This window comes from Delphinus delphis, chromosome 14, assembly GCF_949987515.2.
Source record: "Delphinus delphis chromosome 14, mDelDel1.2, whole genome shotgun sequence".
Taxonomy (NCBI): domain Eukaryota; kingdom Metazoa; phylum Chordata; class Mammalia; order Artiodactyla; family Delphinidae; genus Delphinus; species Delphinus delphis.
The window spans coordinates 8662281-8734369 of NC_082696.1; the positions used below are offsets into that span (position 1 = coordinate 8662281).

General features: G+C 43.2%; 1 long non-coding RNA gene across 1 annotated transcript; it reads right to left on the bottom strand.

Annotated features, from left to right (window-relative positions):
- Positions 1-20472: 20472 nt before the first annotated feature.
- Positions 20473-40509, bottom strand: LOC138414263 (uncharacterized). Its single transcript, XR_011246715.1, has 4 exons — positions 40355-40509; positions 39426-39475; positions 39011-39184; positions 20473-21220 (listed from the first exon to the last, which is right to left on the bottom strand). It is a non-coding gene; the product is annotated as an uncharacterized lncRNA (long non-coding RNA).
- Between the last annotated feature and the right edge of the window lie 31580 nt (positions 40510-72089).

The window sequence follows — 72089 nt, forward strand, 5'->3', positions numbered from 1 at the left end:
GTCCGGGAAGATCCCACATGCCGCGGAGCGGCTGGGCCCGTGAGCCGTGGCCGCTGAGAAAAAAAAAAAGATATATCAGCATCTGGGTCTTCAGATTAACCCTGATGCTACTTTTCTGGTCATATTTAGACCATATAGAACCTCAGAACGTTTGTATCACTTTAAAATAAAAAGTGACTGCATTCACATACTGCACACAGGATTTAATTAGTTATAGAGCTAGTTCCACATAAATGAAGACAATGGTATAACAGTTTACATGACACTGAAATAGTGTAGTCTTCCCAGAAGTCAAGAGAGAACAGTTTGGTTTACATGTGTATAACGTGTGCTTCGTTTTTTCTTTTTTTTTTTTTTTAGTAGTATCCAATAAGTTGCTATGCGTGGGTTTTTTAGGGAAAAAAAGTATTTGTAAACAAATGAATATGCCCCCAATTTTAATGAAAAGTTATCATTTAAAAATTGTTTAAGGTTCAGGTTCCCATTCTTCAGTTAATACAGGCAACAAATATCCGTGAAATGACTCATCTACTTCTGATCATTAAAAAAAAAAATCTTATTTCTTCTACTCAGGAAAATTTTTTTAAATGTGATGGCAAATAAAAGCTGTCTATAGCACCTTAAGAACAGACTATACAGGGACTTCCCTGGCAGTCCTGCGGTTAATACTCTACGCCTCCACTGCAGGGGGCACAGGTTCCTTCCCTGGTTGGGGAACTAAGATCCCACATGCCACACAGTGTGGCCAAAAAAAGAACAGACTATACAAAGGACTCATAAATACACAGTACACAAATTTGTTATTTCTAATACTTTTTATTTCTTGTGTAGTACCTGCTAAAATTATTCCTAACAAAGTCACAATAAGTGAAATATGTTTAGATGGCATACCTATATAAATTACAAAATAACTTTAGTAGATCTAGAGATTACAGTGTTATAATTGCTTCAGTATTATTCATGTATAAAATATTAGTCATTCCTTTAATAATGTTCATGTAAGTTCTTAAAGAAATCATCATGCATTGCTTTCTCTTGGGGGCATGTCAGCTAACAATTTCCATTGGACTCCCTCAGCAGGGTCATGTCTCCTGTCCTAAAAAAATGGGTCCCATGGAAAATCATGTTGTTTGGTCAGGGTTCTGGATTTTTTCAATGAGAGAACTGTCTTATATTCAATGTGCTTTTATATTTTTTTATATATTGTGTATATGTAATTTTACAGATCTTTATCCAAGATCACTCTTCATCCTTTGCATCAAGAAGATTTTGACTACAACATTTTGAATCATCTGTTTTCATTTTTTGGATGGAGGAAGAAGGGATAAACGAAAATGTGAACATTTCTATTTTGTGGTTGGTTTATCTATTCAGTATAGATTCTTCATGAAACCCTTTTTTTTTACACTATTGTTTTCACTCGTGAGTCAGAAAAAACATAAACCACTATCTACTCCTTCCTCCAACCAAAAAAACAAAAAAACCCAACATAAAAAGATAGTATTCAATAAGAAGAGGCATAAATATCACCTGTCAAGTAGATGACAGTTTTGTTAGTGGGATGATCAGGGAGGAGCCAGCCGCACGTTTGAAGGAAAAGTCTAGCGTGCACAGCTGAACCACGGGGAGAAAACAGAGTTAGTCTCCATAGTGTGTCATTTATTTATTCAACAAATATTTATTCAGTACCTACTGTGTGTCAGGCTCTTGTTGTGACTAGGAACACGATGGTGAACAATCAGATAAAGTTGCTACCCTGACTTTCACATCTCCTGAAAACAAATAAATAAAATTCTGCCCCCCTCATTTAGCAAACCCCATCAGCCCCATTATGATCATTATGAGATACACCTAAAAGTACTTTTCAAACAACACTTTTTTTAACGTTGTTTTTTTTTTAATTGGGGTATAGTTGTTTTACAGTGTTGTGCTAGTTTCTACTGAACAGCGAAGTGGAGTTCCCTGTGCCATACAGCAGGTTCTCATCAGTTATTTTTTACGTATTAGTGTATATATATGTCAATCCCAGTCTCCCAATTCATCCCACTCCCTCCCCCGCCAAACAACACTTTTTTCAGTGAGTATAAGTTGTGATTCAGCTGGTCTGGGTGGGGGCCTGGCTATCATTTCTTTTAAAGCTTCCCAAAGTTAGTGGAATGTGCAGCCACACACACTGGTGAAAAGTTGAAAACCTGGGCTTCCCTGGTGGCGCAGTGGTTGAGAGTCCGCCTGCCAATGCAGGGGACATGGGTTCGTGCCCCGGTGCAGGAAGATCCCACATGCCGCGGAGCGGCTGGGCCCGTGAGCTGTGGCCGCTGAGCCTGCGCTCCGCAACGGGAGAGGCCACAACAGTGAGAGGCCCGCGTACCGCAAAAAAAAACAAAAACAAAAAGTTGAAAATCTCTAAGCATTGTTTCTTCTCTGGGTTCTTTCCTAAATGGTGGTTTCTTTATTCTCATTTGACCCAGAATATACTTCCCAATGTTAACAGAAAAAATAGAATTGGAGCCACTGAATTAGGGACTGCTGCCAAACCCTAGCCATGCCTGCCAGCCTCCCAGCCCCCAAAGAACAGCGGCTGGAGGGAGTGTGGGCCATAAACACGGTGCTGAGGGGGATATGGTCGTCACTGACCCCATCTGCCCTCCTTAGCCACCTGCTACGTAAAGTGTTCAGGTAGAAGTGTGGATAAGAGTTCAAGCCCCCGGAGGAAAAAATGCCCCAGATCTGTCTTATTTATAATTAAAATGACTATAACAAAATTGTGTCTTATTTACTTTGGTGAATGGTAAAAACAATATTATAAAATTATATAAAAACAATCTATTCCTTTTTATTCAGAAATTTAGGAGATATCTATTGATAGATTTTAAGAACATAGTCATGGATTTATTTTCAGGTACTATTGGCCAAAGCAAATATTATAATATTAAAATAGCATCACATAATAAAAATCAATGAAGTATGAATGCTTCAAGTTTAAATAAGTTATCTATTTTAATTGATCAGTTATTTAGTGTGATTATTATAAAATATATATAATTCCTACAATGCTTTCATGTCCTGTAACTTGCTTTGGTTGAAAGTGTAATTTAATTAAAGGTGGTTTATGAGTTTCTAAGTTGATAATTAACCATAAACTGTAATGAATCTCACCAGGTGGGAAAGTCTCACAGCGTGTACAGTGTGGTCTGACAATCCTGACACATGGCTTATTGACTGTAAACCTCATATCATGTTCTCTTAAAACTATTCCATAAGTTCCAAGACATACTCGGTGCAGCATATAGTACTTTTTTAAGAATATTTATTTATTTATTTTGGCTGAGCCGGGTCTTCGTTGCAGCATGCGGGATCTTTTAGTTGCGGCATGTGGACTTCTTAGTTGCGGCATGCATGCGGGATCTAGTTCCCCTACCAGGGATCGAACCCAGGCCCCCTGCACTGGGAGTGTGGAGTCTTACCCAGTGGACCACCAGGGAAGTCCCCAGCATATAGTACTTTTTTTTGTTTTATTTTTGTCTCTTTTGAATTTTATTTTGTTTATTTTTTATACAGCAGGTTCTTATTAGTTATCCATTTTATACACATCAGTGTCTACATGTCAATCCCAATCTCCCAATTCATCACACCACCATCCCCCCCCAGCCACTTTCCCCCCTTGGTGTCCATACGTTTGCTCTCTACATCTGTGTCTCAATTTCTGCCCTGCAAACCGGTTCATCTGTACCATTTTTCTAGTTCCACATATAATACAGTACTTTTAAAAAACAGAATTGCTATGCTTCAACAGCTTCCAAATTAAGCAAAACTGATTTTATATTTTAAATTGCTGCCTGGGTGAGCAAAGAGGAGAATATAAATCCTAAAAAAAACCATTTGTACATCTATAATATGTTTGGAATTTGTCAGAGACCACTAATAAATATCTTTTCTTCACTCATTCATTCCTTCAGCAAACATTTATCGGGCTCCTGGGTTTGCGAGATACAAGGATGAACAAGACAGACAGGGTCCCTGCCTTTCCAGAGCTTAGACTACTTCAGTTTGTTTTACTGCAGAACAGTGTGCCAAGGCGCACAGCAATACCAGAAGGAGGAGCCCAGATAGGGATTTAGGCAATGTCCAGCATTGAGAACTGAAGTAACAATGGAGAGAGTTTTAATTTGGTAGTAATCTTAAAGTATGTCCATCTGGAGGCAAACAAATGGAAAGACATTTTGTAAAATTCAAATTATACTGTTTAAATAGCTAAAACTAGCATTTACAAATAACTGCACTTAGAAAGCGGGGAGGAGGTTAGTTCTTTGAAGCACTGTGCTGCTTAGGAGATAAGCAGGTGTAGGAGCACGTTCTTTATGATGTTTAGAAATATTGTGGATGTTGACTGCATTACCCACAACCCGATCCTCCCCGGAGCCTTGTGCGAGGAGGCATCGTATTTCACCAGTGTCTTTTCATCAGCTTCATTGAGTTTACTGACTGAAGAACCAGTGTTGAGAGACACTGTAAACCACCTGCTAAAATATTCTGATACTTACTTAAGACTGCACCAAACACTCCCTGGGAACGGGGCGCTAAAGTCAGCACATTAACTCTTGCAGACCGAAGAGGCTGCATCAGGCAGATGCAGCAGTGCCTGGAAGCAGAGCAGTTAGGTTGATGCTGCAGGCTGCTCAACTCTGAAGCCCTTTGCAGAGCCTCTGAGATTCTGGGAAAGAGGCCTCAGAGGGTTTATTCAATTGAATTCAATTCCATCTACAGAGCAAGGTTAACAAAAGAACCAGTATAAGTTACCTGCTTCATCACAGAGAACATAGACAGAGGACCTGTGATGTTAGCCAAAGGGTCCAGGGCACTAAAGTATAGGGAACACAGGTAACTGAGCCTACTGCATCCACCATTAAATCTTTGGGACCAAAGATTCTGAAATTACGTAATAAAGCTCTGAGCCTCAACAGATTTAAAAATAATAGAATCAATGTTACTGATCTACCAACAAGACAGTCTAATCCATAACTTTGTTTTATAGCAATTTTATAAATGTATCATTAAAAAAAAGTTTGAGTTCTTGCTTTTTCTGGTACGGAATAAAATTGGTCAATAAATTTTTGGTAAGGAAGGTTGCGGGTCTAGTATTCTTAACTGAAATCAAAAGTAAATTGCAAAAATATAAATGAGGTTTTCAGTCCATTCTTTAGACTTGAGGTTTGAACACTGCCAACTGCCTGTCTTTCTCCTGTCATTAGTGGTGGAGTACATTCTTGGGGAATGATGTCAGCGGAGGGCTCTGAATGCTAATGGAAAATCACATTTTGTCCTTCTGAATTGTTAATGCAAAATGTTATTGACTATAATCAGCTACAAGAGATGAAGGAAAACTAAAAAAAAAAAAAATTACGTTCATTCCATGACCACACTCTCCATTGGGTGATCAGACAATGAAAAGTATTTTAAAAGGGGATTTTCCTGGAAAATCCAACAGTTTTACTATACATCCAAATTAAACTTTTATGAATCTTATACTGTAGAGGCACTGTACTCCTAAGAGAACACAAAAAAGTAGGGTTATTTTTTTTCTCTCCTGACTCACAGTTAACTTAATGCCGCTAAAGTTTAGAAGAAGAAAATATTCTTACCTGATAATAAAGTAATTGTGGGTTCTCTGCTTTATGAGAAAAGAACAGTCCACACTTGTAAAATGCAATTCCAGTATGCAGACAAAATCACTATTTACATGCATTTATTAGTTAGGTAGTAGCCATCAAATAAAATGAGCTTTGCTACCCCTGAAAAAGATTTCACTTAAATTTCCAGTTTCAGAAGCTCAGTCTTCTTACGTATACTAGTTTTTCATTGTTTTTTATGCACTATTACTTTTCTAAGTGCATTTGTTACATAAGGTGAACTTACCTTGGATTTCCCAGGCAGCCTGTGTAATTTAAGTGAGCTCAATAAGCATTTTTAAATGATGGTAATAAAAGTTCCACTTCTGGCAAAACTGAGTTTTTTCTGGGCCAGCACTCATACCAAGAACAATTTAGAAAACCTGGACAGAATATAACAAAAACAAGTTTGAAGATTTCAGAGATCTCCCAAGGCAGTGAGTACCTTCAGAGCTAAGATATGAAAGAGGTGAGAGGCCAAGAGAAGTAAGCCCGACATCCGGGACCACTTTTCTCCTTGAGGCAATTGTCAATTCAGAAAGCAAAAGCAATAGCTGACAGGTTAAAAAGCTGAACAGAGCTTTTGATTGCTTCAAGAGCTGGGGAATAAAACTTGGACTTCTGAGTCCACCCAGGTTGAAGGGCCCCTGTAAACACTCTAGGCTTTTAGTTGGGACCCCTAAGAAAGATAAACCAAAAATAGACCAGCTCTAAAAAGACTGGAGCCCAGCTATGAAACATCTCCATCTCTGACAAAAATCAGGTGATCTATCCCCAGCCCAGCTGTCTGCCAAAAGCAAAAGTAGATCTTCTCTGGAGGAAAATACCATCATGCAGCACCTCAATTTATCACTAAAAATTGTATGCATAACATCCGGCACTCATTCAAAAATAACCAGAGCATAGGAGAAATCTGGCAAATTCTGCTGTAACCGCGTGATCAAAATAAACGTCACTAAAAGTGGGACTATCTAAAATTTTGTGCTTCCTTAGTGATGCGCTAAGAAGGACACAACATCAGTTATTATCCAGTATTTCTGCCAAATAAGCGTAACTTGATTCTCATCAATCAAATGCAAGTTGAGAAAGCTGTAACACAACTGATTCATACTCGTCAAAAGTTGCCAATGTTATGAAAACAAAGGCAGAGGCAATGTTTCAAATTAAAAGAAAACTAAAAGAAATGTGACAACTAAATGCAAGATGTGACCCTGGATGGATCTGAGATAAGGAAAAAATATAAAAGATTGAAACAAAGGGCATCAATAGGAAAATTTGAATATATCGGGTTGGCCAAAGTGTTCATTCGGTTTTTTCTGTAAGATGGCTCTAGTAGCACTTAGTTGTCTTTAACTTCATTCGAAACAATTTTGTTAGATTGTATGTGACAGCTGTCATATCAGCACGCATTTAAAAAAAGACATCAAAATTGGTGAATTTTTGTGTAGCCATGTTAATATTGAAGACAGAAGAAAAAAGCAACATATTCGGCATATTATGCTTTAGTATTTCAAGAAAGGTAAAAATGCAACTAAAACGCAAAAAAAGATTTGTGCAGTGTATGGAGAAGGTGCTGTGACTGACTGAAGTGTCAAAAGTTGTTTGCGAAGTTTCGTGCTGGAGATTTCTCGCCGGACGATGCTCCACAGTCAGGTAGACCAGTTGAGGTTGATAGCAATCAAATCGAGACATTAACTGAGAACAATCAATGTTATACCACGCGGGAGATAGCCGACGTACTCAAAATATCCAAATCGAGCATTGAAAGTCATTTGCACCAGATTGATTATGTTAATTGATGTTTGGGTTCCACATAAATTAAGAGAAAAAAACTTTCTTGACCATATTTCTGCATGTGATTCTCTAGTGAAACGTAATGGAAACATTCCGTTTTTAAAACCAATTGTGACAGGCAATGAAAAGTGGATACTGTACAACAATGTGGAACAGAAGGGATGGTGGGGCAGGTGAAGTGAACCACCACCAACCACACCAAAGACCGATCTTCATCCAAAGAAGTTGATGTTGTGTGTATGTTGGGATTGGAAGGGAGTCCTCTATTATGAGCTCCTTCCGGAAAACCAAACGATTAATTCCAACAAGTACTGCTCCCAATTACACCAACTCAAAGCAGCATTTGACGAAAAGCATCCAGAATTAGTCAACAGAAAACACATAATCTTCCATCAGGACAATGCATTAGAGTTGAGAGTTTTTATCAAAATGGATGTTGAATTGAATTAAATTTATTGAATTCAATAACTGCATTGTAGTTATATAGGAGAATGTCTTTGTTTTTAAGACATATGCTGAAGTATTTAGGGATACAATTCCTATAAGGTGTCAAAGCAGAAAAGAATAACAACAGTTGGTCAAAGTTGAGTATTTCTGTGCACATGCCCCTCTTCCTGGGGTCTTGAGCAGGAAGCAGAGACGGGGCAGCCTTGACAACCATGTTGTAGTTGTGTGATCCTGTGCTCTGCCCCCCACCCCCCTTGCCGATTGGTCCATGATAAGACAAGTGACCCAAGGGAGACAAGCCACATTCTTTCACACTGAAAGCTGGAATTTCGAAGAGACAGAAAGAAACAGAGAGTGGTAATTGATAGTATAAGTCACATTAAAGACAGTGCCTTTTCAGGGGCTTCAGTAGTTGTGGCACGTGGGCTCAGTAGTTGTGGTTCACAGGCTCTAGATTATAGGCTCAGTAGTTGTGGCACATGGGCTTAGCTACTCCACGGCATGGGCATGTGGGATCTTCCTGGACCAGGGCTTGAACCCGTGTCCCCTAGACTGGCAGGTGGATTCTTTATGACTGTGCCACAAGGGAAGTCCATGGGTTTTTTTGTTTTGGTTTGGGTTTTTTTTTTTTTTTTTTTTTTTTTTGCTGTACGCGGCCCTCTCACGGTTGTGGCCTCTCCCGTTGCGGAGCACAGGCTCCGGACACACAGGCTCAGCGGCCATGGCTCACGGGCCCAGCCGCTCCATGACATGCGGGATCCTCCCTGACCGGGGCACGAACCCACGTCCCCTGCATCAGCAGGCAGACTCTCAACCTTCCCTGCGCCACCAGGGAAGCCCGGGTTTGGGTTTTTTTGATCATACTTCTGTTGTTTGTGTGTTAACACAATCTGACTTTAAAGGAATTGTTTCTTAGTAATAATAATCTGGCTTCTATGGTTCACATAAGTAACAACAAGAAGTGTAGCCCTTGTTACATTGTTCAGCTGGTCATAAAATCATAATGTGATGTGCCTCTTTCCACTTCTGACAAAAGGAAGAGTTTACACACTATTAAAATGCCTGGCTAAATTTACTGGATAAGAAGCACGAATTAGAACATTCTGTCAAAAGTGTATTAATTTTTGTATATTAGATTTTCATAAATTATGGCTAAATGATGATCACTTACAGTATCTGCACCTACTAAATAAGATTTGTGCCAGATCAAGTATTCTGCCTAATTCAGCCACATCAAGTTCTGAAACATTAAAAAATAAAGCATATACCATTTGTTTTAAGAGAATATTTTAAAATTTGTCTCATTGAGAAAACACTCTCTCTCTTATTTTCCAAGGCAACCATAGGTGGGCCACTCCTCAATAAAGGGAATTCCAGCACTCTCCAAACTTCCCCATAGTGAGAATTATCTGGTTGCTTGTTAATCACACAGCTCCCAAGGTGATCCTAATTTAGTGGGTCTAGGGTGGAGCCCAAACTTCACCTTAGGTAGTTGTTATCATCAGAAAAGCTGGATTTGATGATAGTTTTGTTCCTTCTCTGTTGCTTTTGAAGTTGCTGATGTTGACAGTTGTGGTTCTGCAGCAGTTGGATATTGTTTCCATAGCTATCAGTTAGGTCAAGCTGGTTGACAGTGTTGGTCAAATCTTCTGTAACATACAGATTGACGATTTGTTCTATCAATTACTGAGAGAGGGGTGTTAGAAATCTCATTTTAACTGAATCTTTTATTTCTCTCTTTAGTTTTGTAAGTTTCTGCTTCATGCATTTTGAAACTTTTTCATTAGGCATATACACATTTAGGATTCTTAGGTGCAACCAATTGCTTTGATTAATTGATCCTTTATCATTACAAAACTTCCATATTTTTCTTCAGTAATACTCCTTGTCTTGAAGTCTTCTTTGTGTTATATTAATATAATCACACCAGCTTTTTTATACTTACTGATTGCATAGTGTAACTTTTCCATCCTTTTGCTTTCAACTTGTCTCTATGTATTTGAAGTATGTCTCTTCTATACAGCATATAGTTATCTTCCTTTTTTCCAATCTGAAAATTTGTAGATGTTAATTGAAGTTTTTAATCCATTTATATTTAGTGTAGTTATTGTATAGTTCAGTGTAAGTAAGTCTACACATCTGTTGATATGATCAGATTTAAGTCTACCATCTTCCTATTTGTATTCTAGTTGTGCCATCTGTGTTTTGTTTTGGTTTGGTTTTTTCTTCCTCCATTCCTCCTTTCCAGCCTTCTTCTCAGTTAATCAAATATTTTTTAGTATTCCATTTTAACTCCTTTCTTGTCTTTTTAGCTGTACCTCTTTATTTATTTAGTGGTTATTCTGAGATTACAATATTTATGCTTATCTCACAGTCCACTTAGAGTTAATATTGTCATTTCACATAAAATCTAAGACCCTTATGAGAGTAGAATGTCTGTTTAAGTCTTCTGCCCATTTTTTGATTGGGTTGTTTTTGGTTTTTTTTATAAATTTATTTCACTTATTTTATTTTTGGCTGCTCTGTGTCTTCGTTACTGCATGTGGGCTTTCTCTAGTTGTGGTGAGCGGGGGCTACTCTTCATTGCAGTGCATGGGCTTCTTATTGTGGTGGCTTCTCTTGTTGTGGAGCATGGGCTCTAGGTGCGTGGGCTTCAGCTGTTGTGGCTTGTGGGCTCTAGAGCGCAGGCTCAGTAGTTGTGGCACACGGGCTTAGTTGCTCCGCAGCATGTGGGATCTTCCCGGATCAGGACTCGAACCCATGTGCCCTGCATTGACGGACGGATTCTTAACCACTGCACCACCAGGGAAGCCCGGTTGCTCTTTTTTTTTTTTTATCTTGAGCTGTAAGAACTGTTTGTATATTTTGGAAATTAATCCCTTGTCAATTGCATCATTTGCAAATATTTTCTCCTAAGCTGTAGGTTGTCTTTTCATTCTGTTTGTTTCCTTTGCTGTGCAAAAGCTTTTAAGTTTAATTAGGTCCCACTTGTTTATTTTTGTTTTTATTTCCATTACTCTAGGAGATGGATCCAAAAATATATTGCTGCAATTTATGTCAAAGAGTGTTCTGCCTATGTTTTTCTTTAGGTGTTGTATCTTGTATCTGGTCTTACATTTAGGCCTGTAATCCATTTTGATTTTATTTTTGTATATGGTATTAGAGAATGTTCTAATTTCATTCTTTTACATGTTGCTGTCCGGTTTTCCCAGCACTCGTGATTGAAGAGATTGTCTTTTCTCCATAGTATATTCTTGCCTCCTTTGTCAAAGATTAATTGACCAGAGGTGTGTGGGTTTATTTCTGGGCTTTCCATCCTGTTCCATTGATCTATATTTCTGTTTTGTGCCAGTACATACTGTTTTGATTACTGTAGCTTTGTAGTATAGTCTGAAGTCAGGGAGTCTGATTCCTCCAGCTCTGTTTGTCTTTCTCAAGTTTGCTATGGCTATTCAGGGTCTTTTGTGTTTCCATACAAATTAAAAAATTTTTTGTTCTAGTTCTGTGAAAAATGCCATTGGTAGTATGATAGGGATTGTATTGAACCTGTAGATTGCCTTGGGTAGTATAGTCATTTTGACAGTATTGATTCTTCCAATACAAGAACACAGTATATTGTTCCATCTGTTTGTGTCATCTTTGATTTCTTTCATCAACATCATAGAGTTTTCAGAGCACAGGTCTTTTGCCTCCTTAGCCTGATTTATTCCTAGATATTTTATTCTTTTTGATGGGATGGTAAATGAGATTGTTTCCTTAATTTCTCCTTCTGATCTTTCATTGTTAGTGTATAGAAATGCAACAGATTTCTGTGTGTTAATTTTGTATCCTGCAACTTTACCAAATTCATTGATGAGCTCTAGTAGTTTTCTGGTAGCTTCTTCAGGATTTTCTATGTATAGTATCATGTCATCTGCTAACAGTGACAGTTTTACTTCTTTTCCAGTTTGGATTTCTTTTATTTCTTTTTCTTCTCTGATTGCTGTGGCTAGGACTTCCAAAACTATGTTGAATAAAAATGGTGAAAGTGGACATCCTTGTCTTGTTCCTGATCTTAGGGGAAATTCTTTCAGCTTTTCACTGTTAGTATAATGATAGCTGTGGGTTTGTCATATATGGCCTTTATTATGCCCACTTATGGAGAATTTTTATTATGCCCACTTTTGTCATATATGGCCTTTTTCTGTGCCCACTTTCTGGAGAATTTTTATCATAAATTGGTGCTGAATTTTGTCAAAAGCTTTTTCTGCATCTATTGAGATGATCATATGGTTTTTATTCTTCAATTTGTTAATGTGGTGTATCACAGATTGATTTGCAGATATTGAAAAATCCTTGCATCCCTGGGATAAATCCCACTTGATCATGGTGTATGATACTTTGAATGTATTGTTGGATTCGGTTTGCTAGTATTTTGTTGAGAATTTTTGCATCTATGTTAATCAGTGATATTGGCCTTTAATTCTCTTTTTTTGTGGTATCTTTGTCTGGTTTTTGTATCAGGGTCATTATGGTCTGACAGAATGAGTTTGGGAGTGTTCCTTCCTCTGCAACTTTTTGGAATAATTTCAGAGAGATAGGTGTTAACTCTTCTCTAAATGCTTGGTAGAATTCACCTGTGAAGCCATCTTGTCCTGGACTTTTGTTTTTGGGAGTTTTTAAATCACAGATTCAATTTCAGGCTTGTAATTGGTCTGTTTATGTTTTCTATTTCTTCCTGGTTTAGTCCTGGGAGATTGTACCTTTCTAAGAATTTGTCCATTTCTTCTAGGTTGCCCATTTTATTGGCATATAGTTGCTTGTAGTATAGTCTCTTATGGTCCTTTGTATTTCTGTGGTGTCAGTTGTAACTTCTCCTTTTTTATTTCTAATTTTATTGATTTGGGCCCTCTCCTTTTATTTCTTGATGAGTCTGGCTAAAAGTTTATCAATTTTGTTTATCTTTTCAAAGGACTAGCTTTTAGTTTCTTTGATCTTTTCTGTTGTTCTCTTAGTCTCTATTTCATTTATTTCTGCTCTGATCTTTATGATTTCTTTCCTTCTACTAACTTTGGGTTTTCTTTTTTCTTTTTTCTCTAGTTGCTTTGGGTGTAAGGCTAGGATTTTTATTTGAGATTTTTGTTGTTCCTGAGGTAAGCTTGTATCACTATAAACTTCCCTCTTAGAACTGCTTTTGCTGTGTCCCATAGGTTTTGGATTGTCCCATTTTCATTTTCATTTGTCTCTAGGTATTCTTTAAATTTCCTCTTTGGCTTCTTTGGTGATCCATTGGTTGTTTAGTGTTACTCTGTTGTTGTTTTTTAATATTTATTTATTTTCTTTATTATTATTAGTTTTGGCAGCGTCAGGTCTTAGTTGCTGCATGCGGGATCTTCTGTTGCCACGCGTGGGCTCTTCGTTGTGGTTCATGGGCTTCTCTCTAGTTGTGGCGTGTGGGTTTTCTCTCTCTAGTTGTGGCGCGTGGGCTCTGTAGTTTGTGACATGTGGGCTCTCTCGAGGTACACAAGCTCAGTAGTTGTGGCACACGGGCTTAGTTGCCCCGCGGCATGTGGGATCTTAGTTCCCTGATCAGGAATCGAACCCACGTCCCCTGCATTGGAAGGTGGATTCTTTACCACTGGACCACCAGGGAAGTCCCAGTGTTACTCTGTTTTTGAAGGTCATTTTTATTAACCTATACCATAACAACATGTTCTAACACAACACCAACATGTGTTTACTGACTGCTTTAAAGATTCTTTAGACCTGAAACTGCTCCAGTAGAACCAAGACAGAACATTGAATTTGTATATTAGAAAGCCCATAGCTAACTTTAGAACAAAATTGGGTTCAAGAAGTTAGCCAGGGCCTTCCCTGGTGGTGCAGTGGCTAAGAATCTGCCTGCCAATGCAGGGGACACAGGTTCGAGCCCTGGTCTGGGAAGATCCCACATGCCGCAGAGCAGCGAAGCCCATACACCACAACTACTGAGCCTGTGCTCTAGAGCCTGCGAGCCACAACTAATGAGCCCACATGCCACAACTACTGAAGCCCGTGCACCTAGAGCCTGTGGTCTGCAACAAGAGAAGCCACCACAATGAGAAGCCCGCGCACCGCAACAAAGAGTAGCCCCTGCTCACCACAACTAGAGAAGACCTGCATGCAGCAATGAAGACCCAACGCAGCCAAAGATAAATAAATAAATAAGAAGTTAGCCAGGCCAATTCCCATGAATCCTAGTTACTAGTGGTAGGAGGCGGGTAGCACCCAGGGAGTGGATGAAAGTGTCAGGAGCATGAAAGCATCTTCAGAAACATCCCTAGAGTAGAGACCACCACATTTTTTATCTTCTATGCCTATTTTTTTTATGTTTTTTTATTGTGGTAAAAGTCATATAACATAAAATATACTATCTTAACTGTGCAGTTCAGTGGCACTAAGTACTTTCACATTGTTGTCAACTCTCACCATCATCCATCTCTCGAATTTTTCAACTTCCTAAGCCAAGACTCTGTCCCCACTAAACACTAACTCCCCATCCCCCTCCCCACCGCCCCCCACCCTCCAGCCCCTGGCATCCACCAGTGTGCTTTCTAACTCTGTGAATTCGACTATTCTAGGTACCTCGTATAAGTGGAATCAAACAGTGTTTGTCTGCACCTAATGTATATTGGAATGCATTTTTAAGGTTAACAGAAGGCAGCTTCTATTCCTATTAATGGGGTTTCCAAAATAATGTTTTATTTTATTATATTTGTTAATATTACCAAAAGTCTTATCCTCATTATATATATATATATATATACATATATATATGTATATATATATATTTAGAAACCAAATGTGATTTGAAATGTTGCATAACTTTTTTTTTAACATCTGTATTGGAGTATAATTGCTTTACAGTGGTGTTAGTTTCTGCTGTATAACAAAGTGAATTAGCTATACGTATACATCTATCCCCATATCCCCTCCTTCTTGCGTCTCCCTCCCACCCTCCCTATCCCACCCCTCTAGGTGGTCACAAAGCACCGAGCTGATCTCCCTGTGCTATGCAGCTGCTTCCCACTAGCTATCTATTTTATATGTGTTAGTGTATATATGTCCATGCCACTCTCTCACTTCGTCCCAGCTTACCCTTCCCCCTCCCCGTGTCCTCATGTCCATTCTCTACGTCTGCATCTTTATACCTGTCCGGTTCTTTAGAACCATTTTTTTTTAATTCCATATATATGTGTTAGCATACTGTATTTGTTTTTCTCTTTCTGACTTACTTCACTCTGTATGACAGTCTCTAGGTCCATCCACCTCACACAAATAACTCAATTTCATTTATTTTTATGGCTGAGTAATATTCCATTGTATATATGTGCCACATCTTCTTTATCCATTCATCTGTCGATGGACACTTAGGTTGCTTCCGTGCCCTGGCTACTGTAAATAGAGCTGCAATGAACATTGTAGTACATGACTCTTTATTTTTTATTTTATTTATTTTATTTTTGGCTGTGTTGGGTCTTCATTGCTGCACACAGTCTTTCTCTCGTTGCAGCAAGGGGGGCTACTCTTCGTTGCAGTGTGTGGGCTTCTCATTGCGATGGCTCCTCTTGTTGCAGAGCACGGGTTCTAGGCACAGAGGCTTCAGTAGTTGTGGTGCGCGGGCTCAGCAGTTGTGGTTCGTGGGCTCTAGAGTGCAGGCTCAGTAGTTGTGGCGCACGGGCTTAGTTGCTCCGCAGCATGTGGGATTTTCCCAGACCAGGGCTCGAACCTGTGCCCCCTGCATTGGCAGGCGGATTCTCAAGCACTGCGCCACCAGGGAAGCCCCTACATGACTCTTTGAATTATGATTTTCTCAGGGTATATGCCCAGTAGTGGGATTGCTGGGTCATATGGTAGTTCTATTTTTAGTTTTTTAAGGAATCTCCATACTCTTCTCCATAGTGGCTGTATCAATTTACATTCCCACCAACAGTGCAAGAGGGTTCCCTTTTCTCCACACCCTCTCCAGGATTTACTGTTTGTAGATATTTTGGTGATGGCCATTCTGACCATCAGATACCTCATTGTAGTTTTGATTTGCATAAAATATTGCATAACTTTTAAAATTATTGGTTTAATACTTTATGGTACAGTAATTTGAAGGTCTGGTTTTAAGCTCGTTTTATTTCATTACTTGGTTAACTGAAAAAAGTATCTCATGAAGATGAGTAGAGTCAAATGGAAGAAAGATATATATCATTAGCTGTGTTTGTTAAATTACAATACTCATTTATTCATCACATTCACCAATACACAAAAGTTTTGGGTTGAAATTCAGCTAGCAAATTTAAATCCTCTCTGATACCCATCACTTGTTCTTGCAAACTAATCAGAGAGTGTTCCATTTTTATAATTTTAATAAATGGTTTGAAAGACTGAAAATTTTAACTTGGAACATTTTAAGCAGGTTAGAAAATTCTGTTTCCAACTTTTGAAGTGGGGAAGTATGAAAAATTTAACAAGTGACACATCATTTTCAGTAACAAAATCACATAATAATAACAGAAATAGTTCCAAAACAAAACAGTGCATAAAAATGATCCTCCATGGACAAAGGAAATAGTTTAACCTTGAGTATATTTTATTTTGGTTTCCAAAAGTAGCCACCAGGAACTTGCCATGTCAGAAAGCATTTACAAATTTGGAAGTCTTTTTACATAAGAAAACTGTGTATATCATCTTTAACTTTCATAACTCTTTTTAAAAACTTTTCTGTGAGAACTAGTGAGCATCTGCATGGTACAGAAGATTTTCATAGTCATTTCCTATCATTAAAAATCACTATCGGGGGCTTCCCTGGTGGCGCAGTGGTTGAGAGTCCGCCTGCCGATGCAGGGGACGCGGGTTCGTGCCCCAGTCCGGGAAGATCCCACATGCCGCGGAGCGGCTGCGCCCGTGAGCCACGGCCGCTGAGCCTGCGCGTCCGGGGCCTGTGCTCCGCAACGGGAGAGACCACTGTGAGACGCCTGCGTACCGCAAAAAAAAAAAAAAAATCACTATCGGGAATTCCCTGGTGGTCCAGTGGTTAGGACTCGGCACTTTCAGTGCCGTGGCCCGGGTTCAGTCCCTGGTCGGGGCACTAAGATCCCACAAGCCGTGTCATGGCCCAAAAAACAAACCAAAAAAATCACTATAAATAACTCTAGTTCAGATTTTTTTGCTAATACATCTTTATTGAGGTATATTGACATGTAATAAACAGCACATATTTAAGGTGTACAGTTTGAGTTTGGACCCATGTACATTCCCACCAGCACAATCAAGGTAATGAACACGTCCATCATTCTGAAAAGTTTTCCCACGCCCCTGGGAATCCACACACACCCCCATCCTGAGGCAACGGCTGATCTGCTTTCTCTCACTGTAGATGTGTTTGCATTGTCTAAAATTTGACAGAAATTCAGTCATACAGTGTATACTTTTTTTGGTCTGGCTTTCTTTTACACAGCATGATTATTTTGGGATTCACCATGTCATTGCATGTACAATAGTTCATTCTTTTATTAGTGAGCACTGTTCCGTTATATGGCCACACCCTAATTCATTTATCTATTCACCAGCTGATGGACCGTGGCCTCATTTTCCAGTCCTTACTTGAGATGTGAGCTTCTTATTTCTGTTAAATGAGTCAGTCAAGATCTAGGATGTGGGATGGGAGACGAGCCAGTACTTAGGGCTGATGTCAAGTGTGGCATAATCCTACAGACTCTCCACTTCAACAAGAACGGGACCAAGCAGCCTGGAGGTTCCTGCGTGAAGAACGTTCTCTGGGAAGAGATGAGCCATCTTTGTGTTTGTCACTGATCCCCAAGCTCAGCTGTGGAATTCTCTGGTCCTCTGTGAAGCCAAGCTATTATTTCTTCTAAAACATCTTTATATCCTGAAGGGAAAAGAATGTGTGTGTGTGTGTGTGTGTGTGTCACAAAAATGTGAGACTTGCTTAATGAGATTCATATCAAGAAATGGCTGGCAAAGTTCCCATGAAAACGCCCTTGCTCGACTCTGCACGACCCATCATGCAGTCACCACTGGGCCCTACATAATGAACCCAGGGTCAGTTCAGAATTCAAATGTGTAATTTGACCCAGCTGTTTAACGGTCTACCACAATAAAAGGGTAATCCTAACAGCTCTAAAGCTATTTCTAGCGCAGATCCTTACCCCAGCAGTCAAGTTACAGCCAACCATGCCCACATGTTTCCTAAGGGAAAAGCAAAATTAGAAAAGGGCAGTCTCTCCATTTGTTTTAACCTCTCTGATCTAAGATGAATCTACTTATCAGAAGTCTTGTGGGAAAGCCACAGAAGGTCTTCTTTCCCTGGGCAATAATACAGCTTCAAGTAACGTGTGCACTCTCACAACCCCGACCTCCTGGCCGTGCTCCGCCCCGGGGGAGGGGGAGAGAGAGGAGGAGGGGCTTCTAATGCCCTTCAAGGCACACCAAATCATCTTCTGCCCGTTTCTTTCTTCGGACCAAGAATTTAATTGAAAAAGAACTTTAAGTCTAACTAAGTATATGTTTCAGAACTCCTACCATTTTACCTACATTAAAGTGACTGGGGATGGAGAAGAGTCAGTTAGAGATAACGGTACCGCCCACCCATTCTAAAAGTCGACTTGGGCAACAACAACAACAGGCCCTCTGCCTGGGTATGTAGGTGTGTCTCTGAAACATCTAAGGAAAGGTTGTCAATCTGAGACCATCTTCAAGTTTCCGTAAAACAACCAGGGATGAGCTTGATGACCTTGCAAATTCCCTTCCCGGTCTGACATTCTGCAATCTGATGGGAAGAGACTTGGAGAACCAGAAACAATTCTGCAAGTACGTTCTTTTTAAAGGTGTTTCTCAACATTTGTTCCATTTCTGTCTTTAAATCCACATGCAGAATATGTCGTCACTCTTTCTTCGCTGCTCCAGTAACCTACCATGTTACCATCTGAGGTCGTGCTGCCCACTCACTGAGGGCCACGGGCTGTCTTGTTCACCTGTGTGTGTGTCTCTAGAATCCAGTGCAGCGCCTGGCAGCAAGTAGGGACTCAGTAAACGTTCCTGGGGAGCGACTGAAGAAATTCAATGGATGGATGGACGCACAGTGTGTAGTGCTAGGATCATGGGGTGGAATAACTCAGGAAGACAGCTGTGGCCCTTTGGGAGGCAGGAAAAGAGGACGGCTCGAATCCAATGAAAAATTAGAGAGAGTCTGGCAGAGACAGAAGTGCAACTTCTCCATCGCAATTACTCATGGACCGCCCTGGCTGGAGCCTCTCTATAGCTCTAGGTTTCTTATCCGATGGCCTAGTATCTGCTAGTCTAAGGGATTTCCTCTGTGCTTCCACCTTTCAGATAAATTACCCTCCAGGACCTAAGCTCGCTGAGCAGGAATCTTTGTCATTTTGAGTAGCTTCTATGTATGTCCATATATTTATTATGAACACAGTGTATTTCAAGTGTCTAGGACAGTGCCTGGCGCTTAATAGATACCCAGTGTATATTTATTGAATGAGTGGATACATTCAGAATGAGAAAGTTCACTCTGAGTCTGAAGCGAGAGCCATTATTTTCTGACCAAGCCGATATTTTTTGTGGTGCAGAGTGGTTGCAGACTTTGAAAACACAAGGCTTAGGTGAACGAATGACGGCAAACAGGCTCTACAGAGCAAAGCAGTGGGGTGGATGGGCCAGCTGCCTGGCTGCAAGGCCCAGCTTTGCCCCTTAGGGGCCGCGCGTTCAGGAGCCTCCAGGTGCCTCTGTCCCCCGCAGCCGCGTGGGCTTAACGACAGCACCTTCCTCTCAGGGTTTTTATGAGGATTAAGTAAATCAGTATGCAAAACGCATGCAGAAAAGAGCCTGGTGCATCCTGCTAAGTACTATATATGCCGCGTTTATTAGGGTTTTTCTGGATCCCTTGAATTTGCTGAAATTGTATGCAATCATTAGCTGAGAGAAGAGTGTTGAATTCTCTTAGCAGTGTGTACCAGGCAGTCCTACGTGATCATCCAAATGGCTTTACTCCTCCATAGTCCCAAAGGGTCAGCAGGATAGCAGCTCTAATAACTTGAAAACAACGTTTGCAGTTACTACCCTTTCTGCAAAAGCCCAGCGCTGTGGAGATGAATCGAATGCATACATCAAGTTATAATCCAGGAACGGTCTTTATTAAAGCTAAAATACAGCCAAGAATCCCAGCCCGTCACCCTACCCCCGCCCACCCCCCCAACCCCCGCCGGAAAAAAAATGTCCCCACTGAAAAGGTAAACTGGACCAACTGCTTAGTCTCCACAAGGAAAGGTCTCCCGGCCGTCACTGCACTAGGCTGCAGCTCCTATAGGTTCAGGGATTCAGTCCCTGTTGCAGGAACCAAAGTTCCGGGCCTTTTGCTAAATTCCATTTTTGTTCTATAGCCACTTCTCAGATTATGACGCCATGGAGGCAGGGACTGTGTCCTGCGGAGCCCATCTGTCCTCCACTTGGCCCTGCACGATCACTACACAGGGGCCCCGCGCCACACCCGACATTCTCACACAGGAAACTGCTTAAAATCCGGGCTGCCTTAAAAGGAAACAGAGGGGCAGAGCACAGAAGCACGAGAGGGCTCCCAGCCAGCGAGCACTGGGAAGGCAGGCAGGCACTAATCCCACGAGGGGAAGGGGTGGCTTGGTCTGGTTTCAGCCCCAGTGGCCGTTACCAGACCTTGGAGTACAGGGTTTGGTGTTATGCCTCGCCAAGAATCCTCGGCGCATTCTGAAAGAAAGAAGGCGACAGAAAAGAGATTCATAGACCTAAACTCTGTATAGCTTATATAAGGCTATATAAAAAGATGCTCACTGAGGCAGAAAGCTGTGAGCTCTCTAGACAATGTCTTTATTTACATACATTTTGACAGGCATATATAATGATGATATAGATGATATTTATTGAAAAGGAGAAGTGTTCACTGCATGATCAGTTTTTTTAAAGTGATGAAAACGTGTATTGTGCAATATCACTTTTTAAAAAATGAAATAAAACTCTCCCTATATAGCTTTTTCATCTCAAGTATAAATAGTAACCATATGTATGTAGTACTTTATTCATTATTTTAGTGGTTTAAATTTAAAAAATTAATAGGGCTTCCCTGGTGGCGCAGTGGTTGAGAGTCCGCCTGCCGATGCAGGGGGACACGGGTTCATGCCCCGGTCCGGGAAGATCCCACATGCCGCGGAGTGGCTGGGCCCATGAGCCATGGCCGCTGAGCCTGCACGTCCGGAGCCTGTGCTCCGCAGCGGGAGAGGCCACAGCAGTGAGAGGCCCGCGTACTGCAAAAAATAAATAAATAATAATAATTAATAATAGAATACGTAGCACTTAATGAATTGTTAATGAATACGTATCACTTTTGAAGAAAGAAACAAACTTTTCTTAAACTCACAAAACTGCCAAAGAGAGGAAGCGAAGCCAAAGGAATCCGTTTCTGATAGAGGGATTTCAAAACCGAAGGCCTTTCTTTGGGGAGGGGCTGTCTGCCCTAACTCCCTATGTCATGTCACACCTCCGTCCTGTTCCCCACTCACACGGTCAGAGCCCCGGGTGGCATCTTGTTGAGGCATATGGCTGCCACGTCCCTGCCTAGAGTCCTAGGGTCACCCCTGTGGTCCGTACAAGGAACTTGGTACATGAGTCCATCACCTCTGTATTCAACAGGCAGCCCCATGCTTGGACTGCTAAGAGGTAACACCCTATAAAAAAGAAACATGAAGGAGAAAGAAGCGATTCACTGGGATGACACCCAATACTGACTTTGAGAAAGAGGCCAGTTTCTTCCCAAAGGTAAGTGAGCATGCCTGGAGAAGCGGCCTCTGCTGGGTAGGTATGCGATGCCAACCTTGATCTGTCACAAGCATTACTGAAGAAAGCGCTCTGAGGGCACGTGCCAGCTTTAATTAATAGCTAACCATCCCATATTGGAGATGGTTTTTCCTGCTGGAGTGGAATTTTCCATGAGACTTACTGACAGTATTTTATGTCAAATAAGTTAAAAATCGAGCTGAAAGGTCCAGGCTGGAATGGGGTGATCAAGAAAGGAAGGCGGAACAGAAGTGCCGAGGGCACAGTTTAATGTACTGTTACATCCCTGGCGCAGTCAGTTACTCAAATGCGTTAGCAAACATAAGGACTTGAAGGTAACCTCTGAAACACAGAATTCAAGAAAAGTAGGGCATTCTTGGCCCTCGTTTAATTGCTACCTCTGAGGAGAGCAAACCCAACCGCTAAGAGGCAACGCCTGCAAATTCCCTTCCAGTGAATCTTTCCAGGGCCCTAAATTCAAACAGCTGGAATTATCATTCAAGCACCATCCACTTAGCCTTTGAAAATGAGGGATCTGTCTCCTGATGGGAAATGTGCATTTCTTTTCACCAACGGGACACAGTGTTCTGGGCCTCGTTTATTCTCCACATAAACAGCCTTTGTGGAGGATCGTGTGTTTGGCATTTACTACTTAACACAGGTTACAGCAAATTCATTTCTGTCATGAAAAGTTCCAAGTGTACAGAGGAAGTGAAGAAGAATAAAAACCTTATAACAAAACAACCTCTGCTTCCCAAGTTTTCAATTGCAAATAACAAAAAAGGTGGCTTGAAAACATCACTAAATTCCGTTTTAAACATCCGAAATTCATAAGGGGAGACCCAGTCATGGGAAGAGGAAGTAATAAAATAAATAACCGAGCAATGAAAACTTGGTGGCCCAGATGGTGGAGGACGAGTAAGTCAGCATCGTGTCCGGACAGGGAAGCCAAGCGCCCGCGCCGCGTCCTCAATCCTGCCTCGAGTGGGGAAAGTGATATGCGGCTCAAATCCCTAGAACTTATAACCACAGGTACTTTAAGAGGAGGAGAAAACCTTTGCATAGTAAAGCCCAGACTCTTGGGCTTCCAAACTGGGTCCCAAACAAGAGATATCAACGCACTCATACTGGCGTGTAAAACTACCCGGCATGCAGCAACCTGGATGGACCAAGAGATGATCATACTAAGTGAAGTAAGCCAGACAGAGAAGGACAAATACCACACGACATCCCTTATATGTGGAGTCTAGAAAAGTGATACAATTGAACTTATTTACAAAACAGAAGTAGAGACATAGAAAACAAACTTATGGTTACCAGAGGAGAAAGGGGTGGACGGATAAATCGGGAATTTGGGGTTAACAGATACACACCACTATGTATACAATAGATAAGCAGCAACAAGGACTTACTGCAGAACACAGGGAACTACATTCAATATCTTGTAATAACATATAATGGAAAAGCATCTGAAAAAGGACGTGTATATGTGTATACACATCTAGATATAGATCTGAATCACTTTGCTCTATACCTGAAACATCGAAAATCAACCACACTTCAATTTTTAAAAAAGGAAGCCCCCCCCAAAAAAATCCACAAAACAAACAAACAAAAAGATACCCAACATGTATTTGTATCTCTGTTTTCTAAATCAATTAAATATGTCTTGGCCCTGAGGCACCAACCTGGCAGAAAATCCAGCCTGATGGGGCTTTGCGAATTTCCCGTTCTACGTGGCCCTGGGCTCAAGCAGGAGCAGGGGACTGAGGAAGGGCCTGCGGACCAGGGGCTCCCGCCCGTGTCCACGTGGCCCTCATGTCGGTAGGTTGTCCACTTCTTCCTGGCTGAGCGTCAGCGTGAAGACCCAAGCCAAGGCTTCCAGGTCGGGCTGGCTACTCCTGGAGGGCACACGGCTCAGGTGACCCATCCAAGACATTGTGGGTACACAAGGCACAGTTCTGCCCCCAGGGGGGAACCCCACAGGCCTAAACTCAAGCCATCCACCCTCTCTCCAGGGTGTCACACTCCTCTCTTCCTGTCCACGCAGCAGCCTCCTTCCCCTTCACTGGTGGTAGAGAAGGTGCAGGACGATTTCAGCCTCATAACTGCCTTCCCCCAACCAAAGGGGTAATCGGACTCTAGCCCAGATATTACAAACCAGACGCCTGAAGGCAAAATTCTGAGTTGTTTTGCCCCACACTCTGTTTGTTTTTGTTACTTGCCAACACACACCCACACAAAATCTAGAATTTGCACAGAAAAACCCAGCTTCCTATTGTTTATTGAAAACTCAAGTGCTCTGGAAATATCAGGCCCACGTGCCCACGTGCCGTTAACTGATTGGAGCTAATGGCTTTTCATGGGACTGTGTTCTCTGCTTTGCCACAGTCTCCACTATGCCCTATTGTTGCCATAAGGCCACTTCACAAACTTACATTACCTACTTGTGAGAATCAGGTTTGGCAATACTTGATCTAGGCCTTAGGACACAGATATGTGGCTGCATTTCTAGGGATAGGAAAAGGAATTCTTTCAGATTTCCCAAAGAACAAGACAAAACAATGTTTCAATAGCTTATCCTGTTATATACGTACAAATATGATTCCTTTGATGGCAAAGCACAGGAGGAGCTAACCACCAGCAACTTCCCAGTCGCACTTGGCACGCAGCCACCAATTCATCCACGTGTTAGAGAAAGAAACCCTTCCGATACTTGTTAAAATGGTGAGGCAGACTTAGGACTGTTGTGATCCGTACAGGGCCCACTGCAAAGGGGTTTTGTAGCAGGGGAGAGACTGGGCTCAACTCCGGATACAAAGAAAAGTGGTCATTTAGAGTCAAAGGGCAGGATGAGGGCAAATAGATGGAAAATTACTAAGAGGAATCATCAAGGGTGACAGGGGATTTCTGGCTAAAACAAGCTACCAGGACTCCTGCTGAAAGCGGGCCAGGCTGATCGGATATCCATCACCTGGGGTCGAGGGATGAGGAACTTGGTCAGATTTCAGGGGTGGTCACATATTGAGGGTGGGGTTCTGGTGGGGCTGATGTAAGGCTCCCCAGAGCCCGGGCCTCCTTGAAAAGGCGCTCAGAGGAGCCTGACTAGAGTGCGGCCCGGGAGAGCCCTTGTCCTGCCTCCTCTCCTCAGAGACAGCCCCCGCCCTCCCAAAGCCCAGAAGGCCTGTCACCGGCTGGCAGTGTCTGTAAAATGCCAGCCTTTCCTCCCGCAGTTCAAGGAGCCGTGACTAAAATTTCCTTGGGGCAAATCCCCAAAACAGCAGGGATTGCGGCTGGTGAAAGGCGGCACTAAGTGACCGGTGGCGTTAACCGTGTATCCCAACAGCGGAAACAAGAGAGCTAGCCTGGAAGTGATAGCGGCCAGGAGCTCAGCCCCACCACTGTCCACTGAGGGCACACACCCCTCCCAGGTGCTGTGTCACCACACAACAATTGAAGGGAGGAGGCTGTATCACACGTCACAGAAAAATACTAGAATGCATGCAAGTAGACTTGTTGTTGGGCAACCTCCCAACATCCATCTCACTCCCTGAATCAGAACGACACAGTTCTAGAGTGAGATTTCTAATGTATCTGAGTCTCAAGGACGACTTAAGATAGGAGCAGACCCTCTTTCCTGGGCCCAGGCCACCAGATGTACACCCAGAAAGGGAGCTCACCCCACTGCCTTGGCACATTCAACCGCAGGAATCAGCGCTCCATATTGCTTCTAAGACTCCCATCTGTCCAGTGAAGACACTCAGCACACCATGTAAGCAGTGCATTTCTGCCTTCGAAACGTCTCTCATATTTCCAAGTCCAGTCTCCAAGCCGCTTGACCTGAAGTGTGTTTGTCTTTAGAAAGCAGCCATTCTTGACAAAATGCACACACAGAGGACTTCCCTGGTGGCTCAGTGGTTAAGAATCTGCCTGCCAATGCAGGGGACACGGGTTCGAGCCCTGGTACAGGAAGATCCCACATGCCGCAGAGCAACTAAGCCCGTGCGCCACAACTACTGAGCCTGTGCTCTAGAGCCCGCGAGCCACAACTACTGAGCCCGCGTGCCACAACTACTGAAGCCCACACGCCTAGAGTCCATGCTCCGCAACAAGAGAAACCACCGCAATGAGAAGCTCACGCACCACAACGAAGAGTAGCCCCCACTCGCCACAACTAGAGAAAGCCCGCGCAGCAACAAAGACCCAACACAGCCAAAAATTAAAAAAAAAAAAAAATGCACACACAGAGAGACAGCTATCTACCTGCTAGAGCCTCCACGAGAGCCGTGCCCCTCCCTCTCCAACGCCTCCACTTCTAAATTGCAAGCTACAATTTTTGGCATGAGCATTAGAAACCATGATACATAAGAAGGTTAGGGAAAGGAGAAACATGATTTACTCTTCTCCCTCCCACCGGGCTACCTGAATTTCTAAAGGTAGCGGTACGCTCAGATTTTTCTTTAGGGTTAAGTACGCAAGAAACTCAATGATCAGAAATGAGGCTAATGATAAATGCCTTTCTTCAGTCCTCATAGCCCTCTTCTCAAAGAGGTCCACAGAGCGGGAAAGATATAGGAGACAAAAGAGATAAAGAAAAATCTAGGGCAAACCAAAAAAGTAGAAAACCTCACAGCAGTGTTCTTGAAATCTAAACTGAATCCTGATTCATCAAATATTTTGAGTTTGAATCCTAAGATCAATCTCTTCTTTTCCATTAAAAAGAAAATATCTACCTACTAACATTGTATAGAACAAGTAAGAAACAGAATCGAAAATATAAATTCAAGAATATTTTACACCTAACTGAAACCATGAAAAATTTAGAGAAGTGAAAGTAGCTAAAATAAGCCCTCATTCTTTTGTTAAACCTTTGCTGATGCCTGCTTAGAGCAGAGCCAGAGAAAGGCTTAAATACAAAGGAGAGGGAGGGTTGCCCTCTGATCAGCAGTCGTGAGAACATGGGGGAAGGCAGGGGACTGGCAGGGGGAGGGTGTCGGGAGTTAGGGGCTCAGGCCAGGGGTCCTACTGCCCCCTGCCTGGGTGCTTCCTCCTCCCAGCAGCTGCCCTTTTTCCACCTGCAAAGCCCCTTCCCAAGTCCAACTGCTCTTACGAAGGTCTGTTATGGTGTGTTTGGTTAGAAGCCCCCAGCCTTCCTGGGCTCAATTGCTGCTGAGTCTTTTTAGATGTTAATTTGATGATTCACTCAAAGGCTTTCAAAAGAGGCTTTTAAGTAATGAAAGACGCAAAGGGGTTTTAAAGCCCTGGCAAGCGATTCTGGAAAGGTACAAAAGCATGCTGCAGAACTGGTTTGGCTTGGAACTGAAACCACACAGAGGAGAAAATGTTTGCAGTATAGGGAGGCGTCACTTCCAGAAGGGAACTTAGCAAGGGGCCCATTTCCCAGTGTGGTTTATTTATCTTAAGAGGTTTCTTCCCTGTCCACGTATCAGTATCACAGGAGACTGGAAACAATCACCAAGTAAAAACTCCTACATTTAAATATTTAAGATTCATATCCAAGCAATAAGTTTCCTATGATTAAATTTAATATATTAAGTTTCATTATAGAACTATTTGTTCATCAGTCTTGTCCAAGATGCAGGATTCTGGATGACTTTTACACTTAACTTTACTGTGGAATTTCCTTTCCATTTGCAAGATTTAAGTGTTTAACAAGTATTTGCTGGTGAAGGGATTAGCAAAAGCACTGGTGAGTCACACAAGAATCTGTTTACACACTAAACCGCTAAGACGGAGGGAAAGTGCAGAGGAGGGGTGTCTTCTCAGGGGAAAAGGTAGAGACTAGGATGCACGACCCCTCCAAGAGTGTGGCTGCTACCACTGAAGTCCACCCACACACCCGCCAGCCCCTACCAGAGCAGGGAGGGGCTCAAGTGACTTCTTTTCTTTCTTTCTTTCTTCCTTTTTTTTTTTAAATGAAATATTTCAAACATATGGAAAGATGTAAAAAGGCATACAATCAATACCTTTTACTCCCCACCACCAACTTTCAAGAAATAAAACATTTCAAATAGTTCCCAGTGTAACCCTAATTCTCCTCTCTCCCTTCAAGAAGCAACTCCTGTATTGAATTGAGTGTCCTCATTTCCATGTTCCTTTACTAAGCGTGTATATACTACTAAACACTAGTTAGGTATTATTTTGTACATTTTAAAGCCCCATCTGAATGCGTTACTGCAGGGCTGCCCCAAGATGTGCAGGGTCCTGGGCAAATATTTTTTGCAGGGTCCTTGAGTTGCCCAAAATTGTGTGTCAGCACCCTGCTGGCAGCCCAGTCTTGCTCTATGAAGTTCAGCCAGCAGGGGCCATCTGCCCTCAGTCCCAAGGAGGCACAGGCCAGAGCGCCTCCGGGCTTCTGGTCAACCTTACATGCTGTGCAGCAGGTTGTGGGAGAGGGCAAGTCCATGGTCTCTGCCTCAGCTCAGAACGCCGTACCCAGACATCTGGGCCCAGGCACCGGAGAGGCGGGGTGGAGGAGTCCCTCCAAAGTGCAGGGACACCTAGACAGGAGGACCCAGCACAGGGGCCCAACTTGCCCCAGTCTAAGACTGGCACTGGTTTACTGAATGTCCACTTCCGCAACTCACGTTTGCCACTCAACACTGTGAGATCTCTCCACGTCGACCACCATAGCGCCAGCTCGTTCATTTTCATTGCTATTTAATGAATAGATAGATAATTTCTTTATCCATTCTCCCGATGATGACATTTCCTTTGTTTCCAGTTTTCCACTATAAAAAACTCAGTGTTGGGGCTTCCCTGGTGGCGCAGTGGTTGAGAATCCGCCTGCCGATGCAGGGGACACGGGTTCGTGCCCTGGACCAGGAAGATCCCACGTGCCGCGGAGCAGCTGGGCCCGTGAGCCATGCCCGCTGGGCCTGAGCGTCCAGAGCCTGTGCTCCTTAACGGAAGAGGCCACAGCAGTGAGAGGCCCGTGTACCACCAAAAAAAAAAAACAAAAAAACAACAAAAAAAAACTCAGTGTTGATTCAAACCTCAAACTCCAAACCCATACAAGTGGAGATGTGTTGTTACAAGGTCTTGGAAGCTATTTTTTCCCCCCACTCAGAGCAACGGCAAAGACAAATTTCCTTATTATTTCTCTTTGCTAAAAGTCAGATTTTTTTTTTCTTCTATTCAGCCCTTTCCCAGAGGACGTAGCCCTTTGAGGGTCTTGGAACCATGTGGAGTTCTCTTTTTTGTCTCCCTACTTGCATGGGCCCCCAAGACATTGTTTACCAAGCTCACGGGGCCAATCCAAGCACCTAGGTCACCAGACTGGCAAATACTCCCCCCACGGCAGTAGCTTCAGCAGTTGCTTACAACTCCCATTTCCAGCCCCCTTTCCATTTGTGACCCCTGGAAATTTCCTTGATCGTTTTCTGACCTCAGATAGGTTTTGAAAAGGATATTTGTTACATTTAACCTAACATTTCTAGGTATTTTGTATTTAGGTTGTTTTCACTTGGTTGTGGTTTGTCTGTTTGTTCTGGTGGTAGAATTAGCAGAGGTTCCAGTTTAGTTCATAGCGTTGTGTGTCTCGGGAGCAGGGCACAGGGCGTTAGTTTTTGCTGGTAAAGTTCTAGCAGACCAAGCAGGGCTCAGGTTCAACCACTGTGGCAGCAGCTGCCCCACATCTAGAGTGAAGCTGACTGGGGCAAAAGTAGCAGCTCACCAGAGGCGCCGCTTCCGGGGCGCTGTTCTCAGAGCCATTCTTGGAAGCCCCACGAGGGTCCTGCCCCTTCAGCTCTTCCAGCGACCCTGGCAGAAGCGGATTCCCTTTGTCAAAGCTCTTCCTCCTTAAAACAGGAAGAGTGCTATCTGTTATCTCCAGCTGAACCCGGCCTGACACAAACACCAGAAGCCTAAAGATAGAAGTGATTAAATATATAAAAAAGGAATCAGCCATATTTGTAATTGAAGAAATGCAAATTAAAGCAAGATACATTTTTTAAAATTTTCCTATTATTTTCTAAAGAGACATTTCACCTATCACATTGGCAAATATTCAAAATATAATGCCCAGTCATGGTAGAGACTTGAGGAAGCAGAGATATCATACCATCATTCACTGCTGCTGCTAATATAGAATTAGTACAATCTTTCTGGACAAGGAAGTTTTAAAAACGTGTATGACCTCGGACCTAGTGATTCTACTTCTGAGAGTTTATCCTAAAGGAAAAATTAGGATGTGCACAAAGATTTAATTGCAAGAATGTTCAATGAATTGTAGTCTAACTTTTTTAAAAGGAAATTATGTCATGTTGAACAATTGAGGGCTGGTCAAATAAATTATGGCACGAACGTAATATAGAACACTATCCAGATTTAAAAAATCGATAGTAGAAGAATGCTAATAACGGGAAACTCTTGCCAATATATTAAATGAAAATAGCAGTTGTAAACAATGGGCACAAGAGGGTTCCATTTTTGGTAAAATAAGAAGTTGATAAAATAATGTTTTCAAAATATTAACTAATAATATGGATGAATCTCACAGACATCATTTTTTTTAACACATTTTAAATATTTATTTATGTTTGGCTGTGTTGGGTCTTCGTTGCTGTGCACGGGCTTTCTCTAGTTGCGGCGAGCGGGGGCTGTTCTTTGTGCCGGTGCACGGGCTTCTCATTGCGGTGGCTTCTCTTGTTGCGGAGCATGGACTCTAGGCGTGCGGGCTTCAGTAGTTGTGGCAGACGGGCTCAGTAGTTGTGGCTCACGGGCTCTAGAGCGCAGGCTCAGTAGTTGTGATGCACCGGCTTAGTGGCTCCGTGGCATGTGGGATCTTCCTGTACCAGGGCTTGAACCCATGTCCCCTGCATTGGCAGGCAGACTCTTAACCACTGCGCCATCAGGGAAGTCCCTCCCGGACATCATTTTGAACAAAAGGAGCCAGATATAAAAAGTGCACATTAAAAGAAATGAAAATGGTGTTTACCTTCATGTGTGGGAGGCAGGGGTGCAGGGAGAATGGATATTGACTGGGAAGGAACATAAGGGAAACTTCCAGGGTGCTGGAAATATTTTCTGTCTTGAGCTGGGATGTCAGCATGTAGGTGTCCACAAAAGTAAAACTGTTTTGAGTTGTGCACTTAAGATGAGTGTTCTTCAGGCACTTTATTGTTTGTATGATAAACCTCAATTTAAGAAAAGTAAAAATCTTTCTGCTGATTGTCCCATGCCCTGCCCCTAAACACCTCTACCATCATATTAGAGCATCCAGTATGGTCGGTCACCTGTTCAACGTCTGGAGAGAGGTGTGAGGGAGCGGTAGTCCGAGCAGCAGCAGAGTTAACACCCAGGGGCGTTATCTCGGCTTAGTCTCTGATCCTACCCATGAGGATAACCCCATCTTAAACTGTCCTAGGGTACGAAAAGATGAGAGGAGAATATGCCCCAGGAGAGGAGGGGGATGAAGGTGAGCGGTGGGGAGCACAGACACTGAAAATATCTAGTTCATGAAATTCCTAAGCAGAGAAAGTGGTTAAATGCCTCCCATTGCAAAGGTATAAAGGAAGGAGGGAAAGAGAGAGGAAGGAAGGAAGGAAGGAAGGAAGGAAGGAAGGAAAGGAGGGAGGGAGGAAGGGAGGAAAGCAGAGAGGGAAGGAAGGAGCAAAAAAGACTTAAAAGATGTAGCTAAAATATAATAGAATTATGGATGATTTTTAAAATTTTCGCTTGTCTGTATTTTCTAAATTTTTGTTTTTTACAATTGTGTATTATTTTTGCAATAAGAAAAGGAAGCTGTTTGTTGGTGCTTCACGATACTTACACTGCATGCCGTGGTGGGAAGTCAACAGTTCCTAACAGGTCCTGTTCAATTTTGACCTTAGGTCAATCCACCCCGGTTTTACGTGACCTCAGGTGGTCCCACCCTTGTCTATGAGCATCTTGGGTGATTTATCACCTTTAGGATTGTGCAAGCAACATGACATTGTTGGGAGTCTTTTTTCTTGATAACAAATTACTAAAGACATAACCCAGAAAGAAAGTGTGCCCAGGCGCACGTATGCGCAGAGCAGGCTGGTTTCTCTCCAGCGCTACACACAGGTGGGCCCTAGGCACAGAGCCGCAAAGGAGGGGGTGGGTTACCTTAGGCCACCAGGGCCTCGGCTTTCCATGCTCCTCCCCGCTTTCAACACTTGTTCCCAGGAAACGTTCTGTAGTCTCTTTCATACTGAATTTAAAAGCACTTAGAGAGAGATCAGAGCTCTCAAGGGGCTCAGAATCTAAGATCAGAATCTAAGCAGAGACGCTCTAGTTGCAGATTTCTGCAAAAACAATCAACCGCTGCACAGGTGTTTTAATGATAGAATAGGAAGCCTGCGTCAGCCCTTGAATAAAAGCTGCCACCAAGTCTGCCACTCTAAGGCCCTGACCCCACCCCAGCTCCCACCCCAGGCACTGCTCCACGTTCCCTGTTCCTGCCTGGGATGGTCCGTGGTTGTTGGCACGTTGTAAAGCCATGTCAACATTGACTGGACCCCATTCTACACTCAGTTTGGTGACCAGACGCCACTGAACAGAAAGCTTGAGGCAGGCTGTATTGCCCCAAGAGGCTTCTCTGGGGGAGGTGGGCTCATCAAGTACCAGAAAGATGCAAGTACAGACGGTCCCCAACTTACAGTGGTTTGACTTACAATTTTTCCACTTTATGATGCTGCAAAAGTGAAACACATTCAGCACTCGCTGTCACTGCCCAGCATCACGAGAGACGATGGTCCCGCATTTCCCTGGTCCAGGAAAAGATCCAAATTCCAAATCTGAAGTACGATTTCTACTGAATGTGTGACGACAGTCAACAAACCAATACCTTATAACCACTCTGTACCCAGACAAGCATTGTTTTCACTTTCAGTACAGTATTCAATAAATCACGTGAGATATTTCAACACTTTATATAAGATAAGCTTTGTGTTAGATGATTTTGCCCAACTGTGGGCTAATGTAAGTGTTCAGAGCATGTTTAAGGTGGGTGAGGCTAAGCTATGGTGTTGACTACGTCGGCTATATTAAATACATTTTTGACTTAACGATATTTTCCATTTACAATGGGTTTCTCAGAGTGTAACCCCATTGTAAGTCAAGGAAGATCTATAGTTGGGACCAGTAGGGATAGTTTGCGTAAATGATTGAAGGCAGGACAATGATGAAACTCATGTGGCTGGAGCAGAGACTTCTAGATGGAGCTCCTTCTCCCCAAAGGCTGGAGCAGAAACTGAAACACACTTATTGATGGACAGATGGATGGTAGGATATCAAAGAGTGAGCTGATTAATTTGTATTTTATCTTAAAAGTGATAGTGAGTCAAACAAATGATTCTGAGCAGCCCAGTGAAAAGTTGAAATTGTACTTTAGAAAGATGTATCTGCAGGATGGATAAGGAAGGGAGAACTGGTGATGAGGAAGCTAGGCTGTAGCCTACTCCCCAGGAGAGAAAGCACTTAGGGAGCCAGCCACAAAAACAGACATTGTGAATTAAGAAGCATTGGACTTTAGTGCCTCATTGGGTGTGAAGGGTTCAAATGAGGAAAGAATCGAAGACACTGCTGACATATAAACCTGGAGAAATCTGATACATCCCCTAGCTCTTCCCATTCGCTCATTCACTGAACACAGTTGAGCACTTACCACGTACAAAGAGCTAGAGATTTTTAAAAGATGGGTAAGAGAGACAGCATGTACTCTTGAGAGGCTCATAGCCTAGTGTGAGAGAAGATAGAATCCACAAAATGATGTGAAGATGCAGGACTTGCACTTGGTCGGGGTGCTGCAAAGCATGGAGAAGGGTCTTTAATTCTCATGACAGGTACTGTCATCGACATGAACCCTGCTCCCCCATGCTGGCTCATTCTGTCATGGCTTTAAATAGAGGCAAAGGCTGGAAAATTCCTAAGGGGCTGGGTGGGGGGTGGATCTCTGGGACCAGTGAGAAGGAGAGCACTGCAGATGGGAAGGAGCCCCAAGAAGCATGTCTCCCTTTCCTGAGCACAAGGTGTGGTGGGTGGACCCCAACGGTACCAGGTCACCTCACATTTGGTTACATCCCTTCTTAGATTCTCACGTATTTTTCCTCTCACTATTCTGCAGATAACACTGAGAGTCCTTGATGCTGGAGCTGGAAAAGATAGTTTAGTATATACAACCTCATCTGTAGACGAAGAAAACTTCCCTTTCAGTGCTCCTTGTTCTTCATTCCTCTCCATTTGCTCTCACTAACAAGGCTTAACTATGCTGGGTCATTAGAAAGCTAAGTGGGGACTTCCCTGGTGGTGCAGTGGATAGGAATCTGCCTGCCAATGCAGGGGACACAGGTTTGATCCCTGGTCCGGGAAGACCCCACATGCCACAGAGCAACTAAGCCCGCGAGCCACAACTACTGAGCATGCGAGCCACAACTTCTGAGCCCACACGCCACAACTACTGAAGCCCGTGTGCCTAAAGCTCATGTTCTACAACAAGAGAAGCCACCACAAGGAGAAGCCCGCTCACTGCAACAAAACAGAGTAGCCCCCGCCCGCCACAACTAGAGAAAGCCCGTGTGCAGCAACAAAGACCCAGTGCAGCCAAAAATAAAATTAAATATTTTAAATAAAAAAAATGCTAAGTGATAAGTACACAATAATTTTTTTTTTTTTAATTTATGGCTGCATCGGGTCTTAGTCGTGGCATGCGGGACCTTTCGTTGTGGCACTCGGGCTTCTCTCTAGTTGTGGTGCTTGGCCTCAGTAATTGTGGCGCGCGGGCTTAGTTGCCCTGTGGCATGCAGGATCTTAGTTCCCCGACCAGGGATCAAACCCATGCCCCCTGAATTGGAAGGCAGATTGTTAACCACTGGACCACCAGGGAAGTCCCCATAATAATGTTTTAATGGAGTCACAGAATGGTGCTAATAGCTGGTAATGACTTAATGTGTTTTTCCTTCTAGGGTCATTTACATTTTATAATAGAAAGTTCTTAAACACCCTTAACAACAACAACAACAAACCCCAAACAAATATTAATAAAAGCCAACAAAACAAAATGAAAACAGATGAAGGTATGCATGCCCCCAGGTGGATTGTATCAGATTAGAGCAGAAGAGGGTAGACAGGCTTTCTGCAGAGGGGAGTAAGAGCTTCTCAAATTTCACCCTCCAAACCCAGGTTGCTGCCCCCTTGGCCTTCTATGAACGCAGCTGACCCTGTACATACAAATTCTTCTCACACGGACTAAGATGATGGATGTATGACCTAACTGGGAGAAAGGGGCAGGTGGGAGATAACAGTATGAAGGCAAGAGGACACCAAAGAAACACAAGACATGAGTGATGACAACCCCTCACTCCTCTTTCCTAATACTGGGATTTGAAATTATTTCACAAGCAATGTAAGGTGTGTAATGTCACTTGCATCTCAGAGATACAGATCAGTGAGTTGGGGTCAGAATCCCTGGGAATCATCAAAAGACAGGCCATCTATTTTCAGTGCTGCTGCTGATGAGCTGGGACCCACCTTCCCACAGGAGGTTGACTGTGTTCTCCAGTCTTCTGGCCTGACTTCCTCTCCAAACAACGTAGAAATGTGTGCACTGTACAGAGGCCCAGCCAAGGGGACAGAGAAGCTGAAATCCAGTTCATGCTCAGCTCACTAAGCCTTGAATCATGGGCAGGTCTGCACCGCACCAGAGAAAAGAGCACTTTTTTTTTTTCTTTTTTAGTGGTCTGACCAAAGAAGTGTCTGTACCTAATTTGAACACAGGAATATGTAGGTTAGGAACATCTATCTACTTCTTGTCTCCCTGGAACCTACACAAGACTAAATTGATGCCTCTGGAAATAAATAAGCTACTCTCGGTCTCTCCAACGGTCCATGTCAGACCATGCCAAACAAAACAGTGCTGAATTTAAAAGAACACTGTGAAGAGGAATCTCCCTTGTCTTTCCAAGTCCCTTGAATGAGTGTCCACTATTACCCCATCTATTCAACATTGTACTGGAGGTCCTAAACAGTGCAACAAGGCCAGAAAAAGAAATAAAAGGTTTAAAAACTGGACAGCAAGAAGTAAAACTATATTTATTTGTAGATGACAGGATTATATAGAAGAAAATGAACAAATTATTAGAATTAAAAAAATAAACTTAGGGCTTCCCTGGTGGCTCAGTGGTTGAGAATCTGCCTGCCAATGCAGGGGACATAGGTTCAAGCCCTGGTCCGGGAAGATCCCACATGACGTGGAGCAACTAGGCCCACATGCCACAACTACTGAAGCCCACATGCCTAGAGCCCATGCTCCACAACAAGAGAAGCCACCACAATAAGAAGCCCACGCACCACAGTGAAGAGTAGCCCCCGCTCATTGCAACTAGAGAAAGCCCAATGCAACAGAGACGAAGACCCAATGCAGCCAAAAATAAATAAATAAATAGATAGATAGATAAATAAATTCATCAAAGTCACTGGCTATAAGGTCAATATACAAAAATCAATCGTATTTCTATATACAACAAAAAAATTGAAAATGAAAAATATTTAAACTCTATTTATAATAGTATCGAAAATATAAATACCTAAGAATAATTCTAACAACAACAACAACAAAATGTGCCCAATCTCTATGCTGAAAACTGTAAAACATTTCTGGGAGAGAAATTAAAGAAGAACTAAATAAACAGATATTCCAACATAAATGAGGGAGAGTAATCTATATAGTAATAACATTTCTATATTCTACTTAAAGTGATAAAATACTAGTTCTAATTAGACTGTGAAATAGTAAGTATGTACATTATAATCCCTAGAGCAATCACGAAAAACATATACAAAGAGAGAGAATTTTAAAACTCAACAGAAAATTAAAATGAAATACTAAAAAATATTCAAATAATCTAAAACAAGGCAGAAAGGGGAAACAAAGGAAAGAAAAACAGAGAGAACAAACAGAAAAGAAGTAACAAAATGTTAAAACAACCTAAATCCAGACATATCAATAACTACACAATTAAATGCAAATGATCAAAACCACAGGTCAGCAAACTTTTTCTATCAAGTGCCAAATAGTAAATATTTGAGGACTTCTCAGCTATATAGTCTGTTATAACTACTCAGCTCTGCTTTTGTAGGGGAAAAGCAACCATAGAAAAGATTTAATCAAATGAGCATGGCTGTGTCTCAATAAAACTTTATTTACAAAAACAGGCAACTGGCAAGATTTGACCCACAGGCATAGTTTGCTGGCCCCTGGTCTAAACACATCAATAAAAAGATAAGAGATTTTCAAAGTGGATTAAAAAACAAGACCAAACTATATGCTGTCTATAAAACAAAACAAAACAACACAGACACACACCCTGTCTTAAATAATAAAAGGATGAAAGGAAATGTACTGTTTAAATACTAACCAAGAGAAAGCTGGCGTGGCTAGGTTGATATCACAAAGTGGACTTCAGAGCAAGAAAAATTACCAGGGATAAAGAGGGACATTTTGTCGAAAGACAATTCTCCAAAGGCTCTAACATTGTCAACATCTTGTGAGCAGAGGCAATGACTGTCTTGGATCTGGAGTATCTTTTCAAGGATGTTGTACAGTTAGCAGCGCTGGAAATAGAAATGGCCCTTCCCTCCTTAGCAAGGGGCTGGTTTGTTTTCATTCTAGTAGAATAAGGATAATGTCTCCCTTTGGATCAAAGGTCAGGAAAGTCTGCTGCCCATTATGAGATTTGGGTGCTCTAATCTCAGGGATCCTCTGCTGTGATGCAACCCACTGCATGTACAGGTGCCATCTGGTCCCCTTTGCATCATCCAGTGGGAAATGGGGCTCAAGGCAGTAGTGCACATGCTGGAACTGTGGCTACTGCTTTAGTGGCCAATAAAGTCCTGTGACATTGACCTGGGAGCCTGTGTCTTCTGTCAGTACCCATAAAACTGTGGCAGGATAGCTTGTTAGTTTGCAAGGAGGGTAAAACCTCAGACCCTTCACTGTTCTTACAAATGATAAAAAGGGTCACCATGATAACACGGCCATTCTAAACGTGTATGCACCGAACAACAGAGCTTCAAGATGCCTGCAGCAAAAAGTGATAACACTGAAAGGAGAAACGGACAAATCCACAATTACAGGTGGAGAGTTCAACACTCCTCCCTCAGTAATCACTAGAACAAATAGAGAATTAGCAAGGATACAGAACTGAAAAACACCATTAACCAAATAACCTGATTGATATTTCTAGACTATTTCACCAGATACATTTTTCCTGAAGAACATTCATCAAAAGAGACCATATCCAGGTCATAAAACAAACTTTGATAAATTTAAAAGAAGTAAAATCATATAAAATATGTCCTATGACCATAATGGAATTCAGAAATCAATAAGAAAAAGATAACTGGAAAGGGCAGGGCAACTAAGCCCACAGCCTGCAAGTAGAGAGAAGCCGGCACGTCACAACGAAGACCCAGCGCAGCCATAAATAAATAAATAAATAAATAAATAAATAAATAACCCAACAACCCTCTCGCATGTATTTAATCTAGAAAAATGAAAACGTATCTTTACATAAGAACCTGTACACAAATGTTTACAGCAGCACTAATTATAATTGTTAAAAAGTGGAAACAACCCAAATTTTCTTCAACCAGTGAAAAAACAGTGGTACCTGCAGCAACACAGATGAATCTCCCAGGCGTGACACTGAGTGAAAGAAGCCAGACCCAAAAGGCTACCCATTATATGATTCTATTTATATAACATTCTGGAAAAGGCAGAACTATAGCCACAAAGAATAGATGAGCGGTTCCCAGAGGTTACAAGCAGGGCAAGGATATGACTACAAAAGGCAGCACAGGGAGTTCTGGTGTGATGCAGCTGTTCCCCATCCCGATTGTGGTGGTTACACCCTACATGTGTCAAGTCCCGTAGCACTGTAATTTTGTTTTTAATTTAAAAAACTCAATGTTATTGTATGTTCACTTTAAAAACAAAATAAAATAAAGACACCATAAGAAACTTAACAGGCAAGACACAGACTGGTAGACTATATTCATGATACATGTGCCTAATAAAAGACTTATATCCAGAAAATATAAAACATTCCCAGAAATTGTAGGGAAAAGACAGACGAACCCATTAAAAAATAGAAGATCTGAACAATCATTTCACAAAAATAAGTAACCTAAAAGGTCAATAAGTTAGTAAAGGGGCTCAACATCATTATCCATTAGAGAAAACCAAATGAAAGCCACAAGGAGATCTTGGTACATACCAAGAAATTGTTTTAAAAACTGTTAATGCCGGGGGCTTCCCTGGTGGCGCAGTGGTTGAGAGTCCGCCTGCCGATGCAGGGGACGCGGGTTCGTGCCCCGGTCCGGGAAGATCCCACATGCCGCAGAGCGGCTGGGCCCGTGAGCCATGGCTGCTGAGCCTGCGCGTCCGAAGCCTGTGCTCCGCAACGGGAGAGGCCGCAACAGTGAGGGGCCCACGTACCGCAAAAAAGAAAAAAAAAAAAACTGTTAATGCCAACGGTTGGCAATGATGTGAAGTAACTAACTTTCATATATCAATTCAACTTTGGGGGGGAAACTGCTAAGCAGTGTCTATTAAAACTAAACATATACTTATCCTATGACATAAAATGTCCACTCATCTGTATAAACCCAAGATTGTGTGCATGTACTCACCAAAAGACCATATGAATGTTCACAGCACCTTCATTCCTAATAACTGAAAACTGAAAACCAAAATGCCTGTCAATGGTGGAACGGATAAATTAATTGTTGTATATTTCATACAATAGGATACTACCCAATAGTAAACAAACTACTGATGTACGCATATACCATGGATGAATCTTACAGATATTACGTTGGGTGAAAGAAACCAGATGGGAGAAGGCACACTATTTGGCTGCAATTATATGAAGTTTAAGAACAGGCAAAATTAATACACAGTAATAGAAGCCAGAATACTGGTTACCTCTGGGGTGATAAGTATTAACTGGGAAGGAGCAGGTGGACACCTGGGATGGTGAGGTATATTTTCAATATCCTATATCTTGATCTGGGAGCTGATTACATGTGTAAAAGTTCACCCAGCTGTTCTCTTAAGATCTGTGCAGTGTATTATGTGAAAGTTATACCTCAATTTAAAAAAAGGGAAGAAAGATGAGGAATGAAGGAGGAAGGAAAGAAAATGAAGGAGAGAATGAAAGGAAGGGAGAGAGGGAGGGAAGAAAACGAGACAGAGATGACTATGATCTCCAGGGGAGCTCCTCAAAAATACGTTATTGGGTAGGTACTGTTGTCTGCATCTTAAAGACGCGACCACGCCGAGGTCTGTTGATGTGTTCAGTGTTCAGTGTCACAGAGCGGGTGTGTGACGCGAGCAGAGGCTGGAACCCCGTGTGCACGACGCCAAAGCCTTTGTTTTTCCACCTACTATCTCAAGTCACCTCCTCCTAGAAAGGTGACCCCAAGAAATGCCTCCCTGAATTGATCATTTCTTGGTGGGAAGGATGTCTATCTTACATCCTTTTCAAATAGGAAAGCAGTTAGAGGAGTGTAGCGCTGAGTTCTGTTGAAGCGGAGCCCGACAGCGCCGCGTCACTCACACAGAAACGCAGATTCCGCGGCTGATGACGAGCCGCAGCGGACCACCCTCCCCGCCTACGACAGGCGGAAGCAGGCGCGCGAGGGCCCGGCTCTCGCCGCCCCTCCCCGCAGGTGGTCGGGCCTGGCAGCTCACCTGCGAGCGCGCGGCTGTGAGCTGGCGGCTCAGGCCCGCACGCATTTATAAGGCGCTATTTTGGTCGCGCGTCCTGATTGGCCGGCCGCGGCTGAGGACACGCTCGCGCGCGCCGCGGGGCGAGGCGGAGCCGAAACCCGGGGGAGGAGCGCTTCCGGCGGCCTAGAGGTCTGACGAGTCCGGGGGCTGCGGCGTGCGGGGCTGCCGAGCTTCCCCGAGGGCGATCTGGGGCCGCCGTGGCCACTCAGCAGTCTGTCGGTTGGGTGACATTTTAACGAAAGAGCCTGTGTCACCGAAAAGGGGCTGCTAAGAATCAACTGATTCACGCTTTTGGAGGGAGTTGCCAGCAGCCCTGACACTCACGAGCCACATGGCGGGAACTGCGAGAACCATAGCAGACGCGAGCTCGAAGCCGCTCGAGTGTCAGTTCCTGTGTGTACAAGCGCTTGCCAGCTCCCTCTGCAGACCTGTCTTTCTGTCATTCTTACCTCGCCCTTTGCTAAACCAGCCCTCTGCTGCCGCCAGCCCTATGAGGCCGTCATCCGACTGTGGCCGGGCCTCCATTCCTCTCTTACCTCGGTGCTGTCATTTACCCTTTTCTGAAGCAAGAGGAACAAAACACTCCCTGGACGTCTCAGGAGGATCTCATTTCCACCACATTCCCCTATCGTGGTCAGAGCCACGTCTGGCCTTCCCTGCTTTCTGGCTGTCCATCAATCAGGTGGTATTACTTCTCTGAGTTTCAAGGTTTTTTCTTTTGGTGACAGAGGCTGGTTTGAGCTTCTTTGGTGAAAGTTACTAAATAACTACAGAGTGTGATTCACGGAAAATCCTATCGTGCTTAAAAAGATAAGCAAAAAGGACCATCTGAAGGCACCACTAGCTATTGGATGGGAACTTAGCTTGAAAAGGATTCTGTTTAGGAGTTCTGTTACCTCATTAGAATCACAAATATTACCTCTGGTTGCAAAACCCTTAAAGGCCTTTGAGATTTCCTGAGCTCACAGCCTTGAAAATCATTTGCATTTAGATATGTAGAAAGAATATAACTTAGTAACTATTGAACACATCAATAAAAATTATCATTCATTATCTTTTTTTAATTGGGGTTTCTCTAGTTGTGGCGGGCGAGCGGGGCTACTCATCGTTGCAGTGCGCGGGCTTCTCATGGCGGTGGCTTCTCTTGTTGCCGAGCACAGACTCTAGGAACGCGAGCCCAGTAGTTGTGGCTCGCGGGCTCTAGAGCACAGGCTCAGTAGTTGTGGCTCATGGGCTCTAGAGCACAGGCTCAGTAGTTGTGGCACACGGGCTTAGTTGCTCCACGGCATGTGGGATCTTCCGGGACCAGGGCTCAAACCCATGTCCCCTGCATTGACAGGCAGATTCTTAACCACTGCACCACCAGGGAAGTCCCTCATTAAGTATTTTCAATAAGCCAGGCATTGTAAATGCTTAACAGGCATTTCTCTTAATGCTTACAAAATCCCCATGACTTAGATACCATTATTCCTCCCATTTTACAGAAAGGAAAAGTAAGGCCAGAGGGATTGAATAATTTGACTGAAGTCACATATTAATCTGGCGTCAGTGCTGGGATTTATACCCACGGTGGTCTGATTCCAATGTTTGTGCCCTTAAGTACTAAGCTCTGTAGTTTCTTTTTTCCTTGTCTTATCTGATTAGGAATTCAGTCTTGTCTGGCACAAAAGGAGTTGAGGTCAGTCAGTAAGTGCTGTAACTTCTCAGGAAGATGTTTGTCCTGCTGCTGGCTTAAGAAAAGGATTGCTAGGAAGGGAAAATAATGGTGCCAGGGGTCTTAACATTCTCTGCTTCCCCTGAACAACAGACCGTATTCAACCTGGAGTACAAAGTTTTGGAAAAGATTTTGAATTCTGTTGTGCCCCTTGATACGCAGACTGGACTGTTTTACAAAGTGGCCTCACTTAGATCCACTTGGTTGGTTAGGAGCCGAGAAGCAAACTGGTCTTAACAGTGACTTTCAAACATTTTTCTACACATTCCCCCACAGAGCTACCAGAACCACCTGATGGAAGTTAAAAATGCAAGACACGCAGTGGCTCCAAGGCTCCAAATCCCCAGCCCGCCACCCTCCTTCTCTGTCTGATGTTGTGTGCGTTTCCAAGCTTCTCTGAAACTCATTTTTCTTATCTGCTGCAAGGATTAACTGAGATCTGTGAAGTTCCTGGGTTAGTGTGTGGTGTATATAGATACTAGATGTTTGTTCTCTTTCTTGCCCTTTTCCTTGACTGTTTAAGAAGGAAAGGACCTAGTTGTGACGATTAGCCCTTTATTTCTTTTACAGAGCTACACTGACGGTACTAAATTTCATAGTCAAGTAATAATTTACATTAAGGCCATTTATTATCATCTATAACTTTAAAAATTCTTATTGAAATTTCAGCAACATCATTTCCACATAGCAGCTTCAGCTTTCTTTGTGTCTGTCATTCATTGAACAGATAGTTACTAAAAATCTGTTAGGTATAAGACATGGTTATTCTTTAATAGAGCTTTCTGAAAACATTTCAACAAAATAGCCTGTTCACAAGTAGGCATTAGGGAAATAGACTGTATTTTATGGTAATAATAGCTTGTTCTTTCTTACTGGGCCTAAGCTTCAACTCTGAACTTAACTCTTCTTGAAAATTATTTGGTCTGACAAGACAAAAAAGAAAAACAAACATAAAAAACTAAGAACAGGAACAACTAGGCATTAACAAAAATTAAAGGCATGTTTAAAAAATATATAATGCAGAGGATGTTTCCCCTTAAAAGCCAATTCATTTTTGTTGATTGATCTTGCATAATCAATTAACAGATCGTTTTCATCACTGCTAATCAGGCAAAGAGACGCTTTTAAGTCTTCTTTTCAAATATAAAGTTATAAATATGCTGTGTTCGTGCGTGTGTTGCACGGCGAGGTGGCAGTGGATATTACTACAAAAATGCAAACTTCACGAACCATTACACATCCAAATAAGTTTTAAGTAAACTGAGCCTCCAGAAACTTGCAAGGCATTACGTTTGACTACATGGTTTGAATTTAAGTGGAGCTGCTTTTTCCTAATTCAAAAGTGTGTGTATTAGGCAATGGGCAACACGTACTTGATACAGAAATACCTGTTTGGATTATTTGATTCAGTCAAATGAGCAGCCAATTCAGTTAGAAAGAAATGAGACAAATCCACTTTTTTCGGCCACTTTAACCTATACTTTTAGACTTAGAAGTCTTTCATAGAATTTGTGTCTTAGGGGTGAGAAATTAACATACAATTATATATGATACGAGAAATTAATATATACCATAATATACAAGATCAGCTATTGAAAGTAACTGAGTTATTAACTACAAAAATGTAGTAATATGAACTGAGCACGTAGTGTAATAGACACCAAATGCCAATATTGCTCAGTATAATGGTTTTGATTCATCCTTTTAACTCCTTTCATTGCCAGCAAGAGTAATTTAGGGTGTGATTGGCTCAGATTACTTTTTTGCTCCAATAAAGGGCTCCTTTTGAAAACCTGCCTGTCACTCTTTACTGTTGCCCCAATACAACATCTTCTGTTGACAAAACTGAGAAACCAAACAGTAGCAGGTAATGGAAGTGCCCTCTACTCTTGCAAAGCAAGTGAACACAGCCTCCGCCCTGGAGTCTCACCCAACGAGGATCTACATGTTAAATGGCCCTTCTGAAGCATGCATGCATGCATTCATTCATTCATTCAACAAATAATTCTGGGTCTCTTCTTATATCCCAAGCATACAAATAAATATGAAAGTCATGGTAACTGCTATAACTGGCTTGCAGTCTAGAGGAGGTGAGAGATGAACAAGCACATAACGCAGCTGAGAACTCATTTCTACCACAGAAGAATTTAAATATGTGTGCAAGGGGGTAGAATTGGAGAAAGCTACAGAGACTGTAGGCAACACCAAGCTCAAGGGCTCAGGCTGTGGGAGCCTTAGGAGATGAAGACAGAACACAACAGCCTGAGATCCACACTAAAGCATTTGATCACCAAACTGCAGGTTGTGTGGAGTCCAGAGGCATTAAGAGGGTGTCAGAAAAGCTGCTTCCTGAAGTCTGCAGACTGGCTGTCCGTGCTCTACCAAGGGAAGAAAAATGGAAGACTTGGATCTGGTCTACGGTTCTCCTGAGTGGTGGTATTGCCCAAGCACACGCCATGGTAAGGTATTTTACTAGCTCTGCTTTACGCAGGATTAGAACTTCAGCTGCACTTGTGGGTTTATAGGGAAATTATCTTGCCAGACATCAGTCCTTGTTCTCTGACAGTAAACAAATGGTTCCAGCAGCCTGGGGGATAATTGTCACACTTAATACACACAGTATTATAATATGTTTAGACTTGGACTTTTGTCTAAAAACTGCAAGTTTAAGGCTTTTTACTGACATTGCTCACTTTACTGTGAAACACACGATAAGCCTCTTTGCTTTACTTGGGAGTTTATAGTAATGGCTCGTTCAAGGTCCTAGCCAGTTTGCATTACAGGATGCCACCGTCACTAAAGGGACACATTTGAACACAAGCACAATCGATAAGATGAAGGCTGAGTGTTCCTGCCGAAGGAATCAGTAGAGCACAAGAAGTGCACACGGTGGCATGAACACCTGAAGATCGGTTCAGAGGTACATCTGAGCTAGGAAAGGTGCTGGATACTGACTCTGTAATGGCTGTGTTTAAAGACTGCGTAACTCAAATTTCGTTACGCAGTCTTTATGAATGAAATACAGAAATGAAATACAGAAATATGAAAGTCATGGTAACTTTGAAATACAGAAATGTTCCTCGCCATTCACTGTGTCTTACACTGGGCAATCTTGATTATTCCCTTGACAGTAAAACTAGGGAATTATACCAGGTGGATCTGGGCAGGATGGTTCATGATGGTAGCATTTTACAGCAGGAATCCTAAAAATGCCTGGAATGCAAGATAAACCCTTCTCTGGCTAACATCAGCAATCATCAGATGCCTTCCCATGGTCCTTGGTCACAAGCCCCTTCTTCAAAGCTCACTTCAGATGACAGAGATCACTGGCTGAAACATTGTGGTGATTGCTGTGGGAATCTTGACTAAAGGGAGCTAGCTAGCTAGATAGCTAGCTAGATAGCTAGATAGCTAGCTAGGGCAGCTGCACCAGGTGCATGAAAAGCCTTTTAGGAAGGAGCTGTTTCACACCACTAGGGATAGGCTGTCAAGATGGGCAGACTTTGAAAAAGCCTGATGTCTAGCCATTTCCTAGGCATTCTCCAAAAACTGGAAGTTTCCAAGGAAGAGCCAGTGGCATACATTCTAGAACTGGCTGCATAACAACTCACTTGCCAGTAGAAGTGTAACTTTCAGAAACATGCTGGTGCCTGCAGCCCCAAGGGTCTGAAGCTCTGCTGGCCAAAGACCAAGGACAAGACTCAAAATAGGCTCCAGCTCCAGTTCTGGCTCCAGCTCAGGCCTCCTAAAGGCGGCTACGCACCATAAAGGTCTCCATGTGCCATGTGAGGAAAGAAGGACGGGTGTCTTCCTGGGCTGCTGTCCGCATGAGGCTGGCATCCTCCTGTGCTATTCGTACAAATAAACCTGAGGCAGGAGCTGTCCAGAAAAATTAATGTCGTTGATAATGGGACAAAGAAGATTATGTGTCACCTGATAGGATGCAGTAAGAACATGAAGCACTTCTGTGAAATTCCTACCCCAAATGCCTAATCTGAATCTAATTATGAGAACATATCAGACACACACAAATCGAGGAACATTCTACAAATTAACTGACCTATAACCTCACAATGTCAGTGTTGTGAGAGACAAGGAAAGACACATCAACCATTCCAGACGGAAGGAGATTAAAGACATTTGACATCTAAATGAAGTGCCTCATCCTGGATTGTATCATTTGTCTCTAAGGAATGCCGTTTGGACAAATGGTGAAGCTTGAATGGAGTTGGTAGTAGTTGTAATGTTCCAGCGTTGATCTCCTGGTCTTGATGGCTACGTTGTGGTTATGTAGAAGACTGTCCTTGTTGGTAGACCATCTGCAGTAAAGTTTTTAGGGGTAAGAGGAAATCATGCCTGCAACTTACTCTCAAATTGTTCAAGAACTAACAAGATCTTTGAATTATTCTTGCAACATTTTTGTATTTTTGAAATTTTTTTTTTTTTTTGCGGTACACGGGCCTCTCACTGTCGCGGCCCCTCCCGTTGCAGAGCACAGGCTCCGGACGCACAGGCTCAGCGGCCATGGCTCACGGGCCCAGCCGCTCCACGGCATGTGGGATCCTCCCAGACCAGGGCACAAACCCGTGTCCTCTGCATCGGCAGGCGAACTCCCAACCACTGCGCCACCAGGGGAGCCCTGAAATTTTTTTTTTAATTTATTTACCTTATTTATTTATTTTTGTCTGTGTTGGGTCTTCGTTGCTGCATGCAGGCTTTCTCTAGTTGCAGTGAGCAGGGGCTACTCTTTGTTGGGGTGCGCCGGCTTCTTATTGCGGTGGCTTCTCTTGTTGCAGAGCATGGGCTCTGCGAGCACAGGCTTCAGTAGTTGTGGCGCGTGGGCTCAGTAGCTGTGGCTCGCAGGCTCTAGAGGGCAGGCTCAGTAGTTGTGGCACACGGGCTTAGTTGCTCCATGGCATGTGGGATCCTCCCGGACCAGGGCTTGAACCCGTGTCCCCTGCATTGGCAGGAGGATTCTTAACCACTGCGCCACCAGGGAAGCACATATTTTTGAAATGATTAAAACAACACAAAAATCCAAGGACTTCAAGCGTGCTAGGGCTAATACTTTGTATTCTACCATTCGTTCATTTACTACCATTTACTATTATTTACTACTATACATTCAATTACTACCATTCGTTCATTAAGCATTTAGTAGGCACCCACCAAGTGTGAAGCAGTCTGTCTAGTCGCCGTTGCTGAGCCAATTGTGCCCCACTTAAAAAAAATGGATTCTGAAAAGTTGGGCCTGGCAGCACAAATTTACTGTTTATTTATTCATGGCTGCGTTGGGTCTTCGTTGCTGCATGCGGACTTTCTCTAGTTGAGGTGAGCGGGGGCTACTCCTCGTTGCGGTGCGCGGGCTTCTCATTGCGGTGGCTTCTCTTGTTGGGGAGCACGGGCTCTAGGTGCGCAGGCTTCAGTAGTTGTGGCGCACGGGCTTAGCTGCTCCGCGGCATGTGGGATCTTCCCGGACCAGGGCTCGAACCTGTGTCCCCCTGCATTAGCAGGCAGACTCCCAACCACTGCACCACCAGGGAAGCCCCCAAATTTACTTTTTGAGATCAAGTGTCTATTGAAGTCAGAATCTTCAGCACAGTGAACACAACCCCTCGTTCTTTCCATTGAAGCGTCCTTACAGTTAGGAGCCATCTTGAATCATAAAATGCTTACCTAACTGTTGCCAAGGCTCTAACTGCTTACTGCTCAAGATTAATGTCATCTTCAGATTGGAAATACACCCAGGGGCAGGTCCAAGTTTTATTTATGCCCCCCCCAGATAAATAATACAAAATTATGAATTAAAAACTTGGCACAGGACCTTTGCAGGGGACCAGGCAAGTGAGGTGCCTGAAACTCATTGTCTACTTTCTCCGTAAATCCACCCCTGACTCCACACAAATCAGACCGACCACCCTATTCGTGAGAGTCAAGGGATCACCTGACCGAACGACTTCCTCTGCGGTGGTGTCTTTTAAATCCAGTGAATCAAGATTCTTCCAGGACTTTTGTCTCCAGATAAACCTAAGCTTTGATTTGGGCTGTCGCCTTAGACACCCTCTTGGTATCAACAGAATGACCGAACCCACATGTGAAGGAGACTTGCTCAGTGGAATGCCAGAGTTCTCATGGGTTTGTTCACCAGGGGGGTCATGTTTCGTGCACAGAGGTCACATAATAAGGCCACAGAGAACGACTGTGGACTTTACAGTGTCATTTGTATAGTCATTCTGGAGAATGTCACCAGGCTGTTAAGTAGAGTAACCATTTACTGCAGTATTTTTCTCACCTTTACCACGTAGGGAGTGTCACCTACATGATGAAACCTGCCATGTGCCCGGGCACGTGTGGTACTGCATGAGATACTACAGACCCTTCTTAACAGGGAATCCCCAAGCCGCGGCCTTATGTGATCCTCCATGACACGTCCCCACCTCCGTTCGATTCTCAGGGTCCCATCATTAGAGCCACCGTGGTCCTCATGTAGCTCCTTACTGCCCACAGGTCAAGGTTTTGACTCCTTGGGTGCACACAGGCCCTCACATCAACCTCCACTGTGCCTTTCCAGCCTACCCTCCCCTTGGCCCCATTCCCTCCTCCACTCCAGCCAACCCGGATGCTCTCCCGAAAGAGGCCACGTCCTTTCACACCCACCTCTTTGCCTTCACATCCTTCTCGCAGTGCCCAATGCATCCTTTTACCTCTTCTCCCTCTGGAGCCCTGAAGAAACAGCCTGTCTTAGTCGGCTCAGGCTGCTATAACAAAATACCACAGACTGTGTGGCTTATAAATGATGGAAATTTATTTCTCACAGCTCTGCGGGCTGGCAGCCCAAGGCCAAGTGGCAGCATGGTCAGGTTCTGGTGGGAGCCCTCTTCCTGGTTCATAGCTGAGGCTTTCTTGCTGTGTCCTTATGTGGTGGGAGGGCTGAGGGACAGCTCCGGAGCCTCTTTTATAAGGGCACTGATCCCATTCATGAGAGTTCTTGCCTCCCAACCTGAGAACCTCCCAAAGACCCCACCTCCTGATACCATCATCTTTGGGGGTTAGGGCTTCAACATATGAGTTTTGGGGGGACACTTTCAGACCATGGCACAGCCCGAATGTCACCTCCCCTCTCAGAGATAGATTGGGCACAGAGTGTGCTATTCTTACTTCTACCTTTGTCACCTTCAGTTTAATAATACATTTTTTGTCAGTTGTTCCCAGTGGCCCGGAAACAGCCAGAGGCAGCAGGGGCCTCATCTTGCCCATCTCTGTAGACCCAACACCCTCATGCCGCGCCTGGTGTATGTTTGCTACTCGGTTGTTTCAGTAAGCTTCAGCTATTAATAATATCAGCAAGTATTCTATTCACTGACTGCTTATTCTCTGCCAGGTTGAACCAATACATGCAGCTGCTAAAATGCATGTGACCCGAGGAGCGGGTGGGGCCTCTGGAAGGCCTCCTCCCTCCAGTAAATGAGGGTGAGATGACTGAGTTGTCCTCTTGGACTGAGACCTGGGATCCAGAGGTCCACGGGTGGGAGGGGCTCCCAGCTGGTCAACTTTGGTCAGCCAGAGGCCACTGTGGGAGCCTCCCAGGTTAGGGGACATTCTCTGAGGTGGGGCTCCTCAGGAGGGCGGGGCAAGGAGAACAGGCCATAGGTGATAGGGCTCTCCAGCCGGTGCCAGGGAAAAGAGGAGACACAAGAAGTGGCCTTGGGTCTCTTTACCTGTACAGCTGGGAAACATCCTTGCATGTTGGCTAAATCCTTGAAAGAACAGATGAAGGACTGGAGTAGCGCTGATGCACTAATAACGACCGTGTAAAACCTTCATTGTTTCACATACAAATCCGTCTGAGGAAAATGCAAAGCTCAGCCAACTGGCCTTAAAATTGTTCGTTGTGCCCCATTAAAGAGAAAGGGAGGAGAAAAAGAAGGCTTGAAAAGTGCCAGAGACTGTGGAAAATAAATCATTGCTGTTTAGATTCTGCCCATTTCGTCAACGTTCCCTGCTGCTCTTCCAGAGAGGTCTGGCCTAGCTGGAGCTTGACATTGCCTGATACCTTCCATTTGTCTCTTGGTTTATCTCTCAAAGGGAAGTATTTGGGAGAAGTGAACGCCCCACTCTCTGCCACAGGTGCCTTAGTGACTGCATTCAGCGCGGCTCTCTCTGTCGTGGAGGGCTAGAGTACGCGGCTTCAGGGCCTGGAGATAACCAGCCCTAGAAAACCTGCCGCTAGGACATTCCGATCCTGGATCTCGTTGCACCTTGGGTTCGAACATGCCCGGGTCCGCTGTGGCTGAAATAGAGTCTGCTGTATGGTGCCATTTCAAGGTAAGGACAGGCTTGTTTAGAATATGTTAAAGTCACTTTTTCCACCGGTAAATTAGTCCTGAGCACCTGAGTCCTTTCCCCTGTTTATGTCCAGGAGCAGGGACGGTCTCAGTCCTTCCTAGGCCCTGGGATCAAGGCCCTTCTGCCCTCTTGTCAAGACCATGCAATTCTCCCATCCATCCCAGCATCATGGGCTACCCTGCACCCTGAGGGCCACACCTGAAAAGAAGGGGGCTCCTGCTTTAATTGGGAGCCCTGTGTTCTGGGATATGTTGGCCCAAGGCTCAGAAATAAAGAGGAGACCTAACACTCTTCTGCTTCAGCTAATAATAATAACAACAACAACAATATCAACAAGTATTCTAGCTACAGATTGCTTGTGCTGTGCCAGGCTTTACACTAAGCACTTTATGTATCGTCTCATTCCATCCTCACTCCAGTCCTAGGGGATTGGTGTTACTGTCCTCACTTCTCAAACCTACCTAGTCTCCCAGCTACTGAATGGCAGAGTCCAGTTTCCAAGCTCCTAGCCTCTCCAGCCCTTCCGCGCCCCCAGGGATATCCGGCAGGCTGATCCTGTCCTTGAACCTGGAGCAGTTGCCGTACACCATGAGGATTCCCCAGGTCACCCACTGCCTTATGGACGATCTGGGGTATTTTTACTCACCTTCCCATCCAATCTCACCACGGGGGACCCATCTCAATTCTTCATGCTCCAGGAAACCTCCCTGACTCTACCAGGGTCCACTGACCAACCCCCCTCAAGAGCTCTCTAGTACCCCAAATACTCAAAGTGTGATCCACAGACCAGCAGCCTGGGCACCGACAGGGCGATATGTGGAACCTGAGACCCTATCCCAATCCATGTTTTAACAGGACTCCAGGCGACTCCACTGCGTTTAGGCCCTCGATGATCTATGTCTTTCTCACTTATCAATGGCCTTGTATGGTTGTAGAGCTGTTTCTTAGGTGGCCCCTTTGTCTTTCTGGAGAGATTATAAGTGGAATGTTGGTTTGTCGCAATCACTGGGGGCAGTCTAAATTGGATAGTTGGAACAGAACAGGTAATTCGGGGTCCTTGCCCCCAGAGTGATCATATCGTAAGCCCTGTTGAACGGCGTCTTGTACATCAGTATTATCCCAGGGATCCCAGTGGCCTTTTGGACACCACCTCCCCTTGGCTTTTGTTTGGGTCCTGGAGGTGCATAAACATTCATTGATTTATGTAGGGATTTTAGGGCACTGAGGTTCCTGGAAGAAGTGACACTTTGTTTTTTTAATGCTGAAAGAACCCAGCCCAACCTCTGGAATGCTCCCCTAGGGCTGTCTCTCTGACCCCACGTCTCAGGTGTCCCAAGTGCCCCAATCCTTACTGCATTCTTGGCAGCCCAGCTACACTGAATCAAAGAGGAAGCCACCTCCTGGGGGCTCTGGAATTTCAAAGCCCTGTTCATGAAAGAGTTCATAGGAATCCTGCGGTTTCTACCAGGCTACCACCAGGTCCCCTGACTCATTGTCCTTCTCCAGAGCTGTCACTGCCTCTTAAACAGCTCTCTTTTAAAATCACCTATTTAACATGTGCATCAGTGCTGAGAGAAAAACTATATATATATTTACTTTTTCTCACTTCCTGGGGGAAGGGTGGGACCCACACTGACTACTCTTTAGCAGGTGCAATGACTCACTCTGGGAGTGCGGGCCTTTCAGCAGGGAGGGGAGTGATTTGCGTGGTCTTTGGAATGCAGGTATGGGCTGTACTTTCAGGCGTGTTTGCTGATAAAGGATAGTTGTGAGAGGCAAACCTGTTACCTAAAATCACGTAGTGTGTGTGGTGTGTGTGTGTGTGTGTGTGTGGTGTGTGTGTGTGTGTGTGTGGTGTGTGTGTGTGTGTGTGTGTGGTGTGTGTGTGTGTGTGTGTGGTGTGCCTTCCGCCAGCCCCCATCCCTTGGAGGAGAGGACAGTTTATATTAGGGCAGCCTTTGGCAGGGCTGGCGTGCCAGAAGGTTCTCTCTGTAATGGGAGTCAGTACATCTCCTTGGGCGTAGCCCCAGGCCTGCCCTCGCAGGGAATGTACCTCCTCTTGGCGGATGCCAAGTTAGATGCTCTTGAGGCTGTAAGGATGCAACTGAGGCAGGTGGTGTCAGAGCGCGTTGCCTGGCTCTCCACAAAGACCAGTCCCAGGCTTTCAGGGCGCAGGTCTGGAGCGCTGAGTCTCCAGTCAAGGCCAGGGAGGGGCATGCTCACCCACAGCATAGGCTCAGCTCGTGGACAAGGGAGCTCTGGGCTGGCTCTTGCATTCACGGTTTGCAAGACCCTTGAGCCTTGGTGCAAGTGAGCCAGTGGCCTTAGAACAGCTCAGAACAAGGCCAAGGAGAGTGCAGTTGCGGAAAGCAGCAGTTGGGTGGAGAGGCCTGGTGTGACGATTTGTGCGTTGGGCCATCCTTTCCCCTTCTCTGTTCCAGAGGTGTGTCATAGAAGGGTTAGGACAGTGAAGTCCAGCGAGCCTGTCAGGGTTCCAAACTCAGTTCTGCTGCATACTAGACGTAGAGCCCTTAGGCAAGTTACTAAACCTCTCTGTGCCTCAGTTTCTTCCTCTATAAGATGGACCATAATAGCATCCACCTCATAAGATTGTTGTGAGGATTGAAGGGATTAATTCATGTGAAGAGTTTAGAACAGTGGCTTAATGAGTATACCATTATTCTTTGGGAACAAAACTCAACATCCTAGAGGGATGTCAGGGATGGGGTAGGGGAAGCATTTTAATCTTCTGAAACCCAAGAGACAAACTTCACCCATAGATTTTTCTATACTGTCAAAAAGAAAGACCAGCACATACGTCACTTCCTATTGTCAGGGTTACCTTTTCAGATTATGCTGTAACGTGGTAGCAAAGCCCTAACTCTGCTTTAGGAGAAAATCATACGTTAAGAAAAAAAATTGAACATTGAACATGGGGCTGGCTCTCAAGCCATTTCCATTTTTAGAATTAACTCTGTGGTCTCCTAAAATGAAAAGAATATCAGTGTTCCGAATCTATAGCTGAGAGCTTTTGATTGATATTTCTATGTAAAACATATGGTTTTATGGAGGAAAGACAGGTCTTCAACTTAAGTGTATTTAGATTTCTGCCTCTTTTTACAGTACCTGTAATACCAATCACCACTTCACTTTTTTCAGGGTCTGCCCTGAATCTGTTGAAAATCCATGTAACTGGAAAAGGCAACACTATATTAATCTTTGTGCATCCATTCGTTCATCTGATAGCCAACAAGCATTTATTAAGCATCTACTACGTCCCAAGTTAGATGTTGTTAAGACTGTAAGGATGCAAGAGATCCAGGGCCCTATCTTGGGGAGACTATAATACAACAGCACACAACACACATACACTAAACGAGGATGGAATCAGTAAAAGAAGAAGAAATACAGAAGACACCACAACATGTTCACGTCAGGATTAGCTAACTTGTTTAAAATTATAAAATCAAATCCAGTAACATTTGCAAATGTGGACATGTTCTCTGTTGAATAGCTCAGAGGCGTATTGACTACTCAACCTGAGGAGTTTAGAGGCTTGGAGAGAATCACAGTCACACAAGCCACAGCCAGACGAGCCAAACAATGGTAATCGGACGAGAAAAGCAAACAACATGTCTCTTTAAGCAAAAGATTTCGCAGGTGGCAATGAAAAGCAAACAAAAGAACAAAGATCTAGCATAGCGTTCCCTTTCATAAACAGTTTACTATAATCTTACGAATTAATATAAACTCCATATGTACTTCTTGTACTAAGAAAATGCCCTGCTTTCATGAAACAAAAAGAGCAATTCCCTTTAGAGAAAGGGAACTGTTGTCACATAAAACCTATTGCCTAGCAACAAAACAGCAACTCATCACACCTTTCTCCCAGCCACAGACACACACATTTGTAAGTCATGCCCCCTGACTTAGAAATACAGGATCCTTTTAATAGGATCCGTGGTTACGGTAAATGGGTTTTAAGGTTCTAGTTTAAAACGCAAATCAGTATGAAGTCCTGCCAATTGCTAAGAAGTTAGTCATATAGTCAGAGCCTCGGAAAAAGCCATGATATAATAAAACTGGGTTCCTTTGGGCTGGGTTCTCTTTTTCTTTTCCTATACTGAAAGTTTCTCAGAAGTGTCTCTCTCCCTCTCTCTCTCTCTCTCTCTCTCTCTCTCTCTCTCTCTCTCTCTCTTGCCCCTTAGCCAGGGGCACTGGGATGGTCCTTCGTCTCTGGCTCTCATGCTCAGTGTGAAAATGGAATCATGCAACACAGCAGCTCTCTTCAGAGTCTAAATCTATTGCTGAAAACCCAAGCCCATTTCAATGTCAGATTTGTTTCATTGCCTGATGCTAAGTCAAAATGAGCAGCTCATCTCACTTTCAAATGTTGTGTATAACAGAACCAGTGGACTCGATGTTTGGGAGTGAGTTGCTTACCAACATTCTGTAGAATAGACTGTATTCAGTGATATGACTCACAGATAAATTACTTCACCTTCATGGACCTCAAACTGGGTGTGCCGTTTGCTATAGATTGACTCAGTGCTTAACCCTTCCAGGTATGGGGAAATTCCACTCACCTTCTTTCTCCCAAAGTCTCAGGTGTTTCTGAGTGGTGGCAAGGGCGTCCGTGGGAGGCACAAACTGCTGGCTTGGGAAGATGGTGGCCCTCGGGGGCCACCTCACCTGAGAGCTGGATTCATTGTTTCTATGTTCCAGCTATCAACAGGGGCATTAATTACAGGAAAACGCAAATCTCAGCAGTTTGGCAAGTAGGGGTAAACACTGGAATACCTTTCATCGCTAGCTGTGTAGGCAGTTTTACGTTCAGGAAAAGTTCAATATTCCATGAGATGAAGCATGTTATCCCATCCCATTTACTGCCTTTTTGAAATAGACATTTAAAGTGTGTTTTTCTTGTCAGCATTCCAAGGTCTTAAACCTCTAATGCTAGCTGAAGGCGTGAATGGGAGGGAGGAGTCTGTATACCTGCTCTGTGTGTGCCCCATCTAAATGTTTATAAATGTTTTCTTGTGCAAATAAACGGGGACATTGCTGTGACACCAATAGGCATACATTCAGCTTCCGTCATCAGGGACTTTGTGATTTGATGATTTGTCATTTTCTTCCAATCTTTTTTCTGCTTAAGATCAGTTACAGTAGGAGTCCAATGACTTGTGATAACAGCAAAGGCAAAATATTTAATCTGAGCTCTGAAATGTTGCGATAGTCTTATTACTGCTAATAGAGGGCTGATGATTTCTGCAAGAGTTTAGAAGAATCTAGAGTGACAAGCTGAAACAAGAGACTGAGAAAGAAGTTGTTTTTTTTTTTAAAAGACATTCATTTTTTAGAGCAGTTTTAGATTCACAGCAAAATTGAGGGGAAGGTACAGAGATTTCCCATATGCCCCCTCACCCCCCTCACAGACTCCCCCATTGTCAACATCCCTCACCCCAGTGGTACATTTGTTACAACTGATGGACCTGCATGAACACATCATCGTTACCCAAAGTCCATAGTTTGCATTAGGGTTCATTCTTGCTGTCGTACGTTTTATGGGTTTGGACAAATATATAATAACATGCGTCTGCTATTATAGTATCATACAAAGTAGTTTCACTGCCCTGAAAAGCCTCTGGGCTCCACTTATTCATCCCTCCCTCACCCCAGTCCCTGGCAACCACTGATCTTTTTACTGTCTCCTTGGTTTTGCTTTTTCCGCAGTGCCGTATAGTTGAAATCATACAGCCTTTTCAGGTTGGCTTCTTTCACTTAGTAATATGCATTTAAGTTTCTTCCACATCTTTTCATGGTTTGATGGCTCATTGCTTTTTAGTGCTGAATAATATTCCACTGTCTGAATGTACCACACTTTGTCCACCACCTAGTAAAGAACATCTTGTTTGCTTCCAAGTTTTGGCAATTATGAATAAAGCTGCTATAAACGCTCATGTACAGGGCTTTGCGTGACATAAATTTTCAACTCATTTGGGTAAATACCAAGGAGTGTGATTGCTGGATTGTATGGTAAGAGTATATTTAGTTTTGTAAGAAACCACCAAACCGTCTTCCAAAGTGGTCGTATCAAAGTGAGGAATGAGCGTTCCTGTTGCTCCACACCCTTACCAGTATTTGGTGTTGTCAATGTTTTAGATGTTGGCTATTCTAATAGGCGTGCAGTGGTATCTTCTTGTTGTTCTAATTTGCATTTTCCTGATGACAAATGACGTGGAACATCTTTTCATATGCTTATTTGCCATCTGTATTCCTCTTTTTTTTTTTTTTTTTTTACTTTTTGGAGCTTATTGAGCTTTTTTTTTAAACATCTTTATTGGAGTATAATTGCTTTACAATGGTGTGTTAGTTTCTGCTTTATAACAAAGTGAATCAGTTATACATATACATATGTTCCCATATCTCTTCCCTCTTGCGTCTCCCTCCCTCCCACCCTATCCCACCCCTCCAGGCGGTCACAAAGCACCGAGCTGATCTCCCTGTGCTATGCGGCTGCTTCCCACTAGCGATCTATTTTACGTTTGGTAGTGTATATATGTCCATGCCACTCTCTCACTTCGTCCCAGCAGGTTTGGGCTGAATTTTATGCAGGTTCTTTGTTTTCTTATTCTTGAAAGAAAGTAGTTGTAAGGAGTAAGTAAGTCTCTTCATCACCTAAACACCCAGATATGTCGCTGTGCCTCTGGACCCCATGGTGCAGTAACATTCCACCTTCCAGAACAGCCCTCATGCTGCCACAAAGGTGACTCAGAGGCTAAGGGGACAGCCTTGGAGACCCCGACTCTGTACCCTTCCTACTAGATGACCTTAGGCAAGTTAATTCACATCTCTTACACTTAGGTTTCTTTTCCATAAAAATTAAGATCATAACAGTCCTTATGTCCAGGAGTTTGTACAGACTAAATAACATTGACAGTGGTCTAGCACAGTGCCTGACACATAAGGTAAGGGCTCAGGAAATATTACTTGTTTTTAATAAGAAGTGAACCATGGTATGGAATTATTAAGTGAAACTGGGCTTTAAGAATAGGAGTATTGGGCTTCCCTGGTGGCACAGTGGTTAAGAATCCACCTGCTAATGCAGGGGACACAGGTTCGAGCCCTGGTCCAGGAAGATCCCACGTGCCGTGGAGCAACTAAGCCCACGAGCCACAACTACTGAGCCCACATGCCGCATCTACTGAAGCCCACGCGCTCTAGAGCCCATGCTCCGCAACAAGAGAAGCCACTACAATGAGAAGTCCGCACACAGCAACAAAGTGTAGCTCCCGTTCGCCACAACTAGAGAAAGCCCATGCGCAGCAACAAAGACCCAACACAGCCCAAAATAAAAATAAATAAATAATAAAGCAAGCTATAGTATTTGAAAAATAGTAAAGTATCAGTGAATATGGGCAAAGTCAGTACAAATTTGAGTATTATTGTGGAAATAAACTTTTTGCAAAGTTGTTTAATGTTAAGAAGCTCTTCTTCGGCTTCCCTGGTGGCGCGGTGGTTGAGAGTCCGCCTGCCGATGCAGGGGACACGGGTTCGTGCCCCGGTCCGGGAAGATCCCACATGCCGCGGAGCGGCTGGGCCCGTGAGCCATGGCCGCTGAGCCTACGCATCCGGAGCCTGTGCTCCGCAACGGGAGAGGCCACAACAGTGAGAGGCCAGCATACCGCAAAAAAAAAAAAAAAAAGCTCTCCTTATCTCTGAAAATTAATTTCCTCCTATTACACTTGGAATAGATTTCCTGTATATTTACTAAATATTCTATTTACTAAAAAACCTCTCATACATGTTTAGAGAATTTTTTTTTTTTTTTGTGGTACGCGGGCCTCTCACTGTTGTGGCCCCTCCTGTTGCGGAGCACAGGCTCCGGACGCGCAGGCTCAGCGGCCATGGCTCACGGGCCCAGCCGCTGCGCGGCATGTGGGATCTTCCCGGACCGGGGCACGAACCCGTGTCCGCTACATCGGCAGGCGGACTCTCAACCACTGCGCCACCAGGGAAGCCCATGACTTGTATTCTTTTTTAAAAGTTTCTCCTACTGCTCAGTCATTGCTCAGAGAATTCAAACTAATTGAATTCTGAGCCCAGTTATAAATTAGGAAGCTTATTTGCTAAGAGACAAAGAAATAATCATGATGAAAACCAAAGGACATCACAGATGATCTTAGGCTTTGGACTATACATACATTTAAATAATATGTGTGAAGTATGTAAAGAAGTTAGTTCAAAGTACCACGCAAATTTAGGTCTATTTTTATTGTTGCTTAGTAAATTTAAGATCTAGAATATTTTTTAAAGGATGGACTGGCTTTTATCCTTCAAATACCCTAGCGATGGAAGGAATATTGGCAAAATAGGATTCTTTTAAAATTAGTAATTTATTTTTCTAAGTGCTTTTCTTTCAATAAAAGCACGATATGCATTCTAATTGTTCTTTCATAGAACCTATCAGATGTATTACTTACATATCACAGTTTAGAATTTTTAAAAGAGGGCTACAAAATGCTCTGTATGTCCTGATGATGTTTCAGTGGTTGCATGATAATCCAAATTTACATTCAGGTTAATATCAGTCACAGTGATCTATAATTAGTTGAATTTTAAAGGCATTGTACTGCTCCGGATTTTTGGTGGTGATTGACAAAATACCCAACTCAAAAAGGCATAAGAAAGAGAAGGGAATTTCTTAGTTCACTGAACTGAAAGATTCAGGGGGATTGGCAGAGTTGGTCCCAGGAGCTCAAACAATGTCATCCAGACCCAACCTTTCTTTCTTCTCTTGGTTGTGGTTTCTTTCGATTTTACTTAGTATTCGGCTGTGCTGATGTCACATCCTAATAGTAGGAAGTCCATTTCTAAGTCTCCCAATAGTTAAAAATATAAAATAAAATAACATAACCCAGATTTGAGTCCCATTGGAGGAATTAAGGATCACATGAAGCTAATCACTGTGGACAGGGGACTCTCACCTTCTTATTGGTCATGTTTGTGTCACATGCCCAAACTTGGAGCTAAGGTTTGAGTCAGCTCACCAAACCACATGGACCAAGAATGGGGAGTGAACAGATGTCCAAGGCAAGTATTGATGCTGTTACTGGAAGAAGGGGGAAAGAATGTTGGGTAGCTAAAATCAAGAAATGTCTGTGATTGGCTCAAATAGCACTTTGTGTATCCAAGACCTCTAATTGTACTGTTTTATCATTTTTTTCTCTATTCCCTATTAGATTGTAAACTCCTTAAAAGAAGAGAACATGATTATTTGATTATGGCCACCTTTTCCCCTTTACTCTCTACTTTGGACAATGCCTAACATTTAGCTGGTACTCATCAACTGATTTTTGAATGAATGAATGAATAGCAATTGATACCAGCAAGAAGTATTTAAATTATTACAGCAAGTAACAGTGAGATTAGTGCTATTAAAAGGTTTACTTATTTTCAGTTCATACCACTTACTGGTTCTCTTTAAGGCAAGTCTGAACATCTTAAGTGTAGTCTGAAATTATCTAACATTTATGTTATATGATTCCTTTATAGGTTGTGTACACTTAATATTCCCCAAACATAGGACAGAATTAAAGGTTGTTTTCATTATTCAGGGTCCTTTGAGATTCCATATGAATTTTAGGATTGTTTTCTATTTCTTCAAAAAATGCCACTGGTATTTTGATAGGGGTTGCATTGAATCTGTAGATCACTTTGGGTAGAATGGACATTTTCACAACATTAATTCTTCCAATCCATTAACACAGAATTCCTTTTCATTTATTTGTGTCTTCTTCAAATTTTTTTTCACAATCTTTTGTAGTGTTAAGTGTACAAGTCTTTCACTTCCTTGGTTAAGTTTATTCCTAAGTATTTTATTCTTTTTGATATTATTGTAAATGGAATTGTTTTCTTAACTTCCTTTTTCAGGTTGTTCATAGTTGGTATAGGAATGAAACTGATTTTTGTGTGTTGATTTTATATCTTGCAACTTTGTTGAATTTTTAAATTAGTCCTAACAGTTTTGGGGAAGGGAATCTTTAGGGTTTTCTACATATAAGATAATGTCATCTGCAAACAGAGATAATTTTACTTCTTCATTTTTGATTTGCATGACTTTTATTTCTTTTTCTTGCCAAACTGCTCTGATTAGAACTTCCAGTACTGTGTTGAATACAAGTGGCAAGAGTGGTCATCCTTGCCTTGTTCCTGATCTTAGTGGAAAGCTTTCAGTTTTTCACTGTTGTATATACCGTTAGTTGTGAACTTTTCATATATGGCCTTTATTACAGTGAGGTGATTTCCTTCTAGTTGTAGTTTGTTGAGTATTTTTATCATGAAAGGATGTTGAATTTTGTCAAATGCTTTTTCTGCATCAATTGAGATAATCATGTAGGTTTTTTTCTTCATTCTATTAATGTGACGTATTACATTAATTGATTTTGTTATGTCAATAGTAAGTTGAACCATTCTTGCATTCCAGGAATGAATCTCACTTGGTCATGATGTACAATCCTTTTAATGTGCTGTTGAATTTGGTTGACAGTATTTTGTTGAGTATTTTTGCATCAATATTCATCAGGGATATGAGTCTGCAGTTTTCTTTACTTGAAGTATCTTTGTTGGGTTTTGGATTTCAGGGTAGTGCTGCCCTCATAAAGTCAGGTTGAAAGTGTTCCCTCCTCTTTAATTTTTTGGAAGCATTTGAAAAAGATTATTGTTAATTCTTCTTTAAATGTTTGATAGGATTCTTCAGGGAAGCCATCTGCTCCTGGACTTTCCTTTCTTTTTTAAATAAATTTATTTTATTTTATTTATTTTTGGCTGCGTTGGGTCTCACTGCTGCACGTGGCTTTCTCTAGTTGCGGTGAGGAGGGGCTACTCTTCGTTGTGGTGTGCGAGCTTCTCATTGTGGTGGCTTCTCTTTGTTGCAGGGCATGAGCTCTAGGTGCGCGGGCTTCAATAGTTGTGGCGTGCAGGCTCAGCAGTTCTGGCTCGCGGGCTCTAGAGCACAGGCTCAGTAGTTGTGGCGCACGGGCTTAGTTGCTCTGTGGCATGTGGGATCTTCCTGGACAAGGGATCAAACCTGTGTCCCCTGCATTGGCAGGCGGATTCTTAACCACTGCACCAGCAGGGAAGTCCCCTGGACTTTTCTTTGTTGGAAGTGTTTTGATTACTGATTCACCTCCTTATTAGTCACAGATATGCTCATATTTTTAATTTCTTTATGATTCAGTCTTATAGTTTGTTTCTAGGAATGTATTTACTTATCTAATTAGATAATCTAGCTTATCTAATTTGTTGGCATATAATTGTTCATATTAGTCTGTTATGATCCTTTTTCTCTTTGTGGCTTCAGTTATAATGTCTCCTTTTTCATTTATGATTTTTGTTATTTGAATCTTACCTTTATTTTCTTAATTAGTCTAGCTAAACTTTTTTCAATTTTGTTTGTCTTTTCAAAAACCAATTCTTATTTTTAATTTTTTCTATTGTTTTTCCATTCTCTGTTTTGCTTATTTCTGCTAATCTTTGTTATTTCCTTCCTTTTGCTAAATTTGGGTTTGGTTTGTTCTTTCTGTAGTTCCTTAAGGTGTAAAGTTAGGTTGTTGATTTGAGATCTTTCTTGTTTTTCTAATATAGGTATTTACCACTATACACTTCCCTCTAGTATTGCTTTTGCTGCATCCCATAAGTTTTAGTATGTTGTATTTTCATTTTCAGTTCTCTCAAGATACTTTCTAACTTCCCTTGTGATTTCTTCATTGACCCATTGGATGTTCAAAAATGTGTTATTTAATTTCCACATATTTTTGAATTTTCCAGTTTTCCTTTTGCTATTGATATCTAGTTTTGTTTCATGTCAGAGGAGATACTTGGTGTGATTTGAATCTTCTTAAATTTGTTAAGACTTGTTTTGTGGCCTAGCATGTGATTTATAGTGGAGGATGTTACTTGTGCACTTGGGAAGAATGTGTATTCTGCTTCTGTTAGGTAGGTGGAGTATTCTGTGTCTGTCTGTTAGGTCCAGTTGGTCTATAATGTTGTTCAAGTCCTCTGTTTCCTTATTGATCTTCTGTCTGGACGTTCTACCCTTTACTGAAAGTGGGATATTGAAATCTCCTACTATTATTGTGTTACTGTTTATTTCTCCCTTCAATTCTGTCAAAAATTCTGTTTGCTTCATATATTTGGGTGCTCTGATATTAGATCCTTATATGTTTATAATTTTTATATCTTCCTAGTGAATTGATCCTTTTATCCTTCTATAATGTCCTATGTATCTTGTGACAATTTTTACCTTAAATTCTACCTCTGCCCTCTTGGTTACCATTTATCTGGAATACTTTTTCCATCCTTTCATTTTCAGCCTATGTATGTCCTAAAAGCTTCAGTGAGTTTCTTATAGACAGCATAAACTTGGATCTTGTGTTTTGTTTTGTTTTGTTTTAATTTATTCAGCCACTCTGTGTCCTTTGATTGGGAAGTTTAATCCATTTACATTTAAAGTAATTACTGAAAGGAATGAACTTACTACTGACATTTTATTCATTGTTTTCTGTGTTTTTTAAGTTATTTTGTCCCTCTTTTCTTTATTGATGCCTTATTTTGTGTTTTGTTGATTTTTTCAAGTGACATGCTTTGATTCCTTTCTCATTTTCTTTTGTGTATCTCCTAGATATTTTCTTTGTGATTAATGGAGATTACATAAAACATCTTATTGTTATAACAATCTATTTTAATCTGATAAAACTTAATCTGAATCACATACAATAATTCTACTCTTTTACGTCTCTCCCCCCAATTTATTGATGTCACAAATTACATCTTTTTATATTTTGTATCCATAACATAGTTTTATAGAGTTTTTATGCTTTTATTTTTAAATTCTACAGTAGAATTAAATTGATTTATGTATCACCATTACAGTATTATATGATTTTGTATTTGTCTAAAGGTATTTACCTTTACCAGAGAGCTTTATATTTTTATATTTTCATATGTTTTCATGTGCTGTACAAGTCATTCACTTTAAGAGGAAAGTTGTGTGTGTGTGTGTGTGTGTGTGTGTGTGTGTGTGTATTTTTTTTTAATTGGCAGTACTCAAAGTCCTGGTACTTTAGTAACCTCAAGGTTTGTTTTTGTTCTTTCTTATTGCTATTGTCTTTTTTAAAAAAGTATTATGATCTTTTCCTTTAAGCCTGAATCACTTTCAAGGTGCTTTCAGTCTCTTGCTGGATTTTTTCCAGCATTTCAAGTAACTCAAACCTAGTCTCTGAACTTAGCAGAGCTAAATCCCCATCCTCATGTCTTAAAAAGACCTAACAATTAAGGGTCTCAAAGAAGTTGTTCTCTCTCCAGCCTATTTCTCTCTTTGATTGTTCAACCCAGAATCCCATCAAAATGTAACATCTTCCAAAATCCATTTATAGTGAGCACTTGGCTGGATCATGCCTGGCGTGGTTCTCTGCAGTGGTGTGTCCTGTCTCTAAGAGCAGAGGTCCTGGAACCCTGGAGATTTTCTGCAGGGGAGCTTTATGACCTCACTTCCTAGAGTGATCCCAGACTGGACAGTCCCTCATTTAATGCACCTTGTGGAACGCAAATGGGAAACCCAACTTTCTCAAAGCTTCAAAGCAATTACATTATGCAGATAGTGAAAGATTTACACAGTTTGAGTTACTTTTTAGTCTACTTCAGATCACAAAGTTATAAATAACAAACATAAAGGTTCAATGCTGAAAATATATTGAAATAAGTTTCTAAAAGGTGTTGTCATGCTTACCTAAAATATCACTGTAGTATTATCATTTTTTAGGTTTGAGGACCTGCCAACAGTAGTGTCCATTTTCTGGCTGCCATCCAAACTACACATGAAGTTTTAGGTACTTTTTACTGCAAATTAAATGCTCTCCAGTAGTTTCTGATTAGTCATGTGGTTTACCGGTGAAATTATGGGGCAGCTTTTGCTAATAATTATCTAGGCTTCTGAACTTAGAATTCAGCACTTTTACAACATTCTGTTATGGTTGCATAGCTCACTAGACAAGATAATTGCATACCCTGTATTGCAGACTGCCTTACCTGGGTAAATGCAAATACAATAAATAAATAGAGAATCAGAATAGAAACTGAATGTGCAATCAACATACAAATTAGGACCCAAGCCATGCTAGTTAGTGCTTGATTTTCTACCTCGGATCACCTGCTTACTGAAGTTTTCTCCCTTCTCTTTATCCGGCCCTGATCTCTCACACATTGGAAAAAGGACATCAGGTCCTTTTCTTATTGCCCTCAAAGGGTGTGAGCTCTTTATTCTTTGACCTCATCACATTCTGTACCTCTCACAGAGGTCCCCTGCACCTGTGCTGTGCCTTGGTTATCTGTGCGTTTCTTATTCTTGCCCTCACCAGCTATGCTGGAAGATGTAAATTTAATAATAAAACTACCCATGTTTTGCAGTGTCTCTCAGTGTTTATCACCACACAGGTCACCTGGTGCAATGATGTCTGACTCTTAGACGTGTGGTGCCTGGATGAAATTCCATCATTTTCTTCTTTCCTAAAAATCTACAACTCACTTTAGTATATCTCCTTGAAACAATTTCCTCATAAACTTCAAGGAGTTGGTGATTAGTTTTTATGGTGGAAGTATTTGTCTTGTTTGAAGTCTAAGGGAGCCAAATGCCAGGTCAGGGTTTGTTCTTAAGAAAAGGAAGCCCCTTTAAACAGACGCATACAACCTCAGGTGTTAATGAAATACAGAGAGGAGAAGGGATGCTAAGTTTGATCTTGTGGCAGAAGAATGTGTCCGAGCCTTAGACATATTCTCTTTTTTTCTTATAGTAATTAATAAATTTTTCACTTTTTTTGTAAAAATGAAAATCAAAACAAAGCAAAGCTGTGGCAGTGCTTTGTAAATGCTGATGTTACCCTGGAAATGTATCTTCAAGGGCTGGCAACAGTGGGACATAAATACTCGTGGCTGGCCTTTGAATCCTGTTCCCATTCGATAGGGCAGATTTCATCAGCCCCACCTGATAGAAAACTGTGTTCACTGAGGTCACCCCAGCCACTCCGAGGTCTATTTCTATTTCCGACGCAGGTCTCTGATTCCCTTCTCCTTGGCTGTGCCCACTACCCACCATCTTTCTGGAGGAGAATCTCGTCTTCACAGAAATCAGGAAGGTCCCCAGAGCTGGTGGTTATGCTCTGGCTGCCATCTTTCATTCCAGCCTGAATATATGCTTTCAGAAAGATGCTTGGCTCCCCTGTCCCCTGTCTCCCAGGCGCTCCCCCAGTGCGAGTACACACACACACACACACACACACACACGGCCTAGAGGACGAAGAGCAGGGTTCCCACAGAGCCAGCCAGGATTCCGTGCCATGGGGCTGGGGGCCAGAATCTCCCTGCCCTCCAAGCAGGCATGGGCAGCTGCCACATCGTCACCTCAGCAGTTCCCATGATGCCAAGAGACGGAATAGTCTCCAGGGCTTGTTGGCCACGGCTTCTCCTGCCCTCTGGAAAAAATCATCAGGTCTGCAGTCCTGCCACTTTAGTAAATATTTATTAGAGGAAATGGTGACTAACATTTACTAATTGATCATCTGCTCTGTTCAACACACAATATTAATAATAATAATTACAATTTCCTGGGTACTCACTATGTATGTGAACTGACTCTAATAAATATCACGATAACTCTAGGTATTATGGTTATGTTACAGATGAGAGAAGACAGATAGCTTAAGTATGTTGCTCAGCTTACACCAGAGGGTGAGTGACAAACCCAGGTCTGTTTCACTCCAAAACCACCAGCTGTAGGCAAGGCGCTTGGGATATTGTAAAGAATGTTGGCCTGTGTACATTTAACTACCATACCAGGTGTGATGGGTTGAATTGTTTTCCCCCAAAAGATATGTTGAAGTCCTCACCTGCAGTACCTCAGATTATAACCTTATTTGGAAATGAGGTCATTATAGATATAATCAAGGTAAGACAAGGTCAGGTTGAAGCAGAGTGAACCCTTAATCCAATATGACTGATGCTCTTTTTTTTTCAGTTTTTCAATTTGTTTCAAAGTTAAACCCAAGACACACTGACTTCATAGGAAATCCACTGAGAAATGTTTTTCTAGGCTGAATGTCTGTTCCCCCTCAGTCTCCCCCAACAGAGCACGTGCTGTTAATTACTTTCATTTTCCAATCACTGCTGTCCCACCACTATACCAAGATCACCTAAACTGTGCGTGTGGTATTCTCAATGTTCTTAGTTATACCCTAAGTTCACTAACTGCAAAAGATTTTCTGGGATAAACTGTCACTTGAATTCTTCGGCTACTTTTGACGATGACGTCCAAGTAACTCTTAAACGATTCTCCTCTGCACAGGGCTGTTACTTTATAGGCATGAACAACTAGCACCTGGGGCTGTGCTGATCCCATCTGGCATCACTGGGAGACCACTTGTAGAACCAAAGAATCATCTGCTGCGAGAGCCAACTAAGTGACTCAAAACTGAAGGTTAAATTTAAAGAAAAAACTAATTTAGAGGGAAAAAAAAGGCAATCCTAGAGGAACTCATTCTAAGCAAGCAATCAATCGTTAGGGGTGTGTGTGTGTGTGTGTGTGTGTGTGTGTGTGTGTGTGTGTGTGTGTGTGTGTGTGTGTGTGTAAGGCACAACCAGATCAATTCAGTGCAGGCTGGTGGGTCCCAGATGACTCTCCTTTTTGGGAGACAGCGCTCTGAGGGAGCAGAATCTGGCAAATGGCCAGTAAAGAGCAACCATGGGGTTTCCCTGGTGGCGCAGCAGTTGAGAGTCCGCCTGCCGGTGCAGGGGACGCGGGTTCGTGCCCCGGTCCGGGAAGATCCCACATGCCGCGGAGCGGCTGGGCCCGTGAGCCATGGCCGCTGAGCCTGCGCGTCCGGAGCCTGTGCTCCGCAACGGGAGAGGCCACAGCAGTGAGAGGCCTGGGAACTGCAAAAAAAAAAAAAAAAAGAGCAACCTGAAGTACTGGGGCCATTGATGCTCAACCCCCCCTCTGGAGTCAAACCTACAGGTTCACTTGGGTCCCACAGAGCAATGGCTGATGTTCTTATGAGAGGAAAAGAGACAGAGAAAGAAGGCAGCCACGTGTTGACGAGGCAGAGACTACAGTGAGGCAGCCACAATCCAAAGGATGCCCGGGGCCACCAGAAGCTGAAAGAAGCAAGGTAGGATGCTAGCCTGCAGGTTTCTGAGGGACCACGGCCCTGCTGACGTCTTGATTTCAGCCTTCTGGCCTCCAGAACAGTGAGACAATAAATTCCTGTTGTTTTAAGCCACCAGGTTTGTGACACTTTGTTATGGCAGCCCCAGGAAACCAATATACTAGGCAAAATGAGGAGTGTTTTAATAGGGGTATATAGCAAGTATTATAGGAATTTGTCTGTTCTATAGGAAAAATGACTGGGAAGGCCTGGGAAAGGAAAAAGAAAAGCTTGCTGTCTTTGCACCTGCTCTTAAAGGAGAAGTAGTCTTCAGAAAGAGAAAGTGGAGGTTGGAGGGGCTGAAGAGCACACCCGGCCAGTGGAAAGGTACAAACTCAGACCCAGAGGAAGGCACATCTGGGATGGGCCTGTGAGAGGGAGTGAAGCGGGGGAGTGGGGAGGGACGAGTGGGGTGATGCAAAGGGTTTGCAGCCAGGGGGGCACTGATGGTTAGGCTGTGTCTGCCCCCCCGCATCTGCCCAGCAGCCCTCCTCAATGAGGGGCCCAGGTTGTCCCCTCTGGGCCCGGGACCCATCTTTCCATGAAGCACGCGTTCCTCTGCTGGACGTGACACCAAGCTAGCCTTGGTCTGCCCCCCTTTCTGCCTGTTTCTATAACGGCACTGCCCTGGCCCCCAGTCTCCATCTTGCCGCACCGTCTAGCAGCTGGGTGTTCTGGGGCAGGGCCCTCCATTCATTTGCTCGTCCCCTCACAGGGACTCAAGTCCTCCCTCTGACCTGGCGAATGGGCCCTGCACCTTCCCTCAGTCTGGTTGGCTCCAGCCTGGACCTGCATCCTGTCACTCGCAATCACCCCCCTCTGAGCCTCCGGGACACCAGCCCGCCTGGCTGCGCCCTCTGCCCTGCCGGGCCCTGCCCCTCTGGCCCCGTGCATGGCCTGGTTCCAGGTGCCAGCGCTTCCTGGCCACTCCAGCGGGCTCTGCCCTGAGTGAGCCCCAAAGGTCTGTGAGCGTGACAGGGTCCAAGCTGGAGCTCTGTCTGCTCTGTCAGTGCCGAGCTGAAAAATCCATCATGTGGAAGCTGTCAGACAGGAGCGGGCTGCCTGATGAATGCTTGTTTTGTAAATGGACAGATAGAGGGGAAAGAATGTGAGGATTATAGTGACTGTCGGGGAGAGAGGGGCTGAGCACCTCTGTGCGGCCTCGTCCCGCTTCAGGTACGGATGGCAGCAGGACAGGGGGTCGAGGTGGAGGCCAGGGGTCTGTGATGTAGAGGGAGAGCGAGGGCTTTGCTGCTCAACAGTCTGGCTCCAGTCCTGGCTCTGCTGGCTTCTGGCCTCTGGGCCTCAAATTCTTCCCCAGGGCATCCACCTCGCAGAGTAACAGGAACAGGTGATTTGTAACGTTTGTGCTGATCTGCATCCAGGAAACGGGTCGACAGGTGGTAGGACCCTCACCCCAAATTCCAGTTCCTTGGAAGTGGGATCAAACGAATAAGGCATCGTCCAGGTTCTCAAAGGGTCTGGAACACCTGGAGAAGGGGGTTACCTGGCAGGCACACAGGCTCAGGAAATAAAACAAGGCTCCAGTAATCAGGACCGGTCTAGTGCCTTGCATAGGACTGGAACTTACTAAGTAAAGATGGAAACGATAGAATATCAGGACTTTCATATGATTGCATCCAACAGTTCTCAAAGTGGGGCGCCAGGACCCATAGAGGTCTCCATGACCCTTTCAGTGGGTCTGTGAAGTCAAAACTATTTTCATAGTAACAGTAAGGTCCAATTTGCCTTCTACACTCTCATTCTTTTTTTTTTTTTTTTTTTTTTTTTTTTTTGCGGTACGCGGGCCTCTCACTGTTGTGGCCTCTCCCGTTGCGGAGCACAGGCTCCGGACGCGCAGGCTCAGCGGCCATGGCTCCTTGGCCCAGCTGCTCCGCGGCATGTGGGATCTTCCCGGACCGGGGCACGAACCCGTGTCCCCTGCATTGGCAGGCGGACTCCCAACCACTGCGCCACCAGGGAGGCCCTACACTCTCATTCTTGCATGAGCATACAGAGGACTTTTCCATGAGGCAGCCTGACATATAATGTTGAAACGGATTGGCTGGGGCTCCTGAAATGATTGTCAGATGATGAAAAAGCACGTGCAAACTTTATTCTATTGAATCTATTCGACTGAATGCAAAGGCAGAGATGAGAACCCAGCTGTCCTCTGCCCAGCTAGCCATTAAAGAAAGTTGAAAAAAAAAAAGAATTTTTTTGGTAATTCTATCATTCCCTTGCATATTAATAAAACGGATTATTATCAAGGAATTTAAAAAAAGATGCTTGAGAAAATAAGATCGGTTACATGAGTGACCAGATCTGGGGTGCAACATGAGAACAAGATGTAGAAGCCCAGGGCCAGCTGGACTACTCGGACACGTGTCGTGGTGCCCAGTCCCAAGGTATTGGGTCCACACTGACCCTTGGGGTCACAGGGCTAGTGTGGACCAAGTGGCTCTAGCTGGGGGAGCAAAGTGCTGTAAAGGCTGGAAACTGGGCTGTGAAAATATCAGTGGGTGTCGGGCTGGAACAGAAGAGATGGGTAAGGGTGGAATTGTCAGGGATTAGACCAGAGGATGTGGGTGGGAAGGAGGAAAGAATGATTCAGACATTAATAACCAGCATGAGTGCCAAGCAGACACTGAGTGCCCTCACTTGTGGCCTGCCAGGCAGAGGTCTTGGAGGGGGAGCAAGGATTCTCGTACCATTCCCAGAGTGACTGGGGGCGCAGAGGCTAGGCTGCTCTGCCATTTATCCACACGATGGGCAAGCCAGGCCCAGTCCTGGTCCCTTAGCAGCAAAGGTGCCCTCCTCAGGTGACACAGCTACATTCACCTTCTTAGACCTTTGTGCTAAAAACGTTCACAACAATTGTAACTGAGTGGAAATGAAATAGCACGCTGAATTCTATAACAAAAACTTAAAATTTGTAAAGAATCCTTCACATTTAATGATCAAACGAAGACCATGATAGTAAGAGAACAAGGTTAAGATAAAATACCTAAATGGAGCAGCTCCGCCTATTCTGGACGTATTCCAGCAGAGATCTTTATGAGATTCATTTGTTTATAAGGGGATCTCATGAAGAGCTTTGTTGATAATGAGGGGAAATTTGCCCTATGGGCTATTAAGATACACTTACTACAAAGCCATCCTGCAGTAGGATGCAAGCACGCACAGACTGATGGAGCAGAACAGAGAACCTGTAGACCCAGGAACACAGGGGAACGTCACACGCGATAAAGCTGACACCACAAATCAAGGGAAAAGGAAGGATGGTGAACTGAATGAGCTGGGAAACTGCTTCTCTGTATGGAGAAAAATAAAACTGCATCCCTATTAATTCCACGAAAGGGTGGACCACACTTCCAGGGAGGTTAAACACCTACATATGAAAGGTAAAACTAAAAAGCTAATAGAAGAAAATGAAGGAGAATGTTTTTCTGAAATTGGGGAAAGAAAGTCCTTCTAAAACTGAATGTTAAGAACACAAAACTATAAAGACAAGAAAACTGGTGCGTTTGGCCTTCCCTGGTGGCGCAGTGGTTGAGAGTCCGCCTGCCGATGCAGGGGACGCGGGTTCGTGCCCCGGTCCGGGAAGATCCCACATGCCGCGGAGCGGCTGGGCCCATGAGCCACGGCCGCTGAGCCTGCGCTCCACAGCGGGAGAGGCCACAACGGTGAGAGGCCCGCGTACCGCAAAAAAAAAAAAAAGAAAAAAGGAAACTGATGAGTTTGGTTAGAAAGAACACCATGGACAAAATTAATTAATTCCAAATATGGAGAGCATATTTGCAATGTCTAAAACTGATAGGGGATTAATAACCAGAAAACATAGGAAACTCTCGCAAACAACAAGAAAACCCCAACAAAAGTAGGCAAAGGAAAGGAACAGTTTCCAAATAAGGAAATCCAAAAGGCCAGCAAACACATAGAGACGTCAGACATGTTGGTGATCAGAGGAATGCAGATTTCAACAGTCCTGAGGCATTTTATAGTTATCGTCATGGCACCAAATAAGTGTAGTGGGACGTGGAGATGTGAACCCCCCTGCCCTGCTGGGGGAGTGCAGGTGTGGCAATCATTCTGGGAGGTCCTTGTTCCATTTACACGTACTCAGACCTTTTGACTGCAGTGAGCACGCGTCTCGGTTTGCCTGAGAGTCACGGTTTAGGCTTCTCGTCCCCATGTGATTATTAATAGTGCTGCCTTTCATTCTTCTAGACTGTCCTTGTCTGGAT